Source organism: Castanea sativa, chromosome 2 (genome assembly GCF_040712315.1).
Source record: "Castanea sativa cultivar Marrone di Chiusa Pesio chromosome 2, ASM4071231v1".
Taxonomy (NCBI): domain Eukaryota; kingdom Viridiplantae; phylum Streptophyta; class Magnoliopsida; order Fagales; family Fagaceae; genus Castanea; species Castanea sativa.
Window position 1 is genome coordinate 6,874,426 of NC_134014.1, and position 70,836 is coordinate 6,945,261.

The window sequence follows — 70,836 nt, forward strand, 5'->3', positions numbered from 1 at the left end:
TATTCAACCCAATCCACTAAATTATCTATCTAACTCGCCCAACCCAACCAGTCTCACTTAATAGATCCGCATCAATTGGGTCGGTAGGTATGTTAATTGGACAAAGTTTAGCTCCAAACTAGTTTGGAGCTACTTTTTCAACTCATTATGCCTTAATTTATAAAATTATCAACATAAATTATTTAGATTAATCACATAACTCATCAAAAAAGTCATCTAACAAAAATTACACATAGATGATCTTATAAATGGCAACATCATGAATTAGAAGAAGATGGATCTAGCCAGTTTGGAGCCAAAATTTTTCCACATTGATTTTACACTAACCAAAAAAAAAAAAAAATCATTGAATGTTTGAACTAGACTTTCACCAAACACTGCAATCAACTTGCAAGTGACATGCTGACATGCATGTCTATCAACTTTTTTAGTGACTGTGGATAAAAACATGTTGAAAAAAACTCAAGTTTTTAATTTGTAGTGAGTTTTGAACTCTATTTGTGATAACTGGTCAAGAGTGGCGGCTCCAGGAATTTTTTTTCATGATGTTCCTCAAGAAGCATAAAATACACAATCTAATAAAAAGAAAATTTTATATATTGACAACAACAACAACAACAACAACAACAATAGAAAAAAAAAAAGAAAAGAAAAAAAAGAAGCAAATACATAAAATTTTACAACATAAAGCTTGTGGAGTTCAGTTGTGGTTGTTGTTAGTGTTGCTGAATAGGGATGGACGGCGATGGCTGGGGATAATAAGTGAGTTTCTTATTTCCTTTTAGTCTTTAGGTTTGATTTAGTTTTAGTTTATATTGTTTAATGACTTGTGAATCCACAAGGCAGTGAGGATTTAAAAAAAAAATATTTGTTGAATTAAAATTGTGTTGGTGTTGGAGTAGTGATAGTCTTAGTCTGAGATGAGATTGATCTTGTAATAGGTTTTTCCATTGGCATTTGGTTTAGGCCTTGTTAGTGGTTTTATTATAATTTTTTTCCAGATTTTCGTTCAATTTTTTTTTTTTTGGATTTTTTCCATGGTTTTATAAACTAATATGATGAAAGAACCAAAAAAGGGACTGATTACTGGTTTTTTGATCAGACCGAGATCCGACCAATAGTTGAACCAATGACATCATAAATAATATAATTAATAAAATTTAAATTATATAAATAAATATATAATAATTTTATTACTAATAATATGATAGCAAAATGTAAAAACATAATATCTAGTGACACTTTTCATGTAAATTTAATTAAATTTCCTTAGAATGGACAATCACATGTTTAATTATAATCATATAAAAAAAAAGTTTATTGTATATATATAATGAATTAATTGATGCTATATAAAAATTAAGTAACTTTTTAAGTTTATTCACTTAATTAACTAAAACTGCTATTTTTTTTCTAATCAAAATTATCGAAAAAAGAAAAAAGAAAAGTAATTGCACAATGAAAAAAGCTAAATTTACGTGACTTTGACCAATTAGTTGTATAATATATAGGGTAAAATGCAAAACTGACTCTCTAAGTTTTTTCAGATTTTATTTCAGTCCTCTAACTTTGCTTTTGTTCATTTCAGTCCTCTAACTTTCAAGTTTATTCAATTAAGGCATTTCCATCAACTTTTATTATATGTTATGGTTAATTTTTCAATTTTATAAAATTTTCTTCAAATTTTTTAAATTAAAAATATTCAATTAATGGTTGAAAAATAATTTTCAGATTTTTTTTCATAAAATTTTAACAAAAGTTAACAAAAAAACCTTAATTGAATAAATCTGAAACTTAGAGGACTGAAATGAACGAAAGTAAAGTTAGACAACTGAAATGAAATCTAAAAAAAGTTAGAGGGTCAGTTTTGCATTTTAGCCTAATATATATTATAATGTTTTTGAGGAAAAGTAGTCGTACAATGACAATGTGACAGGTAAAGCAAAAACTAAAGGTAAAGCCGTAGTATAGGCTTAAAAGAATATAAAAATATGTGGTTTTTTTTGCTTGAAAGACCCTAATATATTGTTAAGTTGCTTAAATTATGGACCAAAATTTAATTTTATTGGCATAAAAAAAATTCAGGCAGTGGGTGACAATGAGTTTGCCGAGACCAAGGTAGGGAATCATATGGTCCATGCCAGGGAGGGGAAGTAAAGCTACATGAGCTTTTGAGGTTTCCATGGATGAAAATTGATATATCCAAAAGGTGGGAATAGGCACATGCAAAAGGAAAAAAAAAATGGTAAAGAATCATGTAGCAATGAAGGAGGCCTTAATAGCCTAGCTATTGTACAGAAAGGATACTGGGTTAGATATAGGAACCGGTACCATGTGATGTGGTTGCTAGATAACACTGGCAAGTACCATATATTAGGTACGTTGTGTGTACCAAAATTTACAAAATTTTACATTTTTATTATTGTATATAAATGATGTTTTAGCCTTGGGTAGATTATTTTATTCTTCTCCGCCAATGAGAGACCATGGAAACTTTTATTGATTAAGAGAAAATGTGGTATTTATTATACACACTCTCACATATACACACTTTATTTGCATAGAAAAATCATGATTTTAAGTCACGATTTTAACTTGAACAATTTTTGTGTGTACGCGTGTGTGTTGGTGTATAATAGAGTTTGTGAACTAGTTTTTACCCTAAAAGAAAATAGCAATACATAGTATTGAGCAATTACAATAGTGATTCTCGGTTAGATAGGAACTGTTATCATGTGATATAAATGACAATCAAACTGGGTTTCCTAGCACTGGCAAGTAGCATTAGGTGATATTGTGTGAACCGAATTTTATAAAAATTTAAAACTTTGGTATGAATCTCATTAAAATTAACGATGAATCAAGGATCTTTGATTTTTTTTTTAATAATATTAATCAAGAAGAATTGAAATTCTCTAGAGCTCTTATGAAACTCTGTCACATAGTATTATTTAAATCCTGACAATTTTTTGAATATATATAAAAGTCTAGATTATATGTCATGTTAACATTCTACTAACAAATACATTAAAATAACAATTTAAAAAAAATCAAAAACCAAGACAATGTCCTTAACAATGTTTGCTAAGAGAAAACAAAATCATCCCCTAATTATCCTCTCCCCTCCACCACTGGTCATCTTCTCATTGTTTCTGCCTCCGACAAAATCTAGAGATCTATAAATTCAAGGGAAAATCACAAAAATAAGACATTTCAATGTCTCTTGCTTTCATATGTATATAATTGTAACAGCAAGTGAGGAAAAGGGGGGTTTAAACATTGATTTTTTTTTTATAAAAGAAACTAAATAATGGCATTGAGTTATAAAGTTCTTGTTAATGGGATTTTGATTTACAAATGCTCAAGTTAATAATTAAAAATATTCATTATGAGGTAAGTTTGGAAGTTCACTTATAAATATATTATCATTCTCGTTCTCTCCTTCTTGCGATTATATAGGGAAAAAGAAAAAGACTTAGGGTTAATTAAGGTTGAAATTATCTTGGCTAAGAGGGCTTTATAGAAATTAAAGAGCAAGTTGCATGGGTAGAGATTCACATCCAAATTTTCATTTTTTATAAACTACTTGTTCTTAGACTATTCACAATGAATTTGGTAAAATACTATTTCAACCAAATTATGCTTAGTAATCCCCAAAAATGATCACATTCGATTATAAATCTATTAGCCAAAGTGGATTTTATTAATTACCGTGCTTTTTGACTTTTGAGTGGAGTTTGTTTGTTTTTCACAACCAAAAAAAAAAAACAAAAAACAAAACAAAACAAACAAATCGTGCTTCTCTAAAAATAGATAACTTTAGCTTAGGCAATAAAATAATTGAATGTTTGTTCACTTGGTTCCCCATTCCGACGTCTCACCGCTTTCTATTTTGCATGTGCTTTCTTCAAAATACTCTCTCTCGCTGCAGATGTGAATGCATTTAATTTTCCCTGGCAATATTCTTTAAGGGTCTCTTTATAAACCAAGGGAAGTGAGGCGCAAATCCAAGTTTCTATGCATTGAAATTGTCGTGGTCCTTGATAATTTTCCACTATAAAAATAAAAATGCCTTGGTCGGTCTGATAATAACAGTTATGCATGTTTCACATAATGCAGGCAAAACCATCCAGCTACTTGCAAATTGTAATATAATTTGGGGCCTAGGGGGAACTAATACCGAATTTATAATTGCATCGATGCAATTATATCATTCATGAATGATATCATTCATGCACACTAACTAGTTTTTCCTCAACAAAATAAATAAATAAATAAATAAAAGCCACTAACTAGTTAATAATCTAAAATATAGACCAATTGCTTAAAATCGAAACTTATCTTAGGATCTAACTTTTGTTTCTCTAAAATATATAATCAGTTAATTACACCACTGACCATACTCGATCCCCACTAGTACATTTTTGTTTATTATAATAACTAAGTAAAGGTAATATAAGAAATAAATAAAAATAAAAGGTAATCTCACTTTTTAAAGCAAGCATTCATTGGAGATGACAAATATTGTAGATAAAAAAAAATAGTCAGAAAAGTTAAAAAGAGATCTACTATCTGTGTTAATGTGGTTCATGATGATATTGCGTATTGATTTAGTCAAGGATTTGCTCTGTCAATAAATCATGCCACTTTAATTGAAACGTTTAAGCAACATAAAGATATTTTCTCTTTTTAATATAAGTTTTTGCCAACCTAAAGATAACGAAAAATAATAATGATATCTTGAATTAAGATCCGAGTGCTCTTTCTTTCTTAGAAGCTTAAGTGCGTACCGAGTGATCAAGTATTAGATTTTCCTTCATTTCTTCTTCATCTTCTTTTTTTTATTTTATAATTCAATTAAAAAATCGAGTGATCAAGTACTATGCTCTTAAAACATCTGATTAATCGGTTTAGTAATCACTAGACCAACACTTTATAGTTAAGACTTGCAAGTGTACGTCATCACTTAACAACGAGAGTAAATAGGTTCCGAATATTATGATCAAGAATCATCTGCCTTATGCTAGTTACAGCATAATGGTAAACATTGAAGCAAAAAATATGAGTCTTCTATCCAAGCGTGAAATGGAGGCGGGTACACTAGCAAAATTTTGTTTGGTTTCAAGTACTCAAAGTCAAATGCTTGAATTGGCGATCTACAATAGCCAGGAAAGCAAAGGATGCACAATCAGTGATTTGGAGAGGCCTAGTTAAAGCATGGCCATTGTTTGAGAGGGTATGGATCAGATCCTTTCAGATGTCACCAAGGTTCATTTTTTATCGAATAACTAGTTACATATAAGTCCATTATATATATATATATATATATATATATATATATATATATATATATATATATATATATATATATATATATATATATATAAAGGGAGCTCACAAGTGTAGTCACTGTCCTCAACCCACTTAAACCCTACTAATGAATGGTGTGAGACCACCCGTATAATAATAGAACTTGCCATTACTCGAACTTACAACCACAAAATCACAAGGTGGTGAGTCATGAGGGCTTTCTACTATTAGGTACTACCTCCATGGGTGCATGGCATATTAGCCCGCTGCGTAGTTTCATTTAAGGCCTCTTAAATAAAGATAAGGTGAATTTGATGGTAAGGGAGGTTTGAGATGATCTTGGGAATTAGGACCTTGGCATTGTATATTTGTATCCTTTGGCATCTCACTCTACTACAAGAGACTCATTAATTCCATACCAAAACCCCTAACACAGGGTCTTTTAGATAGAATCACATAGACTCCTTCGAGTTTTAACTTTATGCAATGGTTGCATACAATTTGGAAATTAGATGCCAGAAAATTAAGGCAAAGAGGACGCTTTGATTGGAAATGGTTGTGGAATTAAAAGTCTCTACCAATAGTTTAAGGGTATATTTTAAACAAAATTTGAGCAATGAAGTTACAAAACTAAAGGAATATAATTATGTTGCCATGTTGCCATAAAATTGGTTTGCATTGCAAGTATAATTTTTTTTTTTTTAGTGGATATGACAAGATTTGAACAATGATAGTCGTTCTATGATAATTATTCTTTATCAGCTAATAAAGACAGAATCATTTTTTAGGCAGAATTTAAATCTAGGTTCCCTACCTATAGATAAAAGACTTTACAGATTAAACTATACCAATTCTTTGTTACATATATATTGTTATTTTCCAAGCAGAGGGCAACTTAGGCATTCTATATTGTGCTACTCAATCGCTCTTGAGCAAGAGGACTTAAGAGGACTCCAGCTTGTCACCATTAGAGTGCTCAATTCAATCATTTGATTCTTTGATCCTTCAGCTCACTTATATTCTATAATTAATTACAACTATTTTTTTTAACAAGAATAATCAGTAGACTTTGATTTTGCTGTCCCCACCTAATTCTTCAATACAATATTATTCGGTTTAAAAAAGGAAGAAAATAAAGGAAAAGATGGAACAAATCCATGAAACTTTTAAAAAATGTGGGGTCAAATGAACCTTTTGATTAGAAATGAATTGGAAGGAAGCAATGATGCTCTCTCCTTTAGTCTAGTCTTCCACCAACCTTTATAAAGTAGTACTTCGGGAAGGGGTAGTGGAAACATCCACCTAGCTGAAAAGAAAAATATATATGATAACTCATGCCAAAGTTTATAGAGAAGAATCATGAAAGCTATATTCATGTCTTTAGAGAAAAAAAGAAAAAAAGAGATGCTTTGTTTATCCTTAGGACTGTAGCTGTCTTCTTACTTCCTCTGTGCCAATTTGTTGATCTTGCTTACAAAAATAAAAATTTTAACAAAGTATTATCTAATAAATTGTTATATTTTATATAGACAAAGTTTAGCTACAAAATTGGTTGTAATCTAAGGCTATAACCTTACTCAATATCATTTTATTGGAGGTGAATTTTGACAAATCTACCATTAGATTACATATTCTTCTTATATCTTCTATGCTTGCAAAAGTTCTAAAAAATTAAAGATCAATAGCTATGTCATCAATATATTGTTTAAATTGTAAGTTTTTGTAGTTTAAAATTATGCATAAAATATAAATTTATAGATCATATAGTAAATAATATCCGATTGAAACAAAATTTGATATGTATATTAAGAACGTAAAGAATATACAATTCAACGGTTAGATTTTCAAAATATACAGTAATGTTTATTTTATTGAGTAAGGTTGTAACCTTAGTTTACAAACAATTTTATAACTAAATTTTGTCCATTTTATATAAGACTGTATAAGTTTCTAAAATGGCCCTCATTAGTTTAATTTTTAATCAGAAAAGAGTATTGACTATTTAAATAAAATATAAAGTAAATTAGAAAAGTACTAACAACATCGTATTCTTTTAACTTTTCCAAGAGTGCTATATTTTGAGACATTTCAAAACGAAATAAAGGAGTGATAATATAGGGCGACAAATGTTGCAGATTCACCAATCACTTCTAACTCAACATGTGGCACTATTTTTTTTTTTTTTTTTTCTCTATTCCTAAAGCGAAATAAATTATTTCTCTAATATTACAATTTGGTAGGTACAACTTTACCGAAAGATAGATAAATATCTTCCTTGTGTTGGAATCACTTTCGTTACTTTCCATGTATTGTATTTTGGTTGGCTTGCTTGGAGAGTCTAGTTCACTTCTCATGTCAGCATAAATAAAAAAATATAGGAAAAATATATATTGCACATAGTGTATAACCCTCATTAGTTTAATTTTTATTCAGAAAAGAGTACTTAAATAAAATAAAAAGTAAATTAGAAAAGTTAACAACATCATATTCTTTTAACTTTTCTAAAAGTGTTATATTTTGAGACATTTCAAAACAGAACAAAGAAGTAATAAAATATGGTGACAGGTGTTGTAGATTCACCAATTAATTCTAACCCAGCTTGTGGCATTATTGTTTTACTTTTTTCTCTATTCCTAAAGCGAAAGAAATTATTTTACTAATATTACAATTTGGTAGGTACAAAAACTTTACCGAAAGATAGATAAATATCTTCCTTGTGTTGGAATCACTTTCGTTACTTTACCATGTATTGTATTTTGGTTGGCTTGCTTGGAGAGTCTAGTTCTCTTCTCATGTCAACATAAATAAATAAATATAGGAAAAAATATATTGCACACAGTGTGTAACTGTGAAAATATTTTTAGAGTATTTACACGGGCTGTGTGTAATAAACACGGTACATAAATATGCTTACAAACAAAGGGCGTGAAGACCCAAGACTAATTAATTACAGAAAGCCTCTAGTCACAAAAAAATTGACATATTGTTAATAGTAAATAAAAAAGTGATATCAATACTCACTAGTAGGCCAAGATAAAAATCAGTGTAAGCTTGTCACATCAACAGATGAAAAAATGTTGTCAAATTTTGTGCATGTAATATTGCTTAATTAGCAATCATGATTTGAATTAATGGTTCATAAGAGAGAACAAATTGGGAATGATGAGAGAGAGAGAGATTTACATAAGGGAAACTCATTTTAGCACACGTCGAAAGTAATGCACAAGTACTTTCTCCTCCTTTTTTTTTTTTTTTTGATGAATAAGTACTTTCTCCTATTGGGAATTAGCTATGGTTTTAAAAGTAGAGGAAACACTGCTGATTGCTTCTCATTTGTCGTGTTTTTATGAGCAGTTTTTCAAAGTCTTATAGGTAGAACTACACTTCAATCAATTTTTAACAAGAAGCCAAGAGCACACACCAAACACCATCGTGTCTTAAGAGCATTTTATAATAAAAAATCCCTACTTTTAGCAAAAAGCTGCATCCATGATCCAACAGCTAGATCCTAGAGAAGTTCCATCAAAGCTGTCTTAAATGATGTATAAATCACATTGCTAACATGATGTCTGTACACCAAAAATTTTTCTTGCTTTACAACTCATGTAAATCACTTTAGGAAATTGTTCCACACTGCAAAGTGCACAAATCGATACACAGCACAAAATTATGCGTTCAAAACATGATTTTAATTAAAAATTTCAAATAGTAAAATCTTGTTTTGAAAACAAGATTTTATACTTTAACTAAAATCATGTTTTGAACTCATGATTTCAGCTGATATGGTACACACACCAGTGAGTAATTAACAGGCTCAGTTACTTTAGTATACATGACAAAAAGGACAATATTCCATAGCCTATTCTAGTTTTAGAACTAGTCATTTATCAGAATAGCATGCAAATTCACAACCTAGTGCGCAATTGAACAGGAGTTCAAAGAATGCATTACACTTTGAATTAATTCTACTATAGAGTGGAAACTGCTAAAGAAACTATATAGTAAGTTAGTAATATACAACAATGCTTACAAACTGTAATTACAATTCCAGCATTAGCGTCACACAATTTCGGTGGACATTGCGAGTAATCAATCTCTCAAATATAGCATAAAGGTCCTTGTTCTCTTGGTCAAATATCTCATCAGTCTTCTGTAGAGTCTCCAGAAATATAAATAGATGTTGGACACTACAAAGAGATAACAAGGAAAAAAAAGGAGAGAGAGAGAGAGAGAGAATCTACCTCTTTGGTTTGCTTGGGGCATTCAATTCCTTGATATTGGCTAGAAAGGCACCAGAATAATCACAAGACAAACGGCTCTTGATGACAAGAAGAGAAGGGATCAGATGAACAATTGCTTCATTTGAGAAGCCAATAACCTTTTTCTTTTATTGATAACTTACACACAAACCCATTGGGTCTCGAACCCAAGGGAGGATGTACCATTTGAGGTACAGCTCAATGGAAAGAAGCCAAGAACCAAATCATAAGCACAAAAAATTTTAAATTTTGGGTTCCCGGACTGCTATTGCTTCTGGCAATAGTATAAACAAATGTTATCCCCTATATCCAGATCTCTTGTTTAAATAAAAATGTCCAAGTTACAAGAGGACTTAAAACTTTGGTCCACCTCAGGATTGCAAGTACGCTGCAAAATATGGCACTCATGTAATTTCATTGACAAAAGAAGCACCATTTTAGCCATATTGGATGTGTGTATTCATTGTATGAATTCTTGATTTTTGAATAATTTAGAAAGATGTTTTTTAAAAAGTTACTTCCACCATTTGGATCTTAAAACTGTCTTTAGCTTACTTGGCGGAAGAACTCTTTCCCATCAACCTGCTTTCATCCTGAAACAGATTAAACAAGGACTAATGAAACAGTTTAAATAAGGACTAATGAAACAGTTTAATGACCCAATAAATAAAAATTTCCATAAACAATCTTCTTATATAGGTGCATGGGTATGATAGCGCTAACCAGTTTGTCATCCTGAATCAGAGCTTAAACTGAACTGTGATGGCTTGAGAACATAGAAGAAAACATTGAAGACCGATCATCAAATAGGCCTCTTGATGATGAAAATGACATTGAATATTGCCTTGGGGACACAGGTTTAGATGTTCATATTGGGGACGCCAACGCAGAGGCTAGGAGGGGAACCTGGAAGAGTAAGCTGAGGTGTGCTAGTTTGGGATGCTAACAGGAGGCCATGTGATATATGAGGTCTTAAAGCTGCAAGGGTTAGCAAGCAACAAAATTAAGGTTAGAACTGGCGTGCTCAGTTGCAGGGTTTTGAATCCATAAGCAATACCACATATGGCATGCCTACAATGCACATTAATTCATGCAAGACACTTAATTCAATTGACTAAGTGAAGAAACTCTTATATTAGACCCCCTATCTTTAATTTTTAACATGCACATACCATCTGTCACATGATCCTCCACAAATGAATTTCCTACTTCAGACATCTCACTCCAGACTGAAGGGAATCTAGGAGGTGGAACTGTGGCATAATCTTCTCAAACAAAATAGACAGCCTCTTTTAGATTAATGGTTGTACAGATAGAATTATATATACCATAATTTGAACCAAACATTTCACTTTAATATTTGACAAGTCATTGCATTGACATAAGGATAAAAATATTGGTGTAAGTTGCATAAGCCAGCATTTTCAACCCACAAAAAAATGCAGTATGTTTTGCTGGCAAAGTCATCAAATTCCAATTTGTTTCAGTCAGACAAGATATGGAAAATTTTCACAAAGGAATTTAAGACACTTATGGCTTTGGATGATTTAATACATTCATTTTCATTTTTCATTTAGATCAGATGGCAATAATATGCGCAGCTAGCCCTCCCTCACCCCCAAAATCTTCCCCTTCACAGGTTGATTAGACCTCGCCCTTTTAAAAAGGGCTCTTTCCATTTGGCCATAAAGACCAGGAGTGAGCAAATTTTTTCAATTTCAGGCCCAAAAGATTCCTCTGCAGGAATTAAGACCCATTAGTCAGCAAGTTTCATTTCTACGTGCACACAGACACACTGTTGGGACATTATCAACATGATATGCTAATAGATCACCTAGAATCCACTAGTTATAATACAATCAATACAAAAAAGGAATGTAAGAAATATAGAGGACCTCCAATCTGCAATGCGGAAGATAAACTTGAATGGCTTTGTACATTAGAAACAACATCTGGAGGTCCTGCCTGTGGGAAATACCAGATTTAGTGGTGACACAACAGTCAACACCAGCCAGAATATACTAACACATTCAGCTATTTTCATGAATTAGCTACTTTAAACTAGACAAATACTTTTTTAAAAAAACTTGGGAATGCTGGGAGGGAATTACTCACAGAATTTTCATCATCTTCTTGAAGTGATTTCATGAGTGTCTTCCTAAAGACCTTCAACTGCACACATATTTGAAAGAATAAGACCTCGTTAAACCTCAACAAATAAAACCATATTCTACTCTCCTTCAATTATATATACTCTGCATCAACTCTGTACTTTTCAATGGACAAAATTACTGCCAACCAACTCCAGCTCAACTAACACCTCCTTTCCTTTTTAAGTGCTAGATGGAGGGTGAAGTTGTGAGCTCAAGACTTATTGGGTCTATGTAACTTACCAATAAAAAAAATGGACAAAATTTTTCTCCAATTCTGTTTGGAAGAATCTTCTCCAACCCATTATATGACAATTGTCAATGTATATTTTAATCACATGACTTGTTAAATAATTTACAAAAGGGAAAACTTAGATACAATTTCTTATATGTTATATTTTAGGTTCCCTAATGAAATTCAATCATGTGACCTTGGAAAGTTAACTATACACAAGGAAAAATCTATTTACTTTTTTGCTTTTTGTCTCTCTTTTTCCCCATAAAAGCAATAAACTGTCATTCCAAAAAAAAAAAAAACAATGCCACCACCAAAAGACACACATGGTGAATTTAATAAGTTTAGCATATAAGCTACCAAGAACTACGGGAGACCAAAAGACACACATGTCTTGTATTGGTTAATAAGCAACATTGTTGAATTTTATATGTTTTGCTTGTTAAATCACTAGGTCATATAATCATTCAATTCAGCTTGAGATGTCAAAACTCCTATCTACAATGATGCTATCAGAATGAGAACACAAACCAGTTTATAAATGGGTCTCTATTGCAGGATAGAGCCTGATAGAGATGAAAAGCTTGTCAAATGAAGTAGACATCCATGGATAATCAGGGTAACAGCCTGTTGTAAACCTTTAACCACATTCGTACTAACAGAGGCACATACTTTCCAAGAGGTAGTACAGCACTTAACAGGCCCATCAGAAACTAATGCAGCACAAGAAGGGGCAGCAGCAAAGGTCATGGGTGTAAAAAAAGGCCAACGCCCAAGAGAAGGCAATACTCTAGGCCCAAGGTTGAGATAATTAAACCCACTTGCCCATTTAAACCTGGTACATTAACTGGATCAACTGACCAGCATAGCTTCTCCCCCACCAAATCAGGGAACTCTGGTTTTCTTCCAAGCCCCATGATCCCTTCTACAATGTTCTCAAAGCTTTCCATCTTGGAAGAGGAAAAGAATAAAGAATCAGCAATACCTGAATTGAATAGCCAAGAAGAAGAGAAAGCCATCAAAGAGCTGCAATTTATTTGCATTTATCACCACGGTACCGACCAGGATACACTGAACCAGAGTTGCTTACCTTGTGCCCTCTAACATCTCCAAAAACAAGTGAGAAACCAAAATTTTGACAATGCAGCTGATCCTGTTTAGACCTCTGTTTTTGGTGGCTTCAAACCACAGAACATCATGTCACCATATAGAGAGTACATCTTTCGAAAAGAAGAATAACTTCTAAATACCTATTCTCTTCTTCTTTTGCTTTGGGGCGGAGGGGGGGGGGGGGGTTCTCTTTTGGAAACTAATCATCTTTTACTCTTGCTTGATTTTTAATTTGACCTAAAACTACCTTAATAAATTTATTTTTTCCCCACAGCAATAGGCATGAAAACTAACTTTTTGTTATGGAAAATAGGACAACTTAGGTCGTGTTTGAAAATAAAAATGGAGTTGAAGTATGGACCTCCAAATCTCCAATGCAGATTTTAGAGGACTTTGTATTTTGTAGGCTTTAGATTTATTGCTCTAGATCAAGTGTACATTAAAATTCCTGCAGCCAGCCCCATGTTGAATTACTTTGGATAGAGGCATGATCAGTTTTCTGTTGCCTGCATTCAGATCTTGTTGTGATGATCTCAAGCTTAGCAATCATTCAAAATTAACACATTCAAACCTTGCCAACACTTTCAATTTAGCATAATATATTACCAATTGTCCTAAAAGCTTAAACTATCAAGAAATGATGAATTGAATTATTTAGTCATAATTCTAACAATCCCTCTCATGTCTGGGCCTAAACTCCCCCTTAATAAGTGAGGTCCAATACATGGTATTTTTAACAATTTAAATGGAAGGAGAGTGGAGTAAGAGATCAAACTCAAAACCTCCTACTCTGATATGATAATAAATTACCGATTGTTTCAAAAACTTAAGCTATTAGGAAACAGTGAATTTAATCATTTAACGATAATTCTAAAATAGCATATTCCTAAGAGAGCAATAACAAGCAGAATAACAGATGGTAAAAAACAGAAAAACTATGTATTGGGACTGCCTTTAAAAGAAAATACGGGAGCAGTTATAACTATGAAGTAAATTATATAACAAAAAGTTTAGTATTTAACAAATTTTGGTATATCCTATAAGAAGGGTGTATTTCATATTTGCTAAAACGTCTTACCCAGAAAGAGCACATGGACAAGTGTAAAGGACAGGAAAGTGGAGTTTAGAAAGTGTGAGGACTGAGGATAATGCACTTCATGAATGTGTGGAACCATGTTTGGTGAGCATACATCATAACAAAAGAAATTGTTTGATTATGCCTTAACTTTGTAGTTCATTCATCTTTCCCAACTTCCCACAAATGGAATGCCAAGAACCCAATTTGGTATTCTGCATAAAGAGAGAAAATGAAAATTTGAAGATGAAATAAGATATGAAACTCTTAGCAGCTGAAGATCGTGAAAAACTTCATCCCAATGCCTCTGACCTGCCAAGGTGTGCAACTGAAAGGATAACCCTGAGAACTTTCAACAAAATGATTTGACATTATCCAGCTCATCCATAGGGATGCAGAGTGACCCCAGCGATTAAGCTGAAGCAGGCAGTCACACAAGGTCTTCAAAAGCTTACTTGAAATTTGAAACTCACCTACAAAAGGGAAAAGGAGGAGAAGAGTACGCAAGAAAAATTAAAAATGGAAGTTTCCATAGTTAGAAATGTAGCACTTACAGCAGCAAACCATCCCTTACATTTGAGAAAAAAGTTGGACATAACTAAACCGAGTGTGACTGTAGTAGAAGAGTCAATCAGTATTGTCAATGGAGTGGAGTCACTCAAGTAAAGTGATGCATCTGCACCCAAAAGCCACACAGGAATTCGGCCTCAAAAAGCTGCAGGGAATCAAGTCTGAGCTCATTTGCAAAGTAATTCCGCCGGCCTTATGAGTTATGACACCACAAATGCCATAACTAAACCCATAAGTGACTCAAAAATGAATCCGCTCCTTGATCTGTTGATCTAATGTGCTCAATGTAGTGTATATGAGGCTTCTTTGTGGATGAGAAGAGTCCCCAGCAATAAAAACATTTTCCCGCCTCTCCACTTCAATCCAGCTGCATCCTGCTGGCTTTTTCAGATCTCGAGTCCTCATAAGCTTTCTTACTTCTATGACCCCATCCCATCTAGCATCTGCTGCATACAGGTTTGACATCACCACATAGTTCCCAATATTGTCAGCCTCAATTTCAAAAAGACGATCTGCCACAAGACGGCCCAGTTCCACCTCATGATGGGTCCTACAGGCACCTAGCAGTGTCCCCCACACAGTTGCATTAGCTTCAATGGGCATCCTAGCCACAAAAGAATATGCATCTTCTACCTTTCCACCTCGAGCAAGGAGATCCACCACACAGGCATACTGTTCCATCGTTGGCTTTAACCCATGGATATTCTCTATTGAATTGAATATCTTTAACCCTTCATTTACTAGGCCAGAATGACTACAAGCAGATAAAACAGCAGTGATGATAACATGATCAGGCTTTACACATAATTCAAGCATATTAGAGAAAACCATAAGTGCTTCCTCTCCCATACCATGCATGGCATACCCACTAACCATAGCTGTAAACATAACCAGATCCTTATGGGAGCTTGACTGAAAAAGCTTATAAGCATACTTTATAGCACCACATTTTGCATATGCATCTAACAAAGCTCCCTTCAAGTGGACATCCACAAAACAAGCTCTAACTGCATATCCATGACACTGCTTCAGAAAGTGACCTGAGGACATTTGAGCACATACAGGAAGGAAGCTCATGATTGTCACCGCATCAGGCTTCATTCCTCGAGCTTGTAACTCCTGAAGCACATTGAGAGCTTGAACAGGAGAATCATTCTCTGCATAAGCTCGAACCATTAGATTCCAGGTGGTGAGATCTGCATCAGACATCCCATTAAAAATCTTATATGCATCATCATGTAATCCACAAATGACATAACCTGAGATCATTGAGTTGCATGTGATCAAATTCCTTTTCTCCGACAAACTTTGGAAAATCTTGAATGCATATTCTATGTTACCACACTTGGCATATGCATCAAGCAATGCGTTTCCAACGGTAGGTTCAACATCACCTTGTAATAAACTAGCCTTAATTGAATAGCAATGTGTTTCCTTAACCTTGTCTACTCTAAATACAGAAGTACAAAAATGAATTATGGTCAAGATAGTAATGGAATCAGGTCTAATTCCTTCACTGAGCATCCAGTTTAATAGGCCCAGAAATTGAGTATCATACTCACTCCCTACAACAGCATCTAGCATAGAATTCCATGATATCAAGTCTCTCTCAGAATTCATAAAAAATGTCTGAAATGCTGCTTTTACATGGTTGCATTTTGCATAGAAACTAACTAGGGCATTGCCCACTGTTGTATCCTCACGTAGGTAAGGATGCCGAAGAATATAACCATGAATCTCTTTCCCCACATGCAGATTTTGTAAGTGCGCACAAGCAGGAAGAATGCTAACAACAGTTACAGAATCTGGCCCAGTCACCTCTAAAGAGAGTAATTCACAAAACAGGTCCAAAGCTTTCAACCACTCACCATGTGATGCATATCCTGCGATTATGGCATTCCATGAAACCAAATCTATTGATATCATATTCCGGAACAATGACTCCGCTTCTTCCATCCATCCAACTCTTAAGTAGAAGCTCACTAAAGCATTGCAGACAGAAACATCTGCTAGCAATTCAGTCCGCCGCTGTACATAACAATGTATCTCTCTACCAAAGCAGTAGGGAACATCCTTATCTAAAAAAGCACAAACAGGCAGAATATTTGCAATTGTTGCATAATTCGGTTCTATTGGTCCTTTCAACATCCATCTGAACAATTCGAGCGCATCAACCATGATCTTATTCTCGACAAACCCTGCAATAATTGCATTCCACGAAACAACATCTTTGTGATTGATGCTAGTAAACACAGCATATGCATCCTTGCATACTAGCCCACATTTTGCATACAATGATACCAACGAATTCCCAACAAGGGTATCTGTTTCCCATCCAGATTTAATCACATAAGACTGCACACTCTTCCCTGCATATAAATTTAGTAAGCGAGCACACACAGGTAGAGTGGTTGCGATAGTGATAGGGTTAGGTTTTGCCTTGCCACCTGAGTGCATTGCAAAAAACAATTTCATCACCTCAGCATCACATATTCGGGAACCGGAAAATCCAGACAGTACAATGTTCCAATTGACAGGATCAGAGTTACCCATCTGACCAAAAAGTTTCTGACAATCATCAAGCTCACCACATTTGGCGTACAAGTTAAGCAAAGCTTTAGACACAGAGTGGCAGGAAAGATGACCCTGCTTCACAATATGACCTTGAAGAACCTTCCCCAATTTGATAGCCAAGAGGGCAGTGCAGGATTTAAGAATGGCTGCAAAGACTTGGTGATCAGGTTTGTAGCCTGACGAACATCGTGCATTTTGAAGGAAAATAGACAAAGCTTCATTGTGCCTGGCTTCTAAACAATAGTTCCTGATTATGGTGCTCCATGTTCTAAAATCCAGGTGAATCATATCCTCATACAGTTTCAAAAAATCAGAATCATTTATGCAGCAAAACAACTCGTCATTCGTGGTGTTCAAACACTGAATCAAATAGACCCCATTCAGGAAAATGCACCTCTAACAATCATTTCCTCATACACCTTTCGTGCATGTTCGACTAATTGCTTGAGTCGAAAGTACTGATTCAGAGAGATCTAATTTTCACTAAAAAACCAAAAACGCGTTCTGGGTCTTCTTTCTTTGCTATGATCAGTGAAGCAATCATCGAAAAAATAAACAGGAGTAGTTGGATTTTAATATTCAAGGCTGTGACTTTGCTTGTAAAAACTAGTGTTCAATGGGAATGAAGTGGCGGGAAATTGAAAGAGGTACCTAAATCCGTTTCAATTGAAATAAGAACCGTTGGATCCGTTTGTTTCTTTGAAATTTTTGACACCATCACCATCTATAAATTTGTGGGATTATATATGTTTCTGTTACTAGCTCGCTTCAGCTACTAACGTCACCCAACTATTTAAATTAATACTATTCATTTCCATTCTTTTTTTCTTTTTTTTTTTTCATTATTATTCTTAATTTCTATCTTCCATGAATGCCCTTAGCTGCTAGTATGTTTGGCGACAAATTTACAATGGAAGTGCCCGAGAGCTAAGCCCATTCTTGCTCACCATGCAAAGGGCCATTTTGGTACTAGAAAATTATCCAGGCGGTTATAAATACAAGAGTCCGGTTATAAGCCATTCATTTTTTAAAATATTTTCTCGAAAATTAAAAAAGTGGTAAATACTTTTTCAATTTTCAAGAAAATATTTCTAAAAATAATTAATTATTGTGTGACCTTAAAGCACACATTAGCAAAATCCTATATACAATACCATTCCAGTAGTCCTTTTGCCTATTATTCAGCTTTCTTTGTCTTTCCATTAGCATCATTTTTTTTCTCACATTGCTTAGATCTTCAAGGCCAAGGTGCGACTCATTTTCTAATTTTGTTCTCTGTTGTGTGCCATATACTTTGTCATACTCTAAATAATTCGTATCATACTCTAAATAATTCGTATCATAAAGGAGACTCGAGATGTTAGTTTCCTAAATAGTTTGAAAATGATGTTAATTTACAAAATTGTTAGCATGTTGGTGTTAAATTGCAAAAAATTCTTATTCTAAACACCTTACTATAAACAACCATTTATGAGGATTTCAAGCCCGTTTGATACGTATGTTTAAGTAACAGTTTTCAAGTTAAAAGATTTTTTTGGAAATACGTGGGGGTAAAAAGTGCGTAAAAATACATGTAATGTTGTTTAAAAACTAAAATTTTTGTTTAAAATCATGTACCAAACACCCCCCTCATCTAGAGCAAAGAAAATAAGGAATAATTGGAAAGTAGTGGTAGGAAGCACATATGCAAATTCGGGTTTGGGTGCAGGTGAGGTGTGGCGACACGACAATTTTTTTAAAAATAAATTACAAGATACGTTTATTAATAAATTAATAAATATATTTTTATTTATATTTTCTATATATTGTTAAACATTATTTTTTCTTTCATATTATGGTAAACATATAGCAATTTTAGAGCATTAGTAGATAATAAAGTGAGAGATGAGAGAGTCTGAGGGAAAGTTGGACTGTTGGAGCAATGGGTTAGAGAGAGAGAGTGGAAATGGAGAGAATGAGAGAGACTTTGAGATTATTTTAAGATTATTTCTTTAAACTAGGTTGTCAAAACAGTGTGTTTTGATGAATTTAAAAAAAAAAAAATTTATTTCGGCCTGTTTTGAACCGGATTGGGCCACATCGGAAACGGAAAAAAAAAATCGGCCATGAACACTCATCCATATGTATCCGACTTAGGTGCGCCGGCTCAATTGGCACACCCGTGCTTCCTTGGCTGTTATAGCCTTTGTTACTTCAATTAGCACCATTGAAAGTTTTATTCATGTAGGCTATGGAGCGCTTGGAAACTTCAATTGATGCTCGAATGCAATCAATGGAGTCTAATTTGAGCAACAATGCATCTTCTCTAGACAGGTTGGAGTTCTTCGTACGCAAGATTGAACAGATGGTGAAGGAGAACACCAACAAGAAGAAGTAGAGACTTGATTTCAAGGGCATCTGTCTACTAAATCCTTTGTAAAAGACTTTATTTTCTCTATTAGTGATGCACCCTTTTTTCTTATCCCCATATATAATGTTTGCAATTAGAATTAGAATGTAGACCCAAGAAAAGTTTAACTTGGCCCTTTTTTCTGATATGTGTTGATGTGTCCAGATAGTAGTGCAAGAGGAATTATTTTAGCATTAGCTTTGTTTCCTTTATGTATAAAACAGAGTAGGAAGAAAGAGCCGTTCTACCGTACAGTACTTATATAAATCTAAACCATTAATTTAGGGGTCTTTTGATCTTGACCATTCATTAATTTAGTGATCTTTTGTTCCTTACTTAACCCTATCTTCTTCAAAGAAAATATTATACAAAAATATTTTTGAATTTGCTATTATAAATTGTTCATTTTAATGGCAAGGAGCCTTTGGCTTGTGTTCTCTTTTTGCCTGATTATTATGCCTTCTCTGTTTTATGTGGGAGACAAACCTGATAAAGGCTGGTATCATATACTTTGTTATTCTCTCATTCTTTGTGGCTTGAAAATAGAACAAGAGCGAACAAGAAATAGTAATAATCTTATTGAGGAGGTCTTGCAAATTCTGCCCTCCGATCCTCTTGAACAGATCGATGTGGCTCGCAAAATCACATCCATTGCCCTCTCGACACGTGCTTTGCCCTCAAATCTGAGTCGTCCACTCTCTGTGCCAAACTCGTCGACAAGGACTCTCATCGCCGACCTCCAATCCCAGTCAACTCCCTCGACGCTTCCCTTTCCGAAGTCTCTGATAAGCTTGCCCAAGTCGACCTCAATAAGGTTTCACCTAACCCGACCTCGATAAGGTTGCAAAAGTAACTTAATTTGTGCAAGAATACCATATTTCTAATCAATTTTTTTATCATATAAATCTTAGAAAACTGACATCAAAATTTTATTATACTTAAATAATTAATGAACTACTTAAATAATATATATATATATATATATATATATATATATATATATTTATCACATAAGTAATCTTTTTAATCACATAGAATAGATACTACAATATTGGTTATATATATATAAATGATATCACTAAAAGAAGTTAAGAATCTAAATGGTTAGGACTAATTTTAGTGAATTCACAAATATTTAATTTTTTATAGCTTTGTGTCAATTGGTATCAAAATGACTAAACATTCTAAATCAATTATTATTATTATAAATAAAAATATTTTCTCATATTAGGAAGAATTTCATATTTTAAATCAATTATTGTAATTATAAATAAAAATAAATTTTTTTATATAATATATATAAAAATAACCGTTTAAATTCCTCTAATATAAACAATTAATGTATAACCATATATAATTAATATATACAGTTACTTCATTAGTTAATTCAATAAACTAATACTATTGAAAACTTGATAGTAAAACTATTAGAGCTAGTTTAGGCCCCCAATTGTAGAAAATCTACTAGAATAGGGGATTTTGTGATTTGCTTGTTGTACACACAATTTTCGTAAAAGAAGAATCACACGGTCACGAAAATAGTGTAACATATTATCAATTTATATTGATTTGTATATATGTGAGTACAATCCTCTGTATGACTCTTTATAATAAAAGAATACAATAAAGTTCCTTTGATTTGATCTCCAAAGAACTTTACGATTTGAAGGGCGAAGCTTGATCTTGAATTGTACTTTGATATCTCAAAGTTGGATGTATTTGAGTTTTGATTTGAAGTTGAGGGTTGTTGGCTTGATCTCGATTTAAATTGAAGGAAAATCCCTACTTTGATTTAAAGAAGTAGGAATGAACTTGATTTTTGAGGGAGCAAGGGTGTTCTTTTGGACTTGGAGATGACTCTCTATTTTGATAGAATGTTAGTAAGGTTTTTTTTTTTTTTTTTCTCTCTAAATTTACATCCCCTCTTTCTCATACAAGAGTGCTCTATTTATTGGCAACTCAATAGTATTTTATTTGGAATTTTCTCTCAGCATTTATTGAGAGTTAATTATGAATTTAATTTAGTTTTTCATTTAATAAGAACCTTCAATACGAGTCTTTTCTTTTGATATTGCCACATGGCTTTCTTCATTTGATGTTGCCACATGGCTTGATTTTATTTGCTGATTGTCCACATCATCGATTGAAAATTAATTTGATAAAAAATACTCGATCATGATCAATTGGACGGTTGTGGATACTATTGGGGTTTATGCCCTAAAATTCAATTTATTAGCATGTCATAAATAATTAAATTGTTTAGTTATATGAGATTATTTATAAATGAACTAATGGGACATTATCTTAGTTCATGAGATGCATTGTATGTGATTTATGTGATTTAGTCACAGAATATGTAAATCACAAGTTCCTTGTAAACTCAAAATGTAGTTCATAGTCGGTGATGAAATTGAGCGTTTCATCTGCGAAGACTATAACATATCAATTAAGATGATTTGTCTTGATCATGGAAATAGAGATTTCTAGTTGGTATGTTGATATGTTTTAAGAGTTAAGACATATTGAACTAGACCGCTGTGAGATTTATTATTCTCCTAACGATTGTCAATGAATAATAAATCTCACGACTTATATTTACATGAACTCTTAATCCTGAGAGAATAATGGACCTGATCATGAGATGTAGGTTGCTTTGATATATCAGGAGTGAGATCTATTAGTCACGGTTAAAATCTTAGTATGTTGGGCAGCCACATTTAGTGTTGATGGAACATATATTTTCAAGATGGAATTCATAGTCTCTTAACGAAGATACAAAATATTCCCTTGAGATAGGTTTAATGGGTTTGGTTATTCAGAAAGTTGGGCCCAACCACTTTAGTAAGGAGTTACTAAAGTATATATATTTATGGAATTGGATTTCATAAATATATAATGAATAACTTAAAAGATTAAACTGGGTACTCAAGGATAAGATGTAGTAATTTACAAAGTGGTAGTCTACATTTATGACTTTGTGTTACTACGAACATTTTATGAATGGGCTGCATGTACAATAAAGTCTTGGGATATAATTTATAGATAAGGCCTAGAGTGCAACTATATTTATATAGTAGTATTAAATATAGTTAATGGTAACTTTGGACTTGTCAAGAGTTGACAAAAAAGCCCAAGGCCCATTGGACCTAGTGTCTTATTAGTCCCTTTTGGTTCCACTCCAAGTTACACACAAGAGTCCAATTGGAATGGCCCAAAAGGCTAGCCCAATTAGATAATCAGTTATGTATACAAGGAGAGAAACATGCAGAATTTTATAAGGGTTTTCATAAGTCCTTTTCATAAGTTTTTTTCATGATGAACATACAAGGAATGAAATGGTTTGTATGTGAGTATTGGACACTCTCTTGTTCTCTCCTTGGAAATTGATTGAGAGACCACACATCTTGGGCATTAAGTGAAATTGGAGTGAAGATTAAAAGTGTTCCCAAGTGTTTCTGATCTTCGATTTTGAATTTTACCTCACCAAGGTACACTTTCTTGTTCTCTAATTCTGAAACTTACATAATATATGTTATCAATTGCGAGTAAAGTAGATCCGTTAATTTTTCTACTACGCATGTTTGCATGAGATACAAATACGTATTTTCCATGCATTTTTCCAACAGATACATCATAAAATTTTGATGTCTACACTCTCGACTGGCTTGCGACTATTACAACCCACTAAAGACTTTAACAGAACTGTAAAGATTTATAATAAACTTTTTTTTTTTTTGATAAATTTTAATGGACTTTGTATCTATATTCACTTAAAATTGATCTTTTTTAGTTACTAAAGTGGTTGCTTTAACTGATTTATGCATTTTTTTCCTAGTAGGTATCATTAAAAAAAAAGATAATAAACAATGTCTACCCACCCCTTCTACTAGGTAGTATCATTAAAGAATTTGTACTTCAAATTCTATTAGAGCAACGTTGTAAACTTGTAATAGCATTCATTCAAAAGGTATTGAGTGATTATATTGATAGATTACCTATCTGCTCACTTGTTTGATTTATTTATTGAGGTATTAGGTTTTTTTTTCTTAAAAATTATTTATTTTTTAGCTAACAATCCAAACAAAATTTTTTTTTTTTTTAATTATGCTCTCCGAAAAATATTTTTTTCCTAAGTTTACCAACGAGTTTGCAAATCAACTTGGTGAGAGAGGTGGGCTTTGTAGCACGTTTCGAGTACCCACATAACCTGCCTGGGCGGAATGTAGCTGTGAAGAAGTCACACTCAAAGAGCACTAGGAATGCCCAACTATATGAGGTAGCAAAAATAAGGAGCTACCTTTATCTCTATTGTTCTACCATTCAAGCTTTCCTCTTCTCTGTTTTCTTCAAGTTTCTCATCTTTGTTTCTTTGCTTTACTTTGTTTTACTTTTTGTGTTAGGCTAATAAGTTGTATTTGGAAATGGTTCACCATCCAAACGTGGTGTTACTCTTTGGTTTTTCTGAAGGCCCAGCAAATTTTTTTCTTGTTTAAGAGCTTTTGGAGGGTGGAACCTTGGCCGCTGCCATTCCTAGTGAGTTAGTCTAAGCCATTAACAACTTTTTACCTCTATTTTGTATTCTTCCTATCTTTCTAGGCTGATTGTCGTGAAATGAAAAGTTATATACTATTATATTCTTCTTGCTTCTTGCTAATGCAGGGACTAAATGAATTTGCTTGAAAATAAAATAAAGGCTATGTAGTTGATTGACTCCTAAAATCCAAATTCCTTTTGTTTTTTTGTTTTGTTTTGTTTTGTTTTTCTTTTTTGGCTTACATAATTTTTCCCAAGAAGTCAATATATATGTAATCTTTCTACTTCTTCATATTTTGAGTTGCAAATAATTGTGTCTATTGGTTTACATATGCCCTTTACTAGTATGTAAGAGGGCATATATAGTCTCGTGACCCGCAAAAGGCTTTAACTGAGTTGTAAAGAATTGTAAAAAATTTTAATAAACATTTATTTTTTGTGATTAATTTTGATGGACTTTGTATGTATAATCTCTTAAAATTTATCTTTTTTTAATCACTATAGTAATTGCTTTAACTGAATTATGCATGTTCTCAAAAAAAAAAAAAAAAAAAACTGAATTATGCACTTGTTTTCCTAGTGGGTATCATTAAACAATGTGTACCAACATAAAAAATAATAATAATAAATAATGTGTACCAACATAAAAATAATAATAATAAATAATGTGTACCCACCCCTTCTAGTAGGTAAAATCATTAAAGAATTTGTGCTTAAAATCCTATTCGAGCAATTTTGTAAACTTGTAATAGCATTGTGCTCACTTGTTTAATTTATTTATTTATTGATAGTTTTGGATATTGTTCGCGTTTCAATGAGGTATTAGGTTTGTTTTTTTTTAGCTAACAATCCAAATAATTTTTTTTTTTTTGTATTATGTTCTTGGGAAAATATTTTTTTCCTAAGTTTTCCAAACATGTTTCTAACTTTGAAAATAAAAGCATTTTTTATTTTTATTACTAAAAACAAGTTTCTGAAAACAAAAAACAAAGACAGTTATTAAACATTACCTTAGGTTTTAACTTTTGAATTTTTTTAAGCAAGATGAGTTGGAATAGAATTTTTTTTTTGTTGAAAAAAGGTTGGACTAGACTTGAAATAAGGAAATGAACATTATTGTAGTTGTTGTCATAACCTGGACTAAATGAACCGAATTGGGCTGAACCGGATTTTCCAAAAAATTTATCAACTCATTCATTTATGCTTTTATAATAATTATCTTTATAAAACAAGATATAAAATAAAATAAAAAATCTCTTTAAAGTTACATAAATTAACAACAACAAAATTTCAATCCCAAAAAGATTACTTAACTCATTCATTTACATTTATAGTATATATACTTATAGAACTAGAAATAAAACGCATTTTTTGACAATTTTTTTTCAATAGTTATCAAATTGATTTATAAACAAGATTTAGGTGACACATATTTTTTCGTTGACGACACGGTTCCAATTAAAACAATTGAATATTCTCACAATATTTTTTAATTGGTAAATAAAAAAAGTAACTTTTAACAGTAAATTTATCATCTATAAAAATAAATTTTAATATAATTAGCCCAACAACATCAACAAGTTAAAAGAAGACAAGAAAACAGGATTGTAATTTGCAAGTCATTTCCACACCACTGGTGCTGTTTTGTCTCTTGTGTCCATGTCCTATCCACTCAGCAATCACAAACCTGTTCCAAAACCACACATATTATTCTCCCACCATCACATTAAAAACAAAAACAACAAATGTTCCTACCAATACACAGTACTAATATATAATAATAATATTATTATTACTATATAATACCTCACCACAGTCCCCAAAAAATTAAAATTTTAAAAAAAGAAAATCCCAAAAAAAGAAAAAGAAAAAGAAATAGAATAAACAAAAACAAAAAGTGGGGAAATGTTAGCGAATGAGTCGGATGATTGTGGCTCCTCAAACTTCGATCTTCCCGAGGAGGTCTTGCAAATTCTGCCCTCCGATCCTTTCGAACAGCTCGACGTGGCCCGCAAAATCACATCCATCGCCCTCTCGACACGTGTCTCCGCCCTCGAATCTGAGTCGTCCGCTCTCCGCGCCAAGCTCGCCGACAAGGACTCTCTCATCGCCGACCTCCAATCCCAGGTCGAATCCCTCGACGCCTCCCTCTCCGATGTCTCCGATAAACTCGCCCAAGCCGACCTCGACAAGGTCCGACCCGACCCGACCCGACTCGACCCAATCAACTTGGGTTTTTCAAAATTTTTTTTTTTTTTAATTAATTTATTTTTTTTGGTGGTAATTTGTAGGAGAGGTTGGTGAAAGAGAACGCTTTGCTTTCAAATGCTGTGAAGAAGCTTAACCGAGATGTCTCCAAGGTACTGAGAGTTTCGAACTACTTCATGCAACTGCTTTAGACGGTTTCGTTGTTTTTTTTGTATAAATTAGTGATTGGTTTTCTTTTTAAAAGCTTAATAATTAGTAGCAATAAATTTTTAAATGTTCAATTTCGTTTAATTGAAAGAGAAAACATGGTTGCAAGAGATTTGTGAGGGCATTGATTAGATGTTGTTATTATTATTTTAGGTGTTAAATGGTGAAATTGAAACGTTAATTTCTATTCATAAAGAATTCAAATTTTTTAACCAAGAAATGCTTTATAGCGGTCTATAAAGTAAATAATCTTTTTCATAAATCTAAAAGAAAAATGTGTGGATTGGTGTCTTAGTCTGATGGCGAAGAGCTATTATTAGGAGCGAACGTCATAGATTAAAAAGAGAAATGTGTGTGTGGATAAATGATCATCCATGTGTCTTTTAAGTCACATGACTTATTTATAGTCATGTGATGGATTAAAAAGGCAAAACTTACTAAATTCAACAATGTTGTTTACTAACCAATACAACACAACCATTTTGGTTTATTGACTTACTAGGTAGCCATTGCACTTCCTTGTATATAGTTAAAACCTAGGAAGCACGGCCTGACACGGGTATGGCACAACGACACGAGCAATTTCTGAAAAATTATAACGTAAAACAGCCTTATACGACACCGGTATGACATGGATACGATACCCTAATTGAATTGTCCATGCTTCCTAGGTTACAACTTTCCAAGGTCACGTGATTGAATTTTGTTAGGGAACCTAAAATACAACATATAAGAAATTGTATCTAAATTTTCCCTTGTGTAAATTATTTAACTAGTCACGTGATTAAAATATACGTAGATGATTTGTCATGTAATGAGTTGGAAAAGACTCCTCCAAAATTTTGACTTTTTTATTTATTGGTAAGTGACACAAGCTTTTTGGTTCTTGAACCCACAACTTCACCCTCACTCTCAATCTTGTACTTAAAAGGGGGAGGAGGTGTCCATTGAGCTAGAGCTCATTGGCAGAAATTTTGTTTATTGAAAAGTACAGAGTTGATACAGAGTACATATAATTGAAGGAGAGTAGAATGTGGTTTTATTGTTGGAGGTCGGGTTCTTATTGTTTCGAATGTGTGTGCAGTTGGAGGTCTTTAGGAAGACACTCATGAAATCACTTCAAGAGGATGATGAAAATCCTGTGAGTAATCTTCTCTCAGCATTCCCAAGTTTTATAAAGAAGTTTTTGTCTATCTTAAAGTAGCAATTTCATGAACACTAGCCGAATGTGTTAGTATATTCTGGTTGGTGTTGTGTCAGCACTAAAACTGGTATTTCCTTACAGGCAGGAGCTCCAGAGGTTGTTGCTAATTTACAAAGACATTCAAGTTTATCTTCCACATCGCAGATTGGAGGTCCTCTATATTACTTGCATTCCTTCTTCGTGTTGATTTTTATTCAAACTAGTGGAGTCTAGGTGATCTATTTGCATGACATACTGATATATGTCCCAACAGCGTGCACATGGAAAAGAAACTTACTGATTAATGGGTCTTAATTCCTGCAGAGGAATCTTTTGGGCCTGAAATTAAATATATTAGCTCATTCTTGGCCTTTATGGCCAAGTGGAAAGAGCCCCTTTTAAAAGGGTGAGGTCTAAACTAATCAACCTGTCAAGGAGGAGATTTTGGGGGGTGAGGGAGGACTAGCTACGCATATTATTGCCATCTAATCTAAATGAAAAATGAAAACAAGTGAATTATTTCATCCAAAGCCATAGGTTTCTTGAATCCCTTTGTGAAATTTTGCAATATCTCATATGACTGAAATAAATTGGAAGTTATTAAATATGTCTGCTTAACATTTGAATGTGCTCCGAAACATACTGCTTTTTTTTTTTTTGGTGGGTTGAAAATGCTTGCTCCTGAAACTTACACCAATGTTTTCATCCTAATGCTATGCAATGACTTGTCAAACATTTTAAAGTAAAGCGTTTGATTCAAATTATGGTATATAGTTTTATCCATGCCACCATTAATCTGAAAGAGACTGTCTATTTTGTTTCAGAAGATGATGCCACATTTCCACCTCCTAGATTCCCTTCAGTCCGGAGTGAGATGTCTGAAGTAGGATATTCATTTGCAGAGGATCATGAGACGGATGGTATGTGCATATTAAAAAGGATGCATTCTAATATAAGACTTTCTTCCCTTAGGCAATTGGAATAAGTGTATTGCATGAATTAATGCATTGTATGCGGCCCGTATGTCGTATTGCTTATGGATCTAAAACCCTGCAACTGAGCTTGTTAGTTCTAACCTTAATTTTGTTGCTTGCTAACCCTTGCAGCCTTAAGACCTCGTATATCTCATGGCCTCCTGTTAGCATCCCAAACTAGCACACCTCGGCTTACTCCTCCAGGTTCCCCTCCTATCTTATCTGTGTCGGTGTCCCCAACAGGAACATCTAAACCTGTGTCCCCAAGGCGACATTCAATGTCATTTTCATCATCAAGAGGCCTGTTTGATGATCGGTCTTCAATGGTTTCTTCTATGCACTCGAGCCATCGCAGTTCAGTATCAAGCTCTGACACAGGATCACAAACTGGTACCGCTTTCATACCCATGGACCTGTGTAAGAAGATTGCGTATGGAAAATTATTTATTGGGTATTTAACCTGTTTCACTTGTCCTCATTTCATCTGTTTCAGGAAGAACGCGGGTTGATGGGAAAGAGTTCTTCCGCCAAGTAAGGTAAATGCACAGAGCTTTTAGATCCAGAATGGTGGAAGTAACTTTATAAAAAACACATTTGTGTCTAAATTATGCAAAAATCAAGAATTCATATCACACATCCATTATGTGGCTAAAATGGTGCTTCTTTTGGCAATGTAATTCCATAAATGCAACATTTTGCAGCTTTCTTGCAATCCTGAGGTGGACGAAACTTTTAAGTCCTTTGGTAACCCAAAGGTTTTCATTCAAACAAAATATCTGGATATAGGGAATAACAATTATTCATACCATTGCCAAATTTTGATTCAAACAAAATGTAACATGGCAAATCACGAGCTACGGTAAATTTGTATTTAAGTAAATGTAACATGATAATTCATGAGCCATGGCAAAAAATTTCACCTCCTTTCCTATCATGCATAGCTTTTCCCATTCTCAACTCAAGTAGATTTTCTTATTTCTATTAAGTAATCTTGAACACCAAACAATAGCAGTCTTGGAACCCCAAAAATGAATTTTGTGCTAATGTGCTTATGATTTGGTTCTTGGCTTCTTGCCATTGAGCTTTGGCTCAAATGGTGCCTCCTCCTCTTAAAGGAATAATGTTAAGGATGAAATTGTGGGTTCAAGATGCATTAGGTGTATTTGTTTTCAACAAAAGAAAAAGGTTCTAGGCTTTTCTAATAAAGTAGCTGTTCATCTGATCCCTTGCCTTCTTTTCATCAGGAGCCGTTTGTCTTATGAGCAATTTGGTGCTTTTCTTGCAAATGTTAAGGAATTGAATGCGCACAAGCAAACCAAAGAGGTTTGTGCTCTCTCCATTTTCTTCTTGTTACCAACACTTTATGAAGTGTCCAACATCTATTTATATATCTGGAATATTTCAGGAGACTCTAAAGAAGGCTGATGAGATCTTTGGCCAAGAGAACAAGGACCTTTATGCTATATTTGAGGGATTGATTACTCGCAATGTCCACTGAAATTGTGAGGCCAACACTTAAATTGTAATTACATTTTGTAAGCACTGCTGTTTATTACTATAGGTTTTCTTAGCAGTTTCTACTCTATATATTAAACACTAATTCAAAGTGTAATGAAACTATTCTTTGAACTCTTGTATAATTGCATACCCGGTTGTGAATATGCATGTTATTGTGTTCTGAAACTTTAGTTGTTTAGGATATTGTCCTGTGTGTCATTATACCAAGAAGAATACACATCACTAAACTAAAGTAATATATGTTGCGAGCACTATTAAGTTTAGGTGCCTGACATCATCTTAGCAATGTGATTCAGGATATTTTTTGTGTCTGATAAAAATTGCCTCATGTTTAGAAGTATCCTCTAACTCAGTCAGTGCTCTTCCAGAGTTCCTATACATGTGGCTGCTAGAACAACAATAGGTAAACTCAGAAATCTAACAACATCTGACTTCAGTTTTGTTGCAAAATTTTCTTTTCCAAGATGAGCAAGCCCCACTCAAGGTTATCCCTCAACATTTGATGGACTTAGACGTGCTAATATCATCTGATGACTATTTCTTCAAGTCATGACTAGTCAGTTGGATACCAATTCTAAGATGGTAATGTACTTATGCTATATTGGCTTAGACACAAACAATTCCTCACTTGCAGTTTAAAAATAGTGAGATCTGGCCTTAAAGGTATTAGGCCTTTTCTCTTCTTCAAGAAAGGCTTTTTGGCAATGCACTTCTTCTGTGACATGGGTGTGTGCATAATCCAGCTAAGCTAAACCGGAAACAAATTAATTTCTTTATTTGGGTTGGCAGTTTTGATATATTACGGATTAGATTTTAGATTTGTAAGGATAACTTCTTGGTGAAGTTTTTGAAATTCTCTCAATTAATTTTTGAAATGGATGGATTAAATTTTGCTACATTATTAATAATTTAAATAGATACTGAAATAGTTAATTACATGGCAAAATTCAATCCACTAATTTTAAAATGAAAATGATTTTAGGAAGTTTGTGGTAGAATTTACGTAAGAATCTTAGAAATCCTAATTCCAAAATCTTGGTGCTGAGCAAATTACCAAATGAGAGAGAGAGAAAAAAAAGACAATAAAAAAAGAAGAGGAAAAATGTTAACGGATGCTTTAAGGACATTGATTTAGAAAAAAAATTAATGGGACAAAAAACAAGTGATTTTTTGACAGCTTTTTATATTCCCTATCAAAATGGTATTAAAACTTTCCTATCATGGTTAACTAATAAATGCCTTAAGGATATTTGTTAACCTAACAAAAAAATATATATAAATAAATAAATAAATAAAAGAAAGAATAGCCTTGCCTAATCATGGATAAGGATTTTGGTATTCCTAACGCCTTGGATCTAGTAAACGTGGCAGTGGCAACTGAATAAGAATTTTTGAATAAGAATTCTTTGTACCGATTTTTGTGTCTCATATTATTTTCTACCAATCACAGCTTAGAATGAATTTGCTTGACTTTCCTTAAAAATAGCCAATATTTAAAATTTTAAAAAATTATACTAATTACAATTTGTGATTGGTTGAACATTAAGTAGTATAGAAGATTTGTATTCCAAATATAACATTTTTTTTTTTTTTGAGTTTCAACTTATACTCTATATCATCAGACCAAGATATCAATCAGTTTTTGGTTTAAGTAATGATTGGACTTCAAATCTCTTATTCATCCGTTAAAGACTTTATCAATTAAGTTAATTGAGACTTTACCAGTTAAGTTAATTGAGACCCACCAAATATAACGGCTTGATTTGAGAGAGAGACTTAGTCCACGTGTTGGAAGCCCAATTGTGGGAGTCAAGCTGTCCGAGTGAGCTGTGTTGTGCATGTACGGTGAAAGATGAAGAGTCTCTACGTGCATGCTTACAAGCTTTTCAAGATCTCCACAAATTAAACATGCTTTATTTATCCCATGTTGATGTTCAAGTTTCAAGTTGATATTTTTACTTAATTATTACTATTTCTAAACTAAAAAGAGCAACGGAAGTTGGATTGACAAGCAACAATGACAAAGAAAGCCGATATTGGAGCAGGGATATTCGCTGAAATGTCAAACATATGTGGATACTATTAGAGAATGGCACACAAATTTCATTTCATGCCAACCGTTACTTTCATTCTCTCTCTGTCTCTCTTGCTTTGTCCCTTTCATTTCCCTTTCGGCTTCTGAGTTCTGAGCTCTCTCTCTCTCCCTCTCTCTCTGGGGTTTCATGGAAAATGAAGGAGAACCTTCTGCTTCTTCATGGTAGTTGCTGAGGCTCCTTATTGAGCTTTTAAGTTTCTGGGTTGGTTTCTTTTATGTATTATTGCACAGTAACAGTTGAGATAATTATATCGATATTTTTTTTTTTTTTTCTAACCTCTACTTTTGTGGCTGCATTGATGAGTTCCTCTGCTTTATTAATTGTATATGGACGGTTACATTTATGTTATTAACTAAGAGATTTGAAAAAAAAAAAGGAAGAAAAAAAGCCAATGGCAAATTTACTTGCATATGGTTTTTTTTCCATAATGCTTCATTTGTTTGTGAAAACACACCTGAAAAAGAAAAGGGAAACTTGGAATTGTATGAAAGGTGGGGGCTTAAAACTTACCACTGTTTGATCTAGACCTATCATGATTGTTTCCTATATACAGGGTTTTGCCAATATTTGTTAAGTTTGGTTTTCTGTTTTTGTTTTTGGTAATACATGTCATAGCTTGTTAACAAAATGGATATGTTTTTTACTGTTACATCGTTGCTTTGTTGTCTAGTGTCCATTAATTTCCCTTTTCTTCCTCTTAATGCTAATCAATTACATGTTGATTTTATCTTGGGATATTTCTTCAAAAAAATTTTGGCCGTTTCTACTTATTTGTCCAACTTGGGTAGTTGGTACCTGCAATTGTGGGTTGCCTTGAATTTGCACTTAATTGGCTCTTTTGAATTTTGTCATATCCTTTGTTGCCTTTTGACACATGAGGACTATATGTGCAGCAATGGTTCTCATGACATTGACACAGAAAATCAAGAATGGGAAGCTAATACATCTATAGGCAGAAGGCCACGAGCTGGGTTCTCTGACTCTTTTTCATCTCATGGTAAATTTTCTGTCTTTATTTGTCATTTAGATATCATGATTCGTGAGTATTTGAACTTAAGGATCATCTGTAATGGTACTAATGCTAGTGTTAAATTCAATATAATTCAATAGACATGGAGGGGGGCATGTATGAGTCCTCTCCTAGAGGAGTTCTTGAGGGCAGCTCAAGAAGCTTAGAATCTGAAACAGCTTCTCCTGGGGCCAGTACTTCTGACTCAGAAGGTAACCAAGATCCAGGAGCCTCTACACGCTGGAATGGCTTCTTTCATATGTTGAAGAAAGGACCAAATGTGCGCTTTCAGAAATGGAAAAGTGTCCCAAAACTCACTAGGAGGAAAAGCAAAAGAATTATAGAGGAAATGGTTCCAGTACTAAGGCCTTCTACAGATGGTGAACTTTGCTACTTCAAATCTTGCTGGAAGAATTTCACACTCTCAGAGCTCGAAGCTGCAACCAACAACTTCAGCCATGGTCAGTAGTTACTTTCTTTAGATATTAATTTGCATTTTGAATGTGAAGATTAACCTTTTAACTGTACTGATGTTGATTAAAAGGAAGAATGTTTTTCTTCTGTCATTTTAATGCTATATTTCTAGTCTGATAAACAATTTCTGTTTGTCTTTTATGAAGATAATTTAATTGGGGAGGGAGGCTATGCTGAAGTTTACAAGGGCGCATTGGAAGATGGGCAGCTGGTTGCAATTAAACGACTGACAAGAGGAACTCAAGAAGAAATGACTGCCGACTTCTTGTCTGAGCTTGGGGTTATAGTCCATGTGGATCACCCTAATATTGCTAAATTGATTGGGTATGGGGTTGAAGGGGGGATGCACCTTGTTCTTGAATTGTCTCCCCATGGGAGTCTAGCATCTATACTTTATGGTTTGTTCATCATCATGAAGCTATGAATTTTGAATCCTCTGAAGTTCCCAAACAATAAAATTTGTAAGTTCATTTCTTTGTTGCCTATTGACAGGGCCAAGGGAGAAATTGGATTGGGGAATCAGACATAAGATTGCCTTAGGGATTGCTGAGGGCCTTGTTTATCTTCATGAGGGATGTCATAGGAGAATAATCCACAAAGACATCAAGGCTTCTAATATATTGCTTGCAGAGGATTTTGAGCCTCAGGTAACTTTATAACCTGAATGTAATTTAACGATTAACATCCCATTTTGCAACTATTTTTGGTTCTGTATCATGGTCTTCTAATTTATCTGAGAGAAAATTATATTAATGCACTATACTGACATCAAATCTGAGAGAAAATTAGGTCTATAGATTTTGACTATGAAATAAGACATCAAGGCTTCTAATGTATCTGAGAGTAAATTTTGTTAATGCACTATACTGACAAAATCAATTTCTGTGCTTTTTGACGAGTATATCAGCATTGGCAAACAAGAGTATTGATGGTGTTTGAATTATTTAATTAACGAAAAATATTATTACACACTTGCTATTGCACACTCCCTTTTGAAATTCTGTTTTCATAACACAATTTCACATTTTTAACTGAAATTGTGTTTTAAAAACACGATTTCAGTCCATGTGGCATGCACGGTGAGTATGTAATAAGGTGTGTATGAGTATGACTATCATTACTCTTTAGTTAAATATAAACTTGTCTAATTTGTAATTAGGTCTATAGATTTTAAGTTATCCTGTACCCCATATGATAAGTGACTTTTGCAAAACACAATTACAGAATCTATATATTGATAGTTTGAGTCTTCATGATTTAATGTGTGACTTAAAACTTGATCTAGATTTCTGATTTTGGGCTTGCAAAGTGGCTACCCGATCAATGGACTCACCATACTGTATCAAATTTTGAAGGCACATTTGGGTTTGTAAATACCAAAACTCAACACTGTTTCTTATTCTTTAAAAGCTCTTGCTTTCCAACTGTTTAACATCCTTCCTCCCTCCAAAATCATGACAGCTACCTTCCTCCCGAGTACTTCATGCATGGCATTGTAGATGAGAAAACTGATGTCTATTCTTATGGAGTACTAATCTTAGAGCTCATCACTGGACGGAAAGCTCTGGATAGCTCACAGCAAAGCCTTGTGATGTGGGTATGTCTGCTTCTTTCTGCTCTGATTCCATGTATTATTGAGACTGCATTGTGGAATATTGTTGACAATGAAAGCTGTTTTTGGACAATTTGTTGCAGGCCAAACCTTTGCTCTCTAAGAACTGTATCTTGGAGCTTGTTGATCCATTTCTTGTAGATGCCTACGACTCAGAACAGATGAATTGTATGGCCTTGACAGCTTCTTTGTGCATCCATCAGTCTTCAATCCATCGTCCTCAAATGAGTGAGGCATGTCTTTTTTATCTAAAATGATATATTAAAAAATCTACTATATGTGAGTTAGACCATCATATTCATCTTTTCAAGCATTGGGGTTATAGGGGTGGACATGGATTCACAAAGTATAGGCCCTACTTTATGGCACCACCAGAAGCAAAAAACATAACCCACTACTGTCTTTCCCATACACATAACAACAACAACAACCAAGCTTTATTTCCAAAATTTTGGGGTTGGCTACTTCTCTATATACATGGAGGAAAAAAAGAAGGAAAATGTACAGAACTTGTTGGAAGCTGCAAAGTGCTTGACAAGGCTCTTGACCCTACTATGAATCTGAATTAGCAAGTGCATAACATGCGAAGAATGGTAAATTTGGTACTAATGTGTCATGTGTTTTTTGATTGGTTTAAACTGCTTTGATGCAGGTTGAAAAGATTCTGAAAGGCGATGCCCACACTTTAGCTACCGTAAAACAATGCCAACAATCTAAATTTCAAAGGACATACTCTGAGGAGCTGTCTGATGCAGAAGAGTATAACTCAACTAAGTATTTAAAAGATCTGGGTCGATATAGGGAGATTGTATTGGAGCCCAGTAATGATGCTTAAAATATTTGTGTGGATGATAACTATGATTTCAAGGGAGCTTGAGTTTCTAGGACTTGATTTTGTTTCTACAACCCAACATAGAGGGACTAAACCAGTTTGGAAGAAAGAAGGAACACCATCAGAAAGGACCTAAATGCTAATTGTATTGCTTCTATGACTTGCATATATGATGTATCATATATCATGAGTATAATAGAAATGTGGATTAAAAACTGTGAAGTTTACAAGCTTAGGTTGCATTTTGAGAGCCTTTGTTTTTCTAGGAAAGATGTTTTGCATGATAAATAGTTCTTTCTGCTAATATTCTCATGAATGGTGTTTTGCTATATCCCTTATGTCAAAGTTTTTAAAACTTATTTCTACCAAAAAAAAAAAAGTTTTTAAAACTTATTTAATTTTTTTTTTTGAATGTAAGTTTGATTAAATAAGTTTAAACCTATTTAATCAACGACTGAGATAATGAAGTTCATTGTTCTTGTGTTGCCAGCCTTACCTTTTTTTTTTCTTTTTCTTTTTGCTTTTTTTTCCCCCAATTAAGATATCTGTAATAAATTAGAAATGAACATTATGACTAGCTTTTTTTTCTTTTCTTTGGATACATTGATAATGTTGACATTTTGGCAACTTTATGACTCTTTATAGTGTTATTCATGCATACTTTTAAAAGGTGACCACATAAATTGCAACTTTGCCTAGATTTTTAATGTGGTAAGTACCTAGTACCCACCATTTCAGAAACATTTCCTTCGTTCAATCTAAGTCTCATAAGTCATAAACGCCCTATTAGTTTAAAAATACATCGTGTGGCTTATACATAAAAGCATGAGCTTTTGGAGTTGGATTCAGATTGGGGTTCTTGATCAAGAACTTGTTTCTTATTTGATCAATATCATTGTTTTGGATTGTCTGATCGTTCTCCTTATATTATACACAAAAAGCATAGTGATTTCTAAGGAATAAAAATCACATGTTGTTCTTGAAATAATTTATATGATATTCTTGAGATGCTCACATGCTAGATCATTTGTTTCTACAAATACTATGCTTGTTAATTTTTTCTTTAGTCAATTACATGATGTTCATGCAATCACGCTCACATGTTTTAATGTTTTTCTTAGAAACTTTAGATGCTTGATCTGGATTTTCTTAAGAATGACATTTTTTTTTTTAATATGTTTTTCTATATGACATTTTAATTATTTGGATGATGTGACATGATAATAGCCACTATAGTTTTAAAAGATGGATTCACCAAGTGAGATGAGGGTCTAATATTTTTTTACCTTATAACTTGGCCTCCAAATTTAGATCAAATGTTCATTGTTAAAACCTTTTTTAAATGTCTTGATGAGAGGTAATGTTTTGGGTAAGGAAAATTGTAATGGCTTTAAAATACGAGTTCACAGTATAAAATGGATATCTAATACTTACCCACTTCATATTAAGACAGGATTTGACTAAATTCTTATTGCTTGATTTCATTATTACAATCCATAAGCTTTTTGCACTTCCAGCCACATTGCGTAAGACTTACTCACTTGCTACTTGCTAGCTCCATAAGATGGGCTTAAACAGATAATTTTGAATATAAAACTATACACTTTTGAAGCTGTCTTCACATAGGCCTGAATAAAGATTTCACAACGCATTTCCATCATATAGTGCTTTCAAATTAAAAGTAGCCGCCTCCAAAAATTTAAGGTCCCCACCACAATTACTTTTATTATAAATGTATAAAGAAAATTGACACAGGCTTAGGTTCAATATTCAGTAGTACTAGACCTGTTGAGATGATAATATGTATCTACTTTTAGACACGTGTCACCAATTGACCAGGTCCAGTGCACTAAATGTACTAGACCTAAACAAAGTCTGACCCTCTATATATATTTTTTATAGTATTAATATAAAAATTTTATTTCTTTTCAAAACTTAGAGGTAAAAATACATTAAATGAAAAAATAAAAATAAAAGTGAACTCTTAACAATTTTATTTTAATTAAAACTTTAGAAGTTCAAATATAGCCATTCAAAATTTTAGGCTAAAATGGTCATATACCACTATTTAGCAATATACCACTGTTTATGAAATATTTAGTAATCTACCAAGTTTTAAAAAGAGGTAGATCTCTAATTATTTTTGCAAATGGTGGTAGATCCCTACATATTTTGCTAAATAGTGGTACTTTGCCATTTTGACCAAAATTTTATGTATTCAATTTTAAATGCCACTAGTTTAACAGCTTAATTGACTTTTTGGGGTGTTTTTATTTTTTAACGTGGAGACGTCTTCATCTCAAATCTCTTATTCCTGCTGTAGGGATGAAAGGTCCATGAATGTATATTGGGCCGTGTGACTTATCCGAGGATATTTAATAATCCAAGGACAGGTAAATGTTAGCAAAGAGATACAAATTAGTGAGTTATGGAAGAGTCCTAGTCATGAGGGTTTGGGAAGATCGTCCGAAGAGAGATGCCTCATCGGCTTAGCAGAGTAGGGGTCAAAGGAGTTGACTTGCCATCAAGGGCAATACTCTGGAAAATTCTATTGGTAAGGATAAATATCAGGAGATAATAGGACAAAGGGAAGCTAAGAAATATCTAAAAGAAAGCTGCTACCTCCGTATTAAATGCTCTGTAGCTAACTCTCTGGCCGCATTAATGTGGAGGTAATACTTGAACAGTGATATTCAGCCTTATAGTTATTTCCAAAGATTTTAATAAGGTGCTGATGGGATAAGGATCAAGAGAGGCAACTTGACCTACACGTGGATGGTGGAGATGAATAAAAACAAGAGAATATAAGGAAGAAATAGCCCATTACAAGGGGACATCTGAGAATTGGTAGAAAAAAACATTGTAGGCAGAAGAACTGTTATTGTAATTAAGTTTAAAAGAGATATATACAATAATTACTCTCCTCGGACTTTGCCGAGGAAGATTCATTTTGCACAAAACCTATTTATCTTTATTTTTTTTGTCAACTTTAACCTATTATGATTGTTGTCCAACTCATTGAAATCTAGTTTCAAGCTCAATCTCTACAAATTCATTGTGTTAGGCTCTTTGGACCTTAATCCTTTTATCTTTTGGGCTTAGGATCCAAAACCGCGCCCTTACACCTGCTATATTGAATTATAAAAACAAAAAGGGTTTTTTAATTTAATAATGATTAAAATTTATCTAAAACAATAAATTCTACAACTTTATTTTTTCCAGTACAATTACTGACATTGCTTTTCTATATAAGGATCAAAACCTACAATCTTTTTTTTTTTTTTTAAATGTAGTGAAATTTATTTTGTCATTAATCTTATTATTTGTTGCATCATTGTTGTCTAAAATATAGCTTTGAAACTTGGGTTTTAGTTAGTTTAATTAGCAAAGTCTTGAAACATGAGTTTTAGACTTTTAGTCAATTCAATTAACAAAATCTCTTGTCGTTGAATATGAAATCTAGGGTTCAAATTCTACCTAGACCATAAATCAATTGATGTCATCTACATATATATATATATATATATATAGATGTTTCATTTAATTTAAGTTTTTAAATTTTTGTGCCAAGTAAGTTAAGTCAATATAAAAAACGAAGAATTCAATATAAATAAATTGTAAAAAACCTAATTATATATTTATACACACACACCCTCCAACCAATGCTTAGAGAAAATTTAATTAGGTTCAAAATTGAATTTTGCTTTTGTTAGCTTTCCATACAAATTAAATTGTTTAGATTTTTACTGTTATTTTTTCTATGAATTAATGAACATATTTTTTATATTGTTTCTATTCAAATATTTTGTATGTCAGTATCTTGAACGTAACAAATTGTAATTGAGCTGAATGATCCCATACACCTATTTCCTTTCAATTTAGGAGATACTATTAGACTAATTTATTCTTTTATTTTGTGTTGTATTTATAATTAGTAGAATTTCACAGACAATGATTATGAATTAATATTATATATGTACTATCTAATAGTGATTTTAAACATTATATACATAATAGCAGTATAATGAAAAATTTGAAGTAATTAATATCATAAAAATTGTAACAAAAAAATTATTTTGGTATCTCTAAGTATCTTAATTGAACTAATATTCCATATGTTCTATAGTCCAACTTAACATCAATAAGACCGCTATAACTCACCATGCTTGTGCGTAAGGGTTACATACTAGCTGACATAATGATAAATAACAATCATCCTTAAGTGGAAGCGGTACAAATACCCGTGGCAGTGGCAGTGGCAGTGACAGTTAGATGAGTCAGAACTTCAGAAAGATACACACACAGAGTTAACCAAGTCCAAAGCCAAAGTAACAAACATTTTTTTTTAAAAAAATTTTCTCAGAAAATTTGACATTTTCCCGGAAAATCTCTCTCTCTCCAACGACCAAGCATTCACACCGATGGTTTGGTCTCATCTATTCCTGTTTTTGCTCTCGATCTCTTCGATCCTCCGTGAATCTTCGTCCTCCTATGCTGCTTCTCCTAGCTCCATCATCAATCCCGCTAAAGCTAAACAAGTTTCATGGAAGCCAAGGTCAATCTCTCTCTCTCTCTCTCTCTCAAAATAGCTCAATTCGCTAAGATTCAATATTTACTTCAAAAATTTTTTTTTTTTCAATTTTTGTTTGCAGAGCGTTTGTGTACGAAGGTTTTCTTACGGACTTAGAATGCGACCATTTGATCTCGCTTGTGAGTGTGATTTAAGATTTTCATCAATGATTTCAATTAGGATTTTTGGATTCGATTAGTAATTGATTACGTAATTGTGATTCAGGCGAAATCGGAGTTGAAGAGATCTGCGGTGGCGGATAACGAATCCGGTAAAAGCAAGCTCAGCGAAGTTCGTACCAGCTCCGGAATGTTCATCAATAAGGGCAAGGTTTAATTCTTTTGTGAAATTTTATTGTTTTTTTTTAAATCCATTTGTGTTTTTCTACTTTGGTTGCATTTGGATTTTGAGGATTTCAAAATCAAGGGGATTGAAGAATGATTGCTATTTATAAATTGATTGATATGAATTTAATAAAGATAAGATGGATTTTAATTTTAGTTTGATAACATTTTATACCTAATTATTTCAAGGGAAAAGTTAATGGATTGGTTTAGAATATATTTTTAGAAATATTTTATTAAAAAAAAAAATTGGTATCAAAACTTTTCTAAAATGACTTATTAACGAATGTCCTGAGGCGCCCATTAACTGGACCCTTATTTCAAATCTACATACTTAATAAAGTGTAAATCTTTGCTTATATTAAGCTACCACCAATTTTACTCTAAAAGTTTACATTCTGATGTGACGATGACAATGAATGTTATTGGTGCCACTTCAATAACATAATAAATAAATATTTGAATTACTTTTCTTTTTTGTGATTGGTGACATATCATCAATTTGTAAGACTTTATGTAGTAAAATTTGTAGTATCTCTATGATTACTCCGTCCTTTGATACTTTATTTGAGTCATTTAAACCTAACTTCTGAATCTAAGTTCTCTCCAAATATTTTATACACAAATAGCATATATGCTATCTTCCTCTTCCTTGTTTGGCAATGTTTAGTCATGTTGTAGGTTTCTTATGAAGTAAATGTTATTGTCTTTCTACTTTGTTAATATTATTGCATTATAATTGTTAGCATTTCAAGCTTCCCTTAACATTATTTATTTATTTATTTACTTAAAATTTACCTATAAAAAAAAATTTATTTATTTAAAATTTGGTTCTAAAATGGGAGCAAATAACCACAAAATAACTTTGATAATTTTGCTTTAGTTGATAATGGTCAAAATTATGTGCTCCTTTTGTGAGTTCTTTTATGCCAAAGAACCTAAAGGGACTCATTTTGGGTGAAATACAGTCTTAAACCTTGCTATTGATATAGTTTTTGGTTGTGGGTCTACTTGATTATGCTTTCTTTAGTTCTTTTTTTCCCTTGTGTTTAAAACTCATACTTGATTGCTTACTTTTCCATCAATTACCTCATATTCTGCTGTCTAAAATAGGTACAAGTTTTTCACTCTTATCATTCTTTTGTAGGATCCTATTGTGTCTGGTATAGAGGACAAGTTAGCTACGTGGACATTTCTTCCAAAAGGTATCCCTTTGTGTCTACACTCCCTCTTTTATGGTGGGGGCTATCAATGCAATCATTATGTAGATATCTCTGTATAATCACTTCAAGCTTGTTGGTTGAATGAAAGATAATTGTGATTCTATTAAGAAAAGAAATGAGTTGATTTACTATTTTGATATATGCTTTTGTCTACCCTTAAAATAACAAAAGTGTGTCACAAGGAGAGATGGTCTATAAGTGAAGATAATCTTCATGCTCCTATGCTGTTTCACCCATCAGTTCTTTTTTACTTTTTATTTATTCCTTTCTTCATATTTTTTATTGAGCCAATCATAATCAGGCAATTTCCATATTTTCTGGAAGGGATTTAGATGTGGCCCATATGTATTATTCTCTGTCGGTTTTTTTTTTTTTTTTTTCATGGATAAATATTCTCAGTAGGATTATTTCCTGGCTTTCTATGTTTGGTTTCACTTGTTAAGTAGGTTCCATGTTAGTTTACTAGTCATACATTCTGAATTCCCATTCTTACAAGGATGTCACAGCTACCCATAAAAAGAGCATTGTAATCTATAGAATTTTCAGCATCAATGGAGAGAATTTAAAGTGGCTTTTAAGATGCTCTCAACGGTGTGATACCTTATTTGCTCATTGTGAGTGCTCTATAAACCTTTGGTTAACTTCCTGCAGTAAACCATACTTGAAACCATTGAATTGAACCGGTAAAACCTTTTATTCTATTCCCTATTTCCTATTTCTCTAAGCCCCAACAACCAAAACAGGTTTCAACATCGACGATGACCTTAAGGTAGAAAATTCATCTTAACAAAAAAACAAACGTACAAAATTTATGGTGGTAAGCTTAATTCTTGCATCAGGTATGATAGCTAAGCAATCTGTCATATGTCACATAGCCTCATCAATGGTCTTTCCATATACAGATGATGCAAGACCGTTTAGAATTCAGAACTAATTAGGATTTAGACGTATGGTTTGTCGAAATGAGGCTTATCTCAAGTGGCATTTCCTCCCTTCGTAAAGAATAAATAAAGGGTAAAGATGTGGTTTCAAGACTCATTCTGTGTGCATAACTTACCAGTTAATAGAGGTAGAGAGGGAAGGGGGGAAATTACATGTAGGGTCTGCCACAAAAGGTTTTGTGGCTCCTCGCTCTCTTAATATTGCTAAATCAGCAATTCTGGCCATGCTATCAAGGCCTTCTGAATCCCATCTACACAGGTCAATAAACTTTTTGTTTATAATTCAGAATATGATACAATCAAACAGAAAACATTTTGCCAGTGAGCTATGCTCAACTAGCATTTCTTCCTCCCATATTAATGGGATGGAGGGTGAGATAGTGGATTCATGAACCACTAGGTGCATGAATAACTTAACCAAAAAAAAAAAAATGTGGAAAGTGTATGGTCAAAAGTGTGTTATATTGTAGATATCATTAGGAAAGTGTATTATCAATGTCCATCTTGTAATATGTGAAATGATACAGATTGATTTCTTCGTCTTGATACTGGAACACGGAACTAGATATGATTTGTGTTCCTTGAATTTCAGAAAATGGGGAGGACATACAAGTGTTAAGATATGAGCCTGGGCAGAAATATGACCCACACTATGATTACTTTGCCGACAAGGTTAATATAGCCCGGGGTGGACACCGAATTGCAACGGTACTCATGTATCTTACTGACGTGGCCAAAGGTGGCGAAACAGTGTTCCCTGAAGCAGAGGTCAGTTCAAGTATTGACTCTGTTCATTTTCATTAGAACTTTTTTATATTCATAATTGCAGTCAACCTTCTTTGACATTCTTGGCAAAACTTTTCCAGAAAAATGGAAAAAATGAAAAGAAAAAGAGAAGCAGATATTCATTGAACTCTTAAAAGATAAAAGAGGGACACAACCATCATACATGCGCTTAACCTGTATGGTGGGGATGATGCAATGCTCCTCTTCAATTTTGATATTTAATACAGAAAATTTGGATTTTCTTTTCCTTTTTTGTTGGTTTCTCTTTTGTTGTTGGAGGGTGGGGGAGCTTGGAACTTTTCTCCTTCTATGAGCATGTTGGAACATTTGCTGACCTGATTATTTTCTTTATATTATTTTGGTTATTTAAATATATGTATGCCAATCTGCCAACAGGAACCCGCACGTCGTAAAGCTTCTGAAACGAATGGCGATCTCTCTGAATGTGCAAAAAAAGGAATAGCAGGTGAGCCACTGGTCAAATTATCATTGCTGTCGTGCATTCACAATGTTGCCTTTTCGATAAGCTGACATGATTTTCTGTTATCTTCCAACCCTGCATTGGAAATACTTAGTGAAACCACGAAGAGGGGATGCACTTCTTTTCTTCAGTCTCCACCCAACTGCCATTCCAGACACAAACAGTCTCCATGCAGGTTGCCCTGTGATTGAAGGTGAGAAATGGTCAGCAACAAAGTGGATTCACGTGGACTCGTTTGACAAGATCTTGAACCCAGCTAGTGGAAACTGCACTGATCTGAATGATAGCTGTGACAGATGGGCTGCACTTGGAGAGTGCACGAAGAACCCGGAGTATATGGTTGGATCTCCAGAGCTTCCTGGCTACTGTAGGAGGAGTTGTAAGGTGTGTTAGAAAATTAACTTACACTTTCCTCATGGAGCATCTTTGGTGGTAGGGTGCCACATGTCAATCTCACATACTTAAAATTTTAGATCCATGAGAGAATATTTGTGTTGTGAGACAGAGGTAGAGAGTGCTGAAATTTTACATATATTGCATGTTCTTGGAGGGATGAATGAATGGGATTTCAAATTTGTTCCAAGTACATTTTGTTCGTAGGGAAAGGGGTTGAACATTAAGCCATCCAAGTGACTTGTGGTCATTTGTTATTTACTAATTATTGATTTGGCTACTGACAGATTCTGTTGTATTTGCCCTATCACTTTGCTATAAAATAGTGAGGTCATGAAAGCTGCAATTTTTAATTGGGCAAGACTTAGGTATAATATTTAGGTGTTGTTTCTTAGGTTTCTCTCCTAAGATTATGCCATGTGGATTTTTTCTCATGAGATGGAAGTGTATTTTTTAGTTAAGCAGTCACATGGCTAAATCTTAAGAGGGGAACCTAAGGAACAGCACCTGAGGTACTGTACCTAAGTTTTATCCTTTTTAATTGTAGACCACTCTGGGATTCAGATTTCTCGTCATATCAGAGGCAAAGAAAGAAAAGAGAGACTAATGGTCAGAGAGGGAGAAGTAGGGGAAATAGAGTAGAGTAGAGTAAAAATTAGTCTATTTTTAGTTAACTCTACTCCCCTCCACTGCTCCCCCTTCTCCCTCAATTCAAATAGGCCATAAATGCCATGGGTGTGCTCTCATATCCTTGTTATAAAAGTTTGGCAATATATGGGTCAATTACTAAATGTGAAGGCTAGAAGGAAGGAGGGCACCGTGATTGCTGCAAATGAATTGGTAATACCTGTGATTGGATTTGGATGACACTTCTTGGTGTCTCCAATGGGAAAATGAAAATCTAAGGTTCGATCCCTAGAAAAAAGAAAATAAAGGAAATGCAAGGCTATACATTTGAATCTCAAATCAAAGTAATGCTCTTTTTGTACCTTTTTGTTGGTTTTGTTCTGTATACCAAATCATATTTTTAGGTAACAACAATAGATGCATTGTTCTTCAAATAAAAGCTACAAAAGCTTTCAAAATTGCTTTATTTAATTTAAATCCAAATAAAGGCATAAAATTATAGAAAAAAGAAATGGGAAGTATTGTTTTTGAACAGAATTTAGTTATAAAATTAATTATAACCTAAGGCTACAAGCCTACAACCTTACTTAATATTTTTTTATAGGATGTGAATTTTGACAAATCCACTATTAAATTACATTTTCGTCTTATATTCTTCATGTTTGTAAAATTTCTACAAAATTAAAGATCAGTAGCAATTTCATCAATAGAATTTTTAAATTGCAATTTTTTAGAGTTTAAAATTATGTATAAAATATAATTTTATAGATTATATAATAAAATAATATCCAATTGGCACAAAATTTGACATGTGTATTAAGAGAGTAAAGAACATGCAAGTTAATAGTTATATTTTCGAAATATGTAATAATTTTAATAATATTGAGTAAGGTTATAACATTAAACTACAACTAATTTTGTAACTAAACTTTATCATTGTCTTTTTGAATAAAATAAAAACTATATTAGAAAAATATTAATATTGGAGTACCAAAAATAAAAAGTACTTAATGATAAAATGATTATGTTTCTTCCATGATTTATGGCAATTAAGTATTGGATTGAAAGGCCTTCTTGTTGATATATAACCACACTCATATGAGTGTGGTTACATAAATTGGATAAATCTCTTCAAACTCATTATATGAATGTTTAAAAAACTATATACAGGTATTAAATCATAAAACAAATCACATGACTACAATTACATGTGAATAGTTTTTTGAGTTGCCACATAATGGTTTGGATGAACTTTTCTCCAAACCAGTTTAGAGAAAAATTATATTCATAATAACAATACCATGAACCTAAGGACAAAGTTTGGTTTCAAATCTGTTTAGAGCCCTCCGTTTCAACCTCCTATAAGAAGATGACACGTGTCTCTGTTATGTGTAATATACATGACTTACTTAACTTAACCAATTAAGTGAGTCATGTGCATTATTCATGATAGGAATATATGTCATTTTCTTGTTGTAAGTTGAACCATGGTCAAACTTTTCTTAACACTCAAACGAGGGAATTGTTTAGGTGAAGAAAGGAAAGTGGTGTTATTCTTGTTCGTTGAAAGGTTTCTAACTAAGAGTTTTATATATTCTAGCTTTATCAAAAATAAAATATTCCCTAGTTATGAGAATGTGAATGTTTTGAAGCGTACATTACGGCATTACCTACCGTAGAAAGAAGATTTAAGGATGTATTCCTTACCCAAGAATTCAATAAGAGAAATGTTAATAATTGAGAATATTTGATTATTCATTTTATAAAATTCTTGAGAATTATAATTTCCCTAAACATCTTAATTCTCATGAATATATATATATATATATATATATATATATATATATATGAAATGTTATTTTACTTTTGGGAGAATTATTAATATTGTCATACTTAAGTTTAATTTTTCACTTTTTCCCATACAAATAATTATATAGTTAACTTTATAAAATAAAATTTTTGTTATGCTAAATAAGATATTTATTAATGTTCATGGTTATTTTTATTATTTTTTTTAGAAAAATTTTATTTTATTTAATATGGTCAAATTATAAATTTTTTAGTTACTAAACCAGTTTGTATAAAGTTATCTTAAACATCAAATTCTATACTAATTTTAAATTTATCGTTGTCTACAGCATAGTATAAATTCAAGTTCTGAATATATATCTTAATTATTTTAGCAAAAAAAGAAGAAGAATATATCTTAATTCTGAACAACATAACTGATGTCAAATGGGGACATATTTCGTTCTATCACTATCACAAGTGACAGGGTAAAGCAATTTACTTTTCCCTAGTTTATGTCACAAAAAGAACATTGCTCATCCATCAGTGTAACAATTTGCACTTTCTTTATAGAGGAAACCAATTTGCACTTAATGGCAAATAAGTAGGGCGAAATGATTAAAGCTATAAAGCTGGCCATTTCCACTTCAATAATAAGACTATTACTATTTCAAATATTCAGCTTCTACATCAATATTGGTCCAGATTAATACCAACCAGTTACTGAAAATTTCGAAATTCAAATCTTTACTTTTAAAAAAAATAGATATAATGTCAAATGGGCATATATTTCCTCTTTTATTATCAAACTAAAATACTAAACTTTTTAAAATTTATTTTATAGTAAAATATTTTATCAATTAAGTAAACTGAAACCCACGGTTCAAAACACTATCACGCACTCTTGGTACGATAGTCACTCTACAAATATCAAGTATAAATGCTTGTGGGGTGTGAGGGGCAATGGCCGGGATTCAAGTCTTTAGGAGGGAGTTTTACACACATATACACTTAGATTAGGCCAGAGTAGAAATTCTATCTTGTATAAAAAAAACCTCATGGTTAAAAATAATGTTTATAAATAAGTCATTTAACATTAGTGTTCATATTTATATATTAAAGATACGAAAATACCTTTCCACCCAACATTATTATTATATTGCAATGTTCCAAGATATGTTCCCAACAAAAAAAGGAAAAAAAGAGAATAATAACCATATATATCTATTGTAACCTAAATTGAAAAAGCTCATGATAAAATGTTGATCAGGATTCTTCCACTGACAATTATGGTGTCAAATAGATAACCCAATGGACCAATGCAAAGGCCATATATTAGACTATTATTATTAGGGCATCTTTATCTCAAAATGAAAAAGAAAAGTTAGAGTTTTGGGCTGCTTTTCCCTCCTAACTGTTCCATTATTTATTAAATTAAACAACTAATTTAAACAATAAATAGCTGTAGGATTGGCTGTGTTGTAAGAATATTCCTTCAAAAATCCTTTAAAAAAATGAAATAAAATAAAGGAAAAACGTGAAGAGCTCAATGTATATGCATGCTGGGATGGAATGTTAAAGAGTTGCTAGACGCCTGGACCAGATGAACCTTTTGCCATTGGCTAATGGAGATCAATACTGCCACATGGCATGGCCGAGGTTATACCACGTCACGCAATACTATTATACACACAATTGTCGAAGTGGCCGACTATGATGGTGTGCGCAATTGACACCATTAAACTCATCATTTATAGAGTTTACAATCAAGCACTTCAATAATGGTAAAAAAATTTGTGAAAAAAGTTGTGTTTATAACATTAAATAATTACCATGCTAAATGGAACAAAAAACTCAAATAAATAAAGAAACAAAATTGGAAAATAAACAAAAAATAAAAAATAAAAACTCTACCCTTGGACAGCTTGGTGCAAGAAACTCTATATATATAAATATGATATCTGGAAAGCATTAACCAGCTTGTTTTGACAGGACCTGTTCCCTTATTTGCCACTCAGAATCTGGAGGTGCAAAGACTTATATGTATCTTCTTCTTGTTTTCTATTGAATATTGATTAGTAAATCTGTGACTAGGTTAGCATATCTTCAACAAGCCAGTTGAGTTGGCAAGTCTTTAGACTCTGGACCCACAAAATATTGTGGTGGACAAAAAAAATAATCATATGGAAATGGAACCTGTCCATTGTAATGATGAACTCAAAAATGAGTTTTTATTTTTTATTTTTTTTTATATAGTAGTTGAAGGCTTTTGCATTGCATGAACTTATTGTAATTTTTGGACATGACATATGTAATTATTTTATGCTTGCATAATAATTTATTGTGAATGATTTTTGACACTGACAATTTATTATAGAATGTTTTCATATATCTGACCGGTCTTATAAATGGCATGAAACTTGCATGAAAAAGCATCATGTGAATTCTCCCATTCACATTGAAATTCTAGAGTCACAAAATTTTATTTCTCTTTTCACTAACTTTTTAATTTTTTAATTTTACATATTGATAGTCCGACTTTCATATATAGTTCCTTTTATCTTATAGGTCTTATTGATTTTTATTAATTATTTAATAATGATAGTAGAAATTTTCAATATTATTCTTTTTATATTTGGGATCTTAGGAGGGTCAAATATTATTTATAACTTTTCCAATGAGTCAATTGTCTTACTAATTTTTTTTTACATCATGACAATTCTGTTCCACTAATTTTAAATTTAAATTCTTCATTAAAAAAAAGTGTAAATTGAAATTCAACATATTACGATAACTAATAAATGAACTTTTTTTTCTTCAAAATACTTATTTAGGAAATTTTTTTATAAGATTCGGGAAAAGTTGAATTTGACTATCATAATTATATAAGGTTATCTTCCTTAACCAACATAAGTCTCAGTTATCTTTAGTTCATTTTCTTTTTCAGTTATCCTCAAGAATATTTGACAATCTCTTCTTATCATTTCTTATTTCATAATGATTTAAATTTAGATGTTCTTTGTTAAGAGTTTCAAAACTAGTATTATTGACTGATTGTCTATAAAAGGAGAATTACGGTTCAAATTTTCTGTTCCCTATTTTTTCTAAAAAGCAATTCATGAACTTATTGTAGGTGTTCTTTTATGAAAATGGAGGGTTTTGGTAAAGTTCACTCTTCTTCCTTTAGTCATTGCAAAGCAAAGAGACTTTATAATTTATGTGTTTGTTCAAAATCATTGTTACAAAGTTGACTCTCCTCCTTCTAGTCATTGCAAAGCAAGACAAAATTTGGCTATAAATTTAGTTGGAGCCTTATAGGCTTCAACTGAATAATATGAAAGATAACTTGTGTTTCTCTTATATGCATTAAACATGATTATTTAACCACATTTAAATGATCGTAAACAATTATTTTAATTAAAACAAGTACACTGCTCATAATATGAACACATGTTTCATTTTCCTATTGTAAGTTGAAGCCTAAAGGCTCCAACAAAGTTTGTAGCATGTATGCTCAATATAATATTTGGTAACTGTGGAGTTCCAAGCATGAATAAGACTTGCATTTTAAGAACCACACACAAACAACCCAAACTTTACTTATTTATCTATGTATTTCCTTTAATTTGTAGAATAGGATTAAGCCTCGCTCACTGTAATCTTTAATACAAGCATACAGTTTCGTTTCATTAAACTTCATTCTCAAAATTATGTTTCAGTATTATTAGCTTCAAAGTAGTTTGATTGTGATTAGTGTTAGTAATAGCATTGAAGGTCTTAAAGACTACAGTTTAGTTTAGTCTCGCGTTCTTTACATTATTGCCATTGAACTAGCAAACCAATGTCATGATGATTTGATAAGTCCTCTTCATTGAGGCTAGAGATGGCAATATTGTGGAGTGTGGTCGGGTCATAGGTTTCTTGCGGTGCACGGGATGAAGGTATTTTACCATCCCTAATTTGGCAGTTTTATCATTGATTAGATAGAAGTGAGAAATAAAAGGGAGAGGTAGTGGCGAGAGTAAGGAGAGAGTAAAAAACAAGTGCATTTAGTTTATGTGAGAGATCCAACAAATATGTCTGGTACATGATATACTACATGCAATTTCTCACGTACAAGTGGGTTCCACAGCATGTGAAGCCCGCCTCTGTGTGAAAGACCCGACATATATACTGGGTACATGATATAATTTTTCCAAGATATTGTGGAGTTAACAACCCCCCCCCCCCCCCCCCCCCCTTTTGAGGAGGAGAAAATACATGTAGGACAAAACAAGTTATCCTTATTTAAGGCAGATACGAATTCCAATCTTTTTTATTTTATTTTTGAGATAAAAGATATGGATACGAATTCCAATCCTTAATCATGGAGTTTGCTCACCTTCTCAAGACCATCTTGTACGCTAAATTAAGACAAACCTTGAAGTCACCTAGACGTACTAGACCCATCATTTTAAACAAACCAACAATATGTTTATTATTTTTAACGATGAAGCAAATTAATTACTAGGGATCCCAACTCGTCTCATCCATCCCTTCTTGGGTTCTTCGTGAGGATTCTGATGGGCAGGTTCTCCCGATGTTGTCTTTGCCCACTTTTGGGCTTTTTGGTCAATAATATATTACTTATATATAAAAAAAAAAGTTAATTACTTTTTTTTTTCTTTTACTTAAAGAAAAGGTCATGGTGAAAAAATTGAATTTATCATAAAATCATTGAAAGGAAAAGTAACATATATGTGAAGTCACTTCTATCGTCAAATCCATGTGTATCGTCACTTCTATCCTCAAATCATGTGTATCTTGACTTCTATCCTCAAATATATGTGCATCTTTTAATAAGAATCACTAATTTGCAAATAATAACTTGTAGGGTATTTAGATAAATAATAATTTTAGGGACTCATTTGATAATGTGGTCAATTATAAATAGTTTACACGTTTTATTCACTTTTATTTACACAGACGTATCACTTTTAATTGACCACTCATAATCAATCATATCATCTTCTTGTGAAATTGGGACATATTTATAATATTGTTGTTAGAAAAATAAAAAGAATAAAAAAATAAAAGCAAAAAAGTTTAATTATAAATATAATAGAATATCAATATATAACACCCACTTCATAATAATAATAGATTTAATTATGGATTTGATATTTAACATTTGTCTTATATTTCAAAATGATCTTTAACTTTTCAAATATTTTAATTTGGTCCTAAGCTTTTTAAATTTGTAAAAAAAAGTTTTTATCAATTAGTGGATGAAAAAAAAGATGATGTGATAAATGAAAACTCTAATCAAGCCCACAAGCAGTGCTTGATTTGAAGTTTTTTTTTTTTTTTTTTTTTGAAAATATATTTTTGTTTGGTTTAATTGTGCTCTTCCTCAAAGTTTCAAATATTTCTGTTTAGTTCTTTAAAACATATTTTAAAGAAAAATTCTAGTACCAAAAAAAAAAAAAAAAATTTTGTCATCTTCTGTAATACTATTTAAGGGTTTCTACGGTTTGGATTCCACATTTTGGATGCCTAAAGTACCCTCATCATATTCACTTACAAGTTTTTAACTAACCAAGATAAATATGTAAATTAAAACTCCTACACTTTAAAACCCATAAACTCACGTATGCTTTGCAGTTTCTATCTCACTTTCTATCTCTCATCCTCCTTTCTTTTTCTTTAGATTAAATACATTTATTATTAGAGGCACCAACAAATTTTCAGGTTCTATCTTTTGCAAGTTCCTCTTTGTTTTTTTTTTTTTTGGTTTATGATTGACTTTCTTTGAGCTCTACTTTTTATTTTTTAATTTTTTTTATTTATCACGTTAACTCTCTTTTTTTTTTTTTTTTATTTAAAATGTAATTTTCAAATGAATGGTTCTTTCATATACTCTACTACTATACTTCTTAATGAATTGTCATTTCATGTTGTAGGTATTGTAATCCAAAGATAAGGCTACCTTATTCTACAAAAGAAGCATTCAACCAACAAATTTTCAAGTTCTATCTTTTGCAAGTTCCTCTTTGTTTTCTTTTCTTTGGTTTATGATTGACTTTCTTTGAGTTCTACTTTTTTATTTATTTATTTTTTATATGTATCATGTTAACTCTCTTTTTTATTTATTTATTTTTTAAATGTAATTTTGAAAATTTGAATTGAAATAGTTCCTTCTATTTCCTCACTTTTTTTTTCCTTCTTCGTATTTTTTTGTTCTTTTTAAGAATTTTTTTTTTTACCATCATTGTATATGTTTTTGGCATTAAAGTTTTTTAGTTTCTTTTTTTTTACTATCATTGTATATGTTTTTGGCGTTAAAATTGTTGTTTATTTAGTTATTTATTTAAATAGTTGATGATGTGGTGATTAGATTTTAATGAGTCCATGATAGAGTTAAATTCTAAAAAATCTTTATCTTTTATTTCCTCACTTTTTTTTTTCCTTCTTCGTTTTTTTTTTCTTTTTAAGAATTTTTTTTTTTTACCATCATTGTATATGTTTCACCAACTGTTTCATGATGTTTTGGAGACTGTCCGGTGTAGTCTTGCTGATGGGGATGCCGATGCCTTGGTCTTAAAGGTTTGATTTTTACTTCATTTTTTTTTTCTTAGCTTTTTCTATATGGCTTTGTTATTTTATGATGAACATGTGGCAGCTTTAATAGGAGAAGAAACAAGTTCTGATTGTTTTTTTGTTTGATCTCTCTTGGATTGTTTATAGGAATAAGAATGAGATAATAGGGAACAATGCAGATAATAGCATTGTCTTTTTTCCTTCTTCGTATTTTTTTTTTCTTTTTAAGAATTTTTTTTTTACCATCCTTGTATATATTTTTGGCGTTAAAATTTTTTTTTATTTAGTTATTTATTTAAATAGTTGATGATGTGGTGATTATATTTTAAAGAGTCTATGATAGAGTTGAATTCTAAAAATTCTTTATCTTCTATTTCCTCACCTTTTTTTTTCCTTCTACGTATATTTTTTTCTTTTTAAGAATATTTTTTTTACCATCATTGTATATGTTTTTGGCGTTAAATTTTATTTTTTTATTTAGTTATTTATTTAAATAGTTGATGATGTGGTGATTAGATTTTAAAGAGTCCATGATAGAGTTAAATTCTAAAAAATATTTATCTTCTATTTCCTCACTCTTTTTTTTTTTCGTTCTACGCTTTTTTTTTTAAATTCTTTTTTTTACCTTCATTGTATATGTTTTTGGCGTTAAATTTTATTCTTTTTATTTAGTTATTTATTAAAATAGTTGATGATGTGGTGATTAGATTTTAAAGAGTCCATGATAGAGTTAAATTCTAACTTTGGTTTGTTGATTAAATTTTTTTTTAAAAAAAATACTTGGTTTAATCCTAATTCTTTTATCTCTCTTAGGTTCACGTACACACAAATTTTTTGGATTGCATTGAGGAGTCATTGGAATGGAATATTAGATAAGTTCGGGTGAGAGACTTTACAAGAATTATTATATGTATTAAACCTCACATAAAATGGTTGTTATCTAGGAAATTGTTGTAAAAAAATTTCTTTTGTAATAGAAACTATATTTATCATTTGTATAATTCTATGTCAAATTCAATTTAATTTTTTTTCCATAAGTATTAATTTACTACTTCATTAAAAATGTTACGTACTTTTTTCTCAATTTTAAAGGTTGTTGATATATTTGAAATTTAAGCTATTTTTAATTTTTGTTATGGATGTGTAGTAAGTGGCTAACTTTTAGGTCTAAAAAACTAAATTTTTGGATTAAAAAAAAATTGATAAATGTTATTAAATTTTTTTAAAAAGAACAACAACACCAAAAACGTGTATCTCCTACCATAAAATTTGGAATTTAAGCTTTTATTTACTTATGTTATGGATGTTTAGTAAATGGCTAAATTTTAGGAATGTAAAAACTACATTTTAGGATTAGACAAAAAATTATAACTGCCATACATAAAAGTTGAAAAAAAAAAAAAAAAAAAAACAAACGTGGATGTGTAGTTACTAAATTTTAGGATCTTTCTAGGAGCATTTTCTTTACAATTTTATTGAACAAATGAATTATATTTATATGGTTAAATTTAATTTTCCTTAAAAAATAATGTTACTTTTTATACATCGGTCAACACATTAATTATATAAAATTTAAATATTCATTATTAAAACTAGCATCTGAGCACGCGCGTGAGGTTCTTCTATCCTTTGAGTAAGGGTTAATTTAGAGTATTTATTATAATTTAAGATTATTACATATTTCAATCACAAAAATAAAACCTAGGGGTGTGATGAGTATTGTGGGGACTAAAAAGACCTAAGTAAGTATTTGGGCCTTGGGCTTTATTAATGGGCACTAGTTTGTTTTGGACTAGAAGCCTTCTAGAACTGCAGGTCGGCCCATAAGTCGAGAATCCGAGGATTCGTCTGAGGACGAATTTCTCCTCTGACAAACCCACGATGACCTTGGGATTCGCCAAAAAGATCAAGGCAGAATTCTGGAAAAACCGTTGGTTAAGAGGGGGATTTAAGCACCTTCCGGACACAACGGTGTGAGAGAAATATCTCAAAAAAAGGCTACCCCTCCACATTAAAGACCCTGCACCTACCTCCCTGGCCGCATTAATGGGGAAATGACCCCTGAATAGTAGAAGTTAGCCTTCTTGCTATCATTTGAAGACTTTCAGAGGCTGTTGGATGGGACAGGTGTCTAATAGGGTGATTTGCTTTACACGTGGATGAAGAGGGCAGAAGAAGAAGTATTTAAGAAGGGAAGAGAGTAAAGAAAAAAGGGGTGGGGAGACAAATATTAAGAATTTTAACCTTTGAGAGAAGAAAGAGAAATAATATATAAGTTGTCCTCGGCTTACGTCCGGGGAGGTTCATTTTGCCCCGTTTGTCTATTATTTGCAAATACTGTAATATTCTAGCCTGTTCATCAAGTTTTGAATATCACTAAACTAGATTGCGAGCCCACACTCTACAAATTTCATTGTTTAAAGCTCATTGGGCCTGAGCCCACGTGTGTTTTTGGGTCCATGCGCAATTGTGCACTTACAAGTATTATGTGTGGTAAAATAATTTTTCATTACACCCCTAGGTTTTTTTTTTTTTGTGATTGAAAAATGTAGTAATCCCAAATTATAATAAATGCTCTAAATTAACCCTTACCCAAAAAATAGAAGAGCCGCTGAGCACGCGCGTGAGCGCGTGCTTAGAGGCTAATATATATTAAGAGGATTTAGAAAGTTAGTTATTGATTTTTTCTTTGTCAAAAATACCTCTAAATTAATTGACCAACAATTTAAGAATGGGGTTAAAATAGTAAATTGGCAAAACAAAGTTAGTTATTGTTTTTTTTATTGTTAAAAATACCCCTACCTAAAACTTAAAAATGAGGTTAAAATAGTAAATTGACAAAAATAATAAATTTCTACTTTTACGTTGAAATGCCTTCTTACTTCGAATAAACTCCTACTTTTACGTTGATTTAAATTCCTACGTCTACTCACTAACTCCCTACAAAATAGGATCACTCTTTTGTTAGTTTTAAAACTCCTCCAATATACAAAACTCACCCCACGTATTCATCACACTATTAGATTTTTTTTTTTTTGGTGATTGGAAAAAGTAAAAATTTCAAATTATAATAAATACAAATTATTAATTTTTACCCAAAAAATAGTAGAGCCTCTAAGCACGCTCATGAGCGCGTGTTTAATGCCTAGTACTTTTTATTGTGTTATCTTGACTCTACGTCAATATTTTATTTTCTCTTTTGCTTTTTTCAAAATATGGTTAGACATATTACTTCTTCTTTTTTGATGAATGGTTAGACATATTACTTGTACCTAGCTAGGATATGCCATAAGATGATAAGACCAATTCAAAATTGGCTACATCGACCTTAACTGGTTGGTAGTAATTTTTACATAAATTTACCATTTTTTTTATTAATTACAAAATACAAATAGTCACATAAAAATTTGTGATAAAAATTATACATTTTTTATGGAGTAAAACTTAGATGCAATATTTAGGTACTGTTCTTTAGATTCATTTTCTTAAAATTCAGTTATATGATTTTTTTTTTCCATGAAATATATTTTTTATTAAGTACAATTATATGGCCAAATTTTAAGAAAAAAAATTTAAAAAACAATACATAAGTATTGTACATAAGTTTTATCATTTTGATTCTAAAAGAAAAATTTATCATTTTTTTTATAGTAATAGATTTTTTTTCTCTCAACAAAAAAAAAATGTTAAAAGAACTAAACAGAAATATTTGAAAGGTTAATAGTAAATACTCCAATAAAACATATACTCCAATAAAAAAAAAGTTTACTGGTAAGGGGGGCTGAAGCTGAATAAATAAATGCTCATAAATGATGCAAAGGAAGAGAGAATGGTGGGGGGCCTGTGATTCCGTGAGATCAGAAAACACTCAAAAGCAGAGAGAGAGAGAGAGAGAGAGAGAGAGAGAGAGAGAGCACAATTCCAAAGGAGGATAATAAAAGTGGGGGGTTAAAGACTTTACTACTACTGGCCAGTAGAAACACATCCAAAATCCAATACCCAAAAGCCAGAAACCTTGGGATTCAGCTCTGCTCATTCAATCCATCAATTCCCATTCAAGGTTTTTTTAACTCAGCATTTATGGGTCTCTGATTTTGCAATAATATTAGTACCTCAAGATCTGCAAAATTTAACACTCAAGCTTTAAGCTTTATTGGGTCACAGCCTTTTGAAGCTTAAGAGTGGTTTGGTTTTTTGTCTGTGTAGAGAGGAGCAAACTGTAAGCATGGAGGTTGGTCAGATGCAGAGACGGTTGATTGAATACACCAAGTCCTTGTTTATGGAGGTAAAACCAAGAAAATGTATTATAAGTATATAAGCAATTCTCCTTAGGTTTTGTTTTGTTTCTGTTATGTCTGAATCTGATGGGGTTGTTTTTTTTGTTTTTGTTTTGAATGTGTTGCGTTTTCTGCTTTATTTTTGTTTGGTGAGAGAAGGGGATCCTGGATGATCAGTTTTTGCAGCTTCAACAACTTCAAGATGAGAGCAACCCAGATTTTGTTGTTGAAGTGGTCTCTCTTTTCTTTCAAGATGCTGAGAAGCTTCTCAATGATATCACTAGAGCTCTGTGAGTATCCAAGTTCCCTCCTTTTCTGTCTCTCACACATAATCATATTGGATTTCCTTTTTTCTTGGGATGGTTTGCTTTTGGATACTTTGAGTTGAGCATAAAAAGTTTTTAACCTTTTTTTCCATTTTTTCTTGTGGGCTTGGCTTCCCATTTTTCTTTGTACAGAGATCAGCAAAGTGTAGACTTCACAAAGGTTGATGCTCATGTCCACCAGCTGAAGGGCAGTAGCGCCAGGTACACATTAATTTTCCTTCTTCTATCAACCGCTAGTTTTGTTTTGTTTTGTTTTTTTGTTTTTTTGTTGTTATTCTTACAAACCCCTACTTTGCAATATGATCTTCGTTTAACTTGTTGGTCCCTACCCTAGTAATTAAGCTCCTCCTATGTTTCTCCATGTTGTGTTTATTGAACATTTAACCCTACTCTTACACCCTTGAATTATATATTGAATTTCACCAGAAACTTGGTACTGTATTTGATAAATATGTTTTAGAATGAAAAGAAAAACAAGAGTAATATATCAGTCATGATGACTTTTTTTTTTTTTTTTTTTTTCATCTTTTGTCTAAGGAACAAATGGTTTTTTTTTGTTAACAGCGTGGGTGCACAGAGAGTTAAAAATGGCTGCATTGCTTTTCGCAACTTCTGTGAGGAACAGAACGTTGATGGGTGAGTTCTTGTCTTTTTAATTACCAGTAATTGAACCTAAAATTTTAGAAGATGAATTTCTTTTAAATAATCATAGGGAATCAGGGACACAATTTTTTGCAATTTTATTAACATTTGTTATGGCCTGTTGTGAATTGTGATTCCGTGCGAGAGTGACGGTGCTCCAATTACAACTTGTCACTATAACAAGTTATGAAAAAAAGTTTGTGTTAGCTCTTTTGTTTCATTTTTCAATGATGATGGTTATGTTGGATTGCAGGAGCTTGAGATGTTTGCAACAAATAAAACAAGAGTACTACCACGTGAAGAACAAGCTTGAGGCACTATTCAGGGTGAGTAGAATAGACTTTTGCTCAAAGATTGCTGATTTTTGCAAGACTATCAATTGTTATATATGTTATTGTAATTATTATTATTATTATTAATATTATTATTATTTAAAAAATAATATTGATGGTTGCAGCTGGAGCAACAAATTGTAGCAGCTGGTGGGTCAGTTCCTATGATGGAATTGAGTTTCTAAGGCTACCAAATTGCTGGGAAAGCAAGTCTAATTGTGGGGGGGTTTGTTGTAGAGAAGCTATTATATGAATTATGTAACCACTTTTGTCACTTCATGGTTCTCTTCAACTCATATGCTTTTATGAATGAAAAGAGCTTGCTATTTAGAGTCATTTCTCATTATGAGATTTGGAACTCAAATGATGGTTTTCTTTCATTTAACTTGTATTTTCTTCTGTTATTTATATGATATTAACTAGATAATCGTGCTGTTGAGTTATTTTAATGCTTTATAAATGCAATGCATGGCTTCCACGCATTTTGCATCAGTTGGGAAACACAATTTAAAAGGAAAGAGGAGATAAGGTTGAAAAAGAATCAATTTGTACATATCACATCAGGAACATGAAAATCTGGCCCTTTGGCTGGTGCTTGGTGACACATGGTAAGAAGTAGTTTTGCTGTTTATTTGTTTATGAGCCCTTTGGAGCTCTTAGTTGGCATCATATCTTGAAAGTATTTAAAAAGGGGATCATGTTGAACTTGGCCTAGCATAATCCATTGAAATGGACATCCAACCACTATTTAAAATTAGAGGGACCTGGGAATATGAATCTATTTTCAAAGATATGATTCTTTAAGGTCAATCTTGATGTTGGGTCTCTCTCCATATTTTTCAAACAATTCAGCTCCACGATGCTTCAACACAGTGGCACTGCTAAAGAGAACTTATTCTATTGCTTGGGAAAATGGGGCTAAAGATATCAATCTTGTATGATGGGGGATCGTAAAAGCAAAACCCCATACAGAGAGAGAGAGAGAGAGAGAGAGAGAGTGAGATGTAATTATAGACAATGAACATTAGCTTCAATAAAGATATAGGGAAAAGAAAAACTTTGAATGGTATTATTCTAGTCTTCTATCTTTTCTGTTTTTGGTTTCATTGAGCTAATGCAAAGCATAGTGACCACTTCCTGTATCAAAAAATGATCTTATTAAAAAATATCTTTGAAGAAAATCAGTAATACAACTGAAAAATACTGCCCTGCCTTTGTCAGAGAATTGCCTTAACCCTTCAAGCAAAATCAAATTCATATGGGTGGTCTACCCCACTGCCGCCTTTGATCATCAAAACTTCCTATCACCGCAGACTGCTTGGTATCGTTTAGCCTGTTGGCAAAAAGGTCATAAAACACTGTAGAATTCACATTTTCCAAAATTTTGACAAATTTTCCTTCTTTTTCATCAATCACAGTTTGTCCATCTGTGGATTCAACACCTTCGGCAAAGATTTTGACAGGCTTTACTTGCACGTTTGGCTTCAAATCATCAGCGAGGGCAACTGCACCAAGGATTTCCCCAGAGAATATGTCCTGTAGAAGTATAACCTTCAGTCTAGTAGCTAAGCAGTGGAAATAACATGTGGGACATCCAAGATTCTTCAATTCATGGAGATCCAACATATACATGTATCCAATTTGTAACCATCTGCTAAACTTTTAGCATTTTATGTGGGCAACAATCTACAAAAATCGTCTTTAATGTTACAATCTTTCAAATCTTTTGCAGAAAAGTCAAAAAGTGACAAATAAGTCAATCAATGGAAGAAGCCAAAAGCCTTTTATCTAAAGCAAAAAAAAAGTTGAAATTGGGTTGCATCTTTCTGTATTGTGTGTGGATGAGAATGCTATTCTTAGAATGAAAATCATGGAAAGTGTAGGAGTAGCAGTAAAAACTTCATTTCACACATTAAATATTTACCACATGATGATATGAAATGTGACTTTGTTGCAAGCCATATAGCATTGACAGTAATCGGCTGGCGAACTTAGCTTCAGGTGTCCTTTTTGTCTCCTGCAATCTTTGTAAGATCCTTGGTAATGACCCCACTCTACGCTGGATTCCAAGTGGGATGAGGGTGATGTTAAGGTTTGAATCAAAGACTGTCTTTGCAGCCAAAGGGTCAAGAAACATATTAAATTCTGCATATTCATTGGAGCGAATAGTAAAGACATTTCCTTTGTCGAAGACACCACCGCTGATGTGTCCTCCAACTATATATACATCCTGCAATGAGATTTGAAATCATAATGTTAATACCATCAACTAGCCTATCATTTGATACCTGATTTATTTTAACATAATGTCAAGACAAATGTTGAGCTCATGTCGCCCAGTTCATTGTTACAACACTAGTGTAATGTGAAAAGAAAATCATGCTTCACCTAGAAATCTCTAAATATGTTTCTGGTAAGATATGCATCAATTTCAAAATCTTTAGCTTGCTCAAGCACTTTTCAATTCCTCTTCAAAGTTACGTAAGAAATTAACTAGTGCATGAAATCCACTTACCTGGATAAAAGAGGTTGTATTTTCCTCAGACTGAATAATCTTTGCTAGATTAGTTAGGGGTCCATTGGTCAGTATTGTAATCTTAGATCCTGGATCAAGTGTCTTCACTACAGAAGTCCAAACTTCCAATGCTAGAGGCTGCTTCTGAGAAGCTCCATCGTTTGCAGAGTCATCTTGTGTGTACCTGGTACAGAAGTCTATATTTCAATCTCACCCTCAGACTATTCAGCCACATATAGGCTAGACAACATCAAAACACAATGTCATTACCAACCTGACTATGACCAGGTCAGACGATCAGATATACACATGCGCATGATGCAAGAATCAATTGTTCTGATGTGAGGGAAATATTGAACAAGTACAATATCATGCCAATTTATCATTATTAATGTATAAAACAAATGTGATTTACTTTATATGAACCAGCCATTGACTAATCATCTGCTCATTTAATTTATAATAACATAGCGATTTGTCTCCATAAACCTAAAAAATTATTGATTTTTCCTGTTTAAGTATATAGGAGGGATTGCTTCCTGAATAGAGATCTGTTCTGAGAAATATCATTATAAGAAGAGTCTTGGAAAGCAAAAAAAGAAGAAGACCTAGGCATCAGTCAACAGAACAATAGTCACCAAACTAGTGCACGTCTCATCCAACTTTATACCATTAATGTTTCCGAGTAAATCAAGGGTATATTTTAGCTTTGGTTGATCAAATGGCTTCCTCTAGCTCAGAGCATTTTCTATGGGAAATATTCGAGTTTTTTTTGCTTTCTCCCAAGCATCATTTACTCATATACTAAAATTGTGTCTCCTTTCATTAAACAAAGTCCATCTAAGTTTGCATCTTGTCATCTCTAAGTATGGTACATCTTAATGTTGACTCATGGTTTTGATGAAATGCTTATATATAATGATGGAAAATTAATGCTAATGGATTGTGTTAACTAAATATTATTAATACATGAAAAATTATTGAATACTCCAAGAGTACCATAAATGCGTACTCTCCTTTCTCACATTAATTGTGGGTCCCACCATAAATTTAATTAGTAGAATCCATAGTTATGTGAGAGGAGAGAGTACGTATTTATGATATTCCGGAAGTATTTAATAATTATCCATTGATATATGATGAAGAAGGAACTAACTGTATGCAGTGGAAACCCAAGAGATCATAATTCCTACTGGTTGTCATACTTTTTAAAAGAATTCAGACAATTTAATTCACATTGCATATTTTATTTAAAAATAAAAAAGACTAAGAAGTAGATGTGTAAGAAATTGATGCAGCACGTATAAAACATTAGCCTTTATGTGTACTCCTTAAAGGAACATAATTTTAAGTACCTTCTAGGGCTTCGTGGCAAATCTCGCGCTAGACCATAGAGAGTGTCAGAGTCAATGAGTCCACCACTCCCGTGTGGGATAGCCTTAATGTATTTGCAGTCTCCAACACTTGAGAGGATTGAATCAGATTGGTTCATTGCAAATATATCTCCAAGACCAACTGGAATGTCATCACGGCCCATCATATGAAGTAAATCATAAATAATGTCTATTGTTGCAGCATTTGCCCAACCGGTTGGACTCACTATTATTGCCTGGATGAAAGAAGAAATAAAATGCACGTCAAAACGACTTGCTTTTGGTATCAATTGAGATTTCACAACCAAAATAGTTGCCATTTTTACTAGGATAAAACTTATATTGTGCAATATGTTAAGAATGAGTAGTAGTATTTAAGCAGAAAGCAACTTGTACAAAGTGCTCAAATTGTGCATTGCTAGAAAGGTGTGACAACTAAAAGGTAACAACATAAAAGAACCTAAAAGAGGATGCTGGGTGAAACATGAAAAATAAAGACCACTATACCTTGAGGTTGATCACTTCCACAGGTACTTTAAGGAGGTAAAACAGAGCTAGAAAATCTCCGGCACTCATATCCATGTCAAAAACAACAGTTTTCCCAAGTTTTTTAGATCCAAAATCTGGTTTGTAAAGAACTTCTTTGTAATAAGGAAATTGTGTTGTAAAATTAAATCTGCCAGTATCTTGAGGGCGGTTTAGAGCCTGCAAGAAAGTGTGATATAATTTCATCAAGATATATGTCATTGTAAGGATGAAAGACAACCATAATGAGTGCATTGGTGTACTTAAGGATACAGTTAGGCATGAATTGTGCATGGAAATTTTGTGCGTATGTATGTTCATGTGTATCAAGTATAAAAAAACAAATTGGTGTTGAATGAATAATATTCAAGAAATTATGGAAGGAAAGATACGCAGATGAACTCACATCCAAGAAACTTATATAAAATTGTTTGTCTAGTGTGCTGTCATTGTTCTGATTTGGCTTTGCTTCCGTGGCAACTAGCACGCGAACTGCTTCTGGGCCAGTTACTTCTGCTGTATAACCATCCTGTTGGATTATTGCAATAGAAAGGGCATGAACATTTGAACAAGACAAAATATAAGTCCAAGTAATATTATTAATTCTCTACAAATGAAGAAAACTACAGCTTAGCCTGAGCTTAAGTATTATATATGTATGTATCCCCCTACCAAATGCTGACTTTTGGAGGAAAAGAAGCTAGAGCTTTGGTGGGTGAGACATAAAAAATGAGTCCAATTGATAATAACTACTAAAAGGTTGTCTATCAGTCTATTGAGTGCTACAAGACTAAAGCAAGCTACAAAAGCTACCACCTGGCATTTTCCTGTCCCATTCTTCACAATGCAGAATGGATCTCTAAGTCTAGTCTGAACATGACCACTATGTACTCCACCTTTTGTCAAATTGAATCTTGGAACGTCACGGCCATCAAAGAATGGATTGGAGCCATCATGCACCCCATAAGGTTTGTTTGAAGTAACTACAGTTATATTCATATACTCCATTTCAGCAAATTCATTTTCCCCATTCGTGTTGTTTGATTTATGCATGATTGAAATTGCCACACCAGCTGCAAAGGAGTCCCACATATAAAAGTTCTGCAACATGTATTGTATTACATTAACTTACTTTTATTTTTGTTGATAGGATACATTAACGTACTTGATCTTTGTAATTGATGCAAATCATATGTTTCATTGCTTTGTAAGTATGTATTTATACCTCATACTCAAAATTGGCAGTCAAAAGAAAAGTCTTGAAAAGAGTAAGATCATGTTAACATACAGTGACTACAAGTCAACCTCAAGCACCTTTAAGAAATTACCGTATAAAACAGGTCGCCAAGTGTTGTATCACGATCTGTTTTCAATGACTGGAAGCAGTATTGTGCCTCATATGTATTCTGACTCTTCTCAAATGTGTCAAAGAAATTCTTACTTATTGGGATGGTGTTTGTTGCATCCAGAGGAATAAGGGTGATGGGAATACCAGAATGGAAAACCTGAAAGAAACAGAATCACTGTCAAATTCAGTCACTTTTAGCTTCTAGAGATGCACCAATATGTTATGTAAGTCTGTCAAGGTAATCATAAATTATACTAAGACACAATGATTGATTATTAGCATGCCTTAAGAACTGCATTACCTGGTACGAAGCAAAAGGGTCTGCAAATATATTGAATTCTGCGTAAGGATTACTAGTAGAATCTGTAAACAAATTGCCAGGGTCTCCGTTCTTTGACCTCACACTACCTCCCATGATATAAATATGCTTGATATTTCTCTTTAGATGTGCATTTTTCATAAGAAAAATTGCAAGATTTGTGTGTGATCCTGTAATAATTACAGTTATAGGACCCCATGATATCTTGTCAATCATCACTTGCTGAGATGTTGGTTGTTGAAGTGGAGTATACTTTCTTATCCCCTAATTACATGACAAATTATGTGAGCCATGCATAAAATGATATGACCATAAAGAATCAAGATAGAACAAACCTTTAGTTTTCTCATGTGAGCTAATAGAACTGTTATTGAGGTTCACATATGATATTTGCAAACACCAAGTATACAGATCTGCTTAAAGGTCTGTAGCTACTTTTAAAACATCATTCCAAAATCATGGAACAATGGAACATAACAATTGAACATGGTTTGTACTTAATAATGATGGGGACTCAAAAGACCTTAAAAATTTAACCTTATTTATAATACAACAAACGTTTCTCTACTTATTAATGTAAAATTTGTGCTGAATTCTCTGTTTTGGACAAAATAGTGAATATAAATTTGAAGCATCAGTCAACACGTTTCAAGTAAATAAGAAAAGTAAGTTATTAGATATTGATGAGACAATACTTGAGTAAGACTGTCAATTCTAGTTACCATGAAAATCAAACAATGATTTCAGTATTTTAATTGATCATATTATACCTTATTTTCTTTAGACCATAGTCCAATGACAACTTACAGAGGCAATGAATCCAACAAGAGTATCAATACATCAACATGCCATGATTCATAGAAATTACAGTGCAAATTTATACCTGTGGGAGGAAAGCTCTTCGGATTCCAAAGTTGGCATCAATATCTAATCGCCCTCCTCCTTGACCAGGAGGAATAGCTTGTCTATATCTACAATATCCCGCAGTTGTATTCCCCTGATACATAAAATCACAGTTAGAACCATGCACATAATAACATGGGTAGAGAATTATTTCATGGGCTTGTACCTTAGGTTCTCCAATTAAATTCAAACATGTGACTGTATTGACCGATACATCACAAAATGTGTTATTTTCGGCCAAAAACAATGAAAATCCAACTCATTGGTCATTCCAACAATCCAACCACATGATTGAATTTACATGATGGAATTTAATTGGAGAATTTAAGGTAAAACATACAAGTAACTGTGCTGCCCTTATATCACTAGTTTGTGGATTCATTTTGGTTTTTTAAGCTTTTAAACTCAGAGTGAGAACCATTCACACAATATTACATCGTCCATATGCTTTCAGATGACTTATATAGCAAATGTATTTTAGGATTTTAAGGCGCATGCATGCATAAGATCTTTCTAGCAAATTGTTCTTATAAATTTATTACAGAATGTAATTGTTCACACCTGTTCAATAATAGGAAGATAGCCTCCAACATTTGGCAATATAGTACCATCTTCTAGTATCCCACCATCGCCACCAACTCCAACAGCAACGTCATCACGGTCCATCATGTAAAGAATGTCATAGATGTGATTCACAGCATGTCCAGCATCAGACCATGAATTTGCACTGATAGTGACTGCCTGCACCAAAATAATACCAGTGTCACTATGTTATAATAATTCAAGAAAAAAAAAAGTCACAATCTTCTCTGTAATAATCATAAAAATAGTAGGAGCTTTTGAATCTTGATGAAGTGGATAAAGTGATAGCTGACATCAGAGCAAATATATGAAATATGGATGATGTTGATTTCAAACTTCTAGATTGTGTTAGTGCTTTCACAGTGGAAGACAAGTTGATTTTAGAAAGGCTACTTCAATGTACATGATCACTTATTTAGAGAAGTAGTGTCAAGGCAATTCAAATAAAATATGTTTGCTTTGTTTGTCATAGAAATTGAGAATACAGCTAGCCGGCATTAAGGCTAGCTAAAAGTTTGGCAGATTGTCACTTTTGGCCTTTAAGCTTCATTTTTGTTATTTTAGTTGTTAAAGTTTATGTTTGTTGTCAACGTTAGTCATTCTGTCTATAAAATCTGTTAATTATTAAAAAAACTAGTTTTAAATACTTAAAAATCAATAATATTTCAAAGTATTTTTCAATAAAATACACTAAATTTAAAGAGTGTAAATGGTATTTTTGCCAAAAATAAAATGAAATTTTATTACTAATGTTCTGGCTTTAAAAAAAAAAAAAAAATTAACGGAGTTTATGCATAGAAGGATTAACGTTGACAACAAACATAAATTTTACGAACTAAAGTTATATTTTTAAAAAAAATTAAAACTTAGAAGCCGAAAATGACACATTACCAAATTTAAAGAGAATAATTTGTAACTTTTAGTCAAAAAAATCACTTCAAGAAGTAGGCTAAAGCACAAGAGTTATCTGTTGTTTATTGCGATACTAAAAGTGCCCTTTATCTCAATAAAAAAAAAAAAAAATCCAGCTCTCCATTCGAGAGATCCAAATATTGTGAGAAATTATAACTTGAGAAACTTGAGGATTGTAGAAGAATAGTGGTCACGGAAGAGCCCCTCAAATAAGAGATTTGTTGGCTGTGGTCACGTAAGGTGACATGTCGCCAACCAACTTAATATTTAAAATAAATAAGTAAATAAAAGAAAGCAATTAGAAAAAGAAAATAAATGGAAAAAATATAAATTATATATATATATATCATTTTTGTTAATTGTCATTTTGGTCTTGTAAATTTGTATTTACTATCACCATTAATCCTTCTATTCATAACCCGTTTTAATTATAGTAAAATAATTTTTTAACACTTTAAAAGCTACTAAAATTTCTTTCTTTCCTTTTTAAATAAAAAAGGCAAAATTTTTAAGTTTGGTTAATTCTTATTTTAGTATTGTAAGTGTCATTTTGGTCCCATAAGTTCACATTTGTTGTCATTGTTAATCCTTAATAGTAACTTTTTTAGCGAAATTGAGGATAGGTTAACAGTGACAACAAATGTAAAATTACGTTACTAAAATAAATAAATAAAAATAAAACTTATTGGATCAAAATGACAATAGACCTAACTAAAAGAGTGTAATTGATATATTTGTTTTAAATAAAGAAATCAATGTCATTAAACTGAGGATTAAGAAAAGGAAGCCAAGGAGAGGGAGAGGGAGAGGGAGAGTGAGAACTTCAGCGTACAAAATGAGGGGAAAAATCTACAAAACATACAATTTAAACTATTTTAAAATTAAAATTTAGTACGTTGCTTAGTAATAGTCATGCATATAAATAGGTGTAATTAAAAATAATCACAATTACAGACATAAATGAGTTTAAATTATACCTAATATAAGAGTTACAACTTACACATTTTTTAAGCTATATATTTCTAAAATATGTAATAGTTTCTCATTATGTATGATTTAAAATCTAATTGGATTTAAATTCTTTAGTTTTTGTACTCAATAATATACTTGCTACAAAAATTTAGAAAATTAGATATGGCACATGATATAAAATTAAACTCTAATTAAAATGCAATTTAGAATATAATTAAATTTAGAATCTTCAATTTTTACACCCCAATAATTCACTATATGTAAATTAAAAATTAGATAGAATATATACATGGCAATCCAATTGAAATTTAATTTAAAATCTAATTAGATTTATCTTAATTTTGGCTTTATATATATATATATGTATGTATGTATATATATATATTATTAAAAATCACTCTAGTGTGGGAAATATTTTTGTGACCGAAGAAGAGTGCGTTCTTAATTTGTTTTGATAGCCTATGCTATGTGTCTGGGAAAGCATTGTTATTTCAGAATGAAAATTTAAAAATCGGACTAGGTCCCATAGTTTTTCCTTTCTTAATGTTAACATATATAGTGTTGTGGGTTTTAGGCCCAACTAGTTTACTTGTATAGCACTCTTACTTGTATAACACTCTTACTTGTACTACACTCATATTTACTTGTACTGCACTCATATGCCTACTATATAAAGGCACTCATGTATATTCTTTCAGTGAGAAATACAATATTATTAAATTCAGTATTTCTAACACTTAACGGAGGTCTATGTAAAAAAAAATCCAATGTCTTGCTTGTAGATTGTTGTTGATTTTTCTGTGTACGTAGGTTGCTGTGCTTGACAAATTTATTTGAATTTGCACAAAGAGGAAAAAAGAAAAGAAAAAAAGAAAAAGAGTTCCAACAATTTTTGTATTTGGTTGTGACTATAGAAATTTATCCAAAAATTAATTTTTGCTGTTTGACTTGCACGAAAAATAATATATGTTGGTGTGGAATGGTGATGACAATAATAATGCGGTAGTATATATCAACTATGGAGGTAGTGTAGTAGCATTGGTAGTACTGGTGGAAATGGTGGTGATGACAGCAGAGGCAATGGTGGTGGTAGCAGCAAAGGCGATGATGGTGGCGGTGTAATAGGTGGTGTAATGGTGATGGGTGGTGGCAATAATTGTGCTGATTCTAGTAGGGCAAATAAATTTAAGAGGGTGAGGAAGTAAATGACAGACAAATGTATTATTGCTTTCTAAAAGTAGAAGACATTTTGAGGAACGTTTTAAAATTATTTTCTGTACTTCGAAACTGTTATCCATTGATCAAAATTTTTTATCACACCAAATATAGAAAAAATATCAAAAGCTTTTTTTTTGAAAACAAATATTGCCTAAACAAACATGCAAAAGTTTTAACGTTCAAATCATACATATAGTTGATTCTCAAAAAAAAAAAAAAAAAAAAAAAATCATATATATAGTTTTGCATGGAAAGTTAGCTGACATGCAAAACTCGGTAAGTAATGAAAGAAAGTAACACCAATCGAAAATGGGTATACTTAGCTGCATGTGTTATACATTCAAAAGATTCATATATATGAACTTACTTCCACCTTAAACTCTGATCTGTTTTGCTTCAAGAGGTACAACAGAGCTAAGAAATCATCAGTATCAACATCTGTATCCAAAAGAATTCGATGTGGGAGTGGGAGACACTCCACGTTGTACAAATTATAAGCTCCAACAACTCCTATAATTAATAATACTACAACCCAGAAATTC

At 32.5% G+C, this 70,836-nt stretch overlaps 6 protein-coding genes and 1 pseudogene across 15 annotated transcripts; 5 read left to right on the forward strand and 2 right to left on the reverse strand.

The window, feature by feature from the left end:
• Positions 1–9,298: 9,298 nt before the first annotated feature.
• LOC142626308 (putative pentatricopeptide repeat-containing protein At5g08490) lies at positions 9,299–18,032 on the reverse strand. Of its 6 annotated transcripts, none has more exons than XM_075800127.1 (8): positions 14,714–18,032; positions 14,452–14,612; positions 14,143–14,354; positions 12,486–13,132; positions 11,685–11,741; positions 11,465–11,534; positions 10,293–10,547; positions 9,299–10,162 (listed from the first exon to the last, which is right to left on the reverse strand). In XM_075800127.1, exon 1 carries the CDS (start codon positions 17,569–17,571, stop codon positions 14,950–14,952), a length of 2,622 nt encoding a protein of 873 aa, XP_075656242.1. In that variant the 5' UTR covers positions 17,572–18,032; the 3' UTR covers positions 9,299–10,162; positions 10,293–10,547; positions 11,465–11,534; positions 11,685–11,741; positions 12,486–13,132; positions 14,143–14,354; positions 14,452–14,612; positions 14,714–14,949. The 6 variants fall into 6 exon arrangements, with proteins under 6 accessions (XP_075656242.1, XP_075656244.1, XP_075656241.1 ...); XM_075800129.1 differs by having other exon boundaries at positions 12,486–12,939; positions 13,045–13,132; positions 14,452–18,032; XM_075800126.1 differs by having other exon boundaries at positions 9,299–9,469; positions 9,552–10,162; positions 14,452–18,032.
• Positions 10,273–13,093, forward strand: LOC142624813 (VQ motif-containing protein 31-like; annotated as a pseudogene).
• Positions 18,033–26,019: 7,987 nt separating the features above from the next.
• Positions 26,020–30,438, forward strand: LOC142623267 (uncharacterized protein At4g15545). 2 transcript variants are annotated; one of them, XM_075796657.1, is made up of 9 exons: positions 26,020–26,398; positions 26,497–26,565; positions 27,705–27,761; positions 27,906–27,975; positions 28,628–28,723; positions 28,910–29,167; positions 29,271–29,313; positions 30,022–30,100; positions 30,183–30,438. In XM_075796657.1, exons 1-9 carry the CDS (start codon positions 26,111–26,113, stop codon positions 30,273–30,275), a joined length of 1,053 nt encoding a protein of 350 aa, XP_075652772.1. In that variant the 5' UTR covers positions 26,020–26,110; the 3' UTR covers positions 30,276–30,438. The 2 variants fall into 2 exon arrangements, with proteins under 2 accessions (XP_075652772.1, XP_075652773.1); XM_075796658.1 differs by having other exon boundaries at positions 26,035–26,398; positions 28,631–28,723.
• A 2,801-nt stretch (positions 30,439–33,239) lies between these two features.
• Positions 33,240–36,628, forward strand: LOC142623928 (receptor-like cytosolic serine/threonine-protein kinase RBK2). The gene is made up of 8 exons (XM_075797415.1): positions 33,240–33,388; positions 33,502–33,861; positions 34,021–34,272; positions 34,367–34,521; positions 35,160–35,239; positions 35,336–35,471; positions 35,570–35,719; positions 36,139–36,628. The coding sequence occupies exons 1-8, from the start codon at positions 33,277–33,279 to the stop codon at positions 36,319–36,321; spliced, it is 1,428 nt and encodes a 475-aa protein (XP_075653530.1). The 5' UTR covers positions 33,240–33,276; the 3' UTR covers positions 36,322–36,628.
• Positions 36,629–40,462: 3,834 nt separating this feature from the next.
• Positions 40,463–45,342, forward strand: LOC142624620 (putative prolyl 4-hydroxylase 4). Its single transcript, XM_075798268.1, has 7 exons — positions 40,463–40,873; positions 40,971–41,028; positions 41,114–41,218; positions 42,380–42,437; positions 43,989–44,164; positions 44,579–44,648; positions 44,758–45,342. The coding sequence occupies exons 1-7, from the start codon at positions 40,740–40,742 to the stop codon at positions 45,054–45,056; spliced, it is 900 nt and encodes a 299-aa protein (XP_075654383.1). The 5' UTR covers positions 40,463–40,739; the 3' UTR covers positions 45,057–45,342.
• Positions 45,343–57,869: 12,527 nt separating this feature from the next.
• LOC142624688 (histidine-containing phosphotransfer protein 1-like) lies at positions 57,870–59,991 on the forward strand. 3 transcript variants are annotated; one of them, XM_075798377.1, is made up of 7 exons: positions 57,870–58,110; positions 58,199–58,335; positions 58,487–58,617; positions 58,786–58,854; positions 59,218–59,289; positions 59,549–59,621; positions 59,753–59,991. In XM_075798377.1, the coding sequence occupies exons 2-7, from the start codon at positions 58,276–58,278 to the stop codon at positions 59,810–59,812; spliced, it is 465 nt and encodes a 154-aa protein (XP_075654492.1). In that variant the 5' UTR covers positions 57,870–58,110; positions 58,199–58,275; the 3' UTR covers positions 59,813–59,991. The 3 variants fall into 3 exon arrangements, with proteins under 3 accessions (XP_075654492.1, XP_075654491.1, XP_075654490.1); XM_075798376.1 differs by having other exon boundaries at positions 58,215–58,335; XM_075798375.1 differs by having other exon boundaries at positions 58,257–58,335.
• A 647-nt stretch (positions 59,992–60,638) lies between these two features.
• On the reverse strand, positions 60,639–67,312 carry LOC142624687 (nucleoside hydrolase 3). 2 transcript variants are annotated; one of them, XM_075798373.1, is made up of 11 exons: positions 67,172–67,312; positions 66,591–66,704; positions 65,690–65,971; positions 65,369–65,545; positions 64,857–65,141; positions 64,447–64,569; positions 64,023–64,220; positions 63,498–63,751; positions 62,143–62,326; positions 61,552–61,857; positions 60,639–61,163 (listed from the first exon to the last, which is right to left on the reverse strand). In XM_075798373.1, the coding sequence occupies exons 1-11, from the start codon at positions 67,277–67,279 to the stop codon at positions 60,882–60,884; spliced, it is 2,313 nt and encodes a 770-aa protein (XP_075654488.1). In that variant the 5' UTR covers positions 67,280–67,312; the 3' UTR covers positions 60,639–60,881. The 2 variants fall into 2 exon arrangements, with proteins under 2 accessions (XP_075654488.1, XP_075654489.1); XM_075798374.1 differs by lacking the exons at positions 65,690–65,971; positions 66,591–66,704; positions 67,172–67,312 and having other exon boundaries at positions 64,857–65,113; positions 65,369–65,501.
• Positions 67,313–70,836: the final 3,524 nt, after the last annotated feature.

Bases quoted from the DNA above. Each gene is read 5' to 3' on its own strand.
- LOC142626308 (XM_075800127.1), bottom strand. From the start codon at position 17,571: ATGATTCACCTGGATTTTAGAACATGGAGCACCATAATCAGGAACTAT.
- LOC142623267 (XM_075796657.1), top strand. From the start codon at position 26,111: ATGTTAGCGAATGAGTCGGATGATTGTGGCTCCTCAAACTTCGATCTT. The intron at 26,399-26,496 runs GTCCGACCCGAC...GGTAATTTGTAG, and splicing joins CCCAAGCCGACCTCGACAAG to GAGAGGTTGGTGAAAGAGAA. The intron at 30,101-30,182 runs GTTTGTGCTCTC...GGAATATTTCAG, and splicing joins CGCACAAGCAAACCAAAGAG to GAGACTCTAAAGAAGGCTGA.
- LOC142623928 (XM_075797415.1), top strand. From the start codon at position 33,277: ATGTGCAGCAATGGTTCTCATGACATTGACACAGAAAATCAAGAATGG. The intron at 33,862-34,020 runs GTCAGTAGTTAC...TCTTTTATGAAG, and splicing joins AACCAACAACTTCAGCCATG to ATAATTTAATTGGGGAGGGA. The intron at 35,720-36,138 runs GCATGTCTTTTT...GCTTTGATGCAG, and splicing joins ATCGTCCTCAAATGAGTGAG to GTTGAAAAGATTCTGAAAGG.
- LOC142624620 (XM_075798268.1), top strand. From the start codon at position 40,740: ATGGTTTGGTCTCATCTATTCCTGTTTTTGCTCTCGATCTCTTCGATC. The intron at 42,438-43,988 runs GTATCCCTTTGT...CTTGAATTTCAG, and splicing joins GTGGACATTTCTTCCAAAAG to AAAATGGGGAGGACATACAA. The intron at 44,165-44,578 runs GTCAGTTCAAGT...ATCTGCCAACAG, and splicing joins CAGTGTTCCCTGAAGCAGAG to GAACCCGCACGTCGTAAAGC.
- LOC142624688 (XM_075798377.1), top strand. From the start codon at position 58,276: ATGGAGGTTGGTCAGATGCAGAGACGGTTGATTGAATACACCAAGTCC. The intron at 58,336-58,486 runs GTAAAACCAAGA...TGGTGAGAGAAG, and splicing joins CCAAGTCCTTGTTTATGGAG to GGGATCCTGGATGATCAGTT. The intron at 58,618-58,785 runs GTGAGTATCCAA...TTCTTTGTACAG, and splicing joins AATGATATCACTAGAGCTCT to AGATCAGCAAAGTGTAGACT.
- LOC142624687 (XM_075798373.1), bottom strand. From the start codon at position 67,279: ATGATGGACCGTGATGACGTTGCTGTTGGAGTTGGTGGCGATGGTGGG. The intron at 62,327-63,497 runs GTACTTAAAATT...CTTCTGTACCAG, and splicing joins TTGCCACGAAGCCCTAGAAG to GTACACACAAGATGACTCTG. The intron at 61,164-61,551 runs GTAAATATTTAA...ATACTTCTACAG, and splicing joins ACATTTCATATCATCATGTG to GACATATTCTCTGGGGAAAT.